This window comes from Ranitomeya imitator, chromosome 1, assembly GCF_032444005.1.
Source record: "Ranitomeya imitator isolate aRanImi1 chromosome 1, aRanImi1.pri, whole genome shotgun sequence".
Classification (NCBI taxonomy): domain Eukaryota; kingdom Metazoa; phylum Chordata; class Amphibia; order Anura; family Dendrobatidae; genus Ranitomeya; species Ranitomeya imitator.
Window position 1 is genome coordinate 624,227,741 of NC_091282.1, and position 72,089 is coordinate 624,299,829.

The 72,089-nt window shown below is 46.4% G+C and overlaps 1 long non-coding RNA gene across 1 annotated transcript; it reads left to right on the plus strand.

Moving 5' to 3' along the window:
- Positions 1-3,273: 3,273 nt before the first annotated feature.
- On the plus strand, positions 3,274-21,932 carry LOC138657971 (uncharacterized). Its single transcript, XR_011317278.1, has 5 exons — positions 3,274-3,525; positions 4,082-4,168; positions 8,102-8,173; positions 12,307-12,408; positions 21,723-21,932. It is a non-coding gene; the product is annotated as an uncharacterized lncRNA (long non-coding RNA).
- Positions 21,933-72,089: the final 50,157 nt, after the last annotated feature.

Genomic DNA, 72,089 nt, shown 5'->3' on the forward strand with positions numbered 1-72,089 from the left:
CTAAGCTCAACACAACACTAGAAGTAGCCGTGGGATGCTCCTGTCACTCCCTAGGCACCTCGTCACAGCCTGAGAACTAACTACCCCTAAAGATAGAAACAGGAAAGCTATCTTGCCTCAGAGAAAATCCCCAAAGGATAGATAGCCCCCCACAAGTAATGACTGTGAGTGGAGAGGGAAAAGACATACACAGAATGAAACCAGGATGAAGCACAGGAGGCCAGTCTAGCTAGATAGATTGGACAGGATAGAATACTGTGCGGTCAGTATTAAAAACTACAAAAATCCACACAGAGTTTACAAAAATCTCCACACCTGACTAAAGGTGTGGAGGGTAAATCTGCTTCCCAGAGCTTCCAGCTTAACTGAATTAATCCATACTGACAAGCTGAACAAAACATAGAATGCACAGGACGAATAAGTCCACAACATGTGGACAGAAAAGAGCAAAGCAAGGACTTAACTTTGCTGAACTGGACAGGATATCAGGGAAATCCAAGAGAGATGTGAATCCAACCAGGAAGCATTGACAAGTGGCACTGGCTGAAGGGAAGAGCCAGGCATAAATAGCCGAGCAGAAAGACAATCAGTGGAAGCAGCTGCAGACTGCTAAATCCAAGGAGCAGCCATACCACTTAAAACCACCGGAGGGAGCCCAAGAGCAGAACTCACAACAGCCACCCCAATACTGAGCCGCTGCCGTATGTGTCCCTATTACTGCACCTGCTGTGCGGTACAACAGCAATGCTCCTCATACTGATTCTCATAGTAATACCACCACTGTGCCCTTATATGGTAAAATGTCTCCTTTGTGCCCTCACAGTAGCCCCAAACTCTTTACAGGCCCCCACAGTAGCTCCCATGCTGTATAATGACTCCGTATTAGCTCTCACGCTGTATAATGGTACCCGCAATAGCTCTCATGTTGTATAATGACCCCCGCAATAGCTCCCACTCCTTGGATTCTGCGGGCTGATACTTGCACAGCTCTGATATATATGACAAAGAGCTAAATAGAAGAAATTAGAAAGAGCTAGTAAGGGCATATAGAGTCCAGCATATGGGCATAGCTCCCTGAATGTATCCAGGTAACCCTAAAGGAATACTCTTGTCTGGAGAAGAACCAAAAGAGGGAAATAGAAAGGAAGGCAACCAGAAGAAAGAGAGGGAGGTAGAATATTACCAATCTAAAGAAAAATACCACCTGGTTCGTCTGTTCCTTTTCCCCTTCTCCCCCTTTGGGGGTTTTGCTGTCTAGACAGAGTATTTGTTCAGGGTCCTGCACCGATATATGATCTCCTATACGCACCTATTTGCTATTTCTATTTTCTTCTGTCTTGCTATTTATCATATACTAGATGGTGGCCCGATTCTAACGCATCAGGTATTCTAGAATATGCATGTCCACGTAGTATATTGCCCAGCTACGTAGTATATTGCTCAGCCACGTAGTATATTGCCCAGCCACGTAGTATATTGCCTAGCCACGTAGTATATTGCCCAGCCACGTAGTATATTGCCCAGCCACGCAGTATATTGCCCAGCCACGTAGTATATTTCCCAGTCACGTATTGCCCAGCCACATAGTATATAGCACAGCCCACGTAGTACAGTATATTGCCCAGTCACGTAGTATATTGCCCAGTCACGTAGTATATTGCCCAGCCACATAGTATATAGCAGAGCCACGTAGTATATTGCCCAGCCACGTAGTATATTGCCCAGCGACGTAGTATATTGCCCAGCGACGGGGTATATTCCCCAGCCACGTAGTATATTGCCCAGCCACCTAGTATATAGCAGAGCCATGTAGTATATTGCCCAGCACAGAGCCACATAGTATAGAGACTTAAAAAAATAAATAAACATATACTCACCTATAGCCCGTTGAAGTCCTGCTATACTCACCCTCCGCCGCCTTTCTCGCTCCTCTCCACGCTCCTGGGATCGCTCCATTGCAAGCAGCAGCTTGCGGTCCCAGGGCTGGTGTGAGCAGGACCTATGATAACGTCGCTGTCACATGACCGTGATGTCACGGCAGGTCCTTGTCGCACACCAGCCCTGGGACAGGACCGGAAGCTGCTGCTTGCAATGGAGCGGTCCGGGGAGCATGGCGAGGAGCAAGAAAGGCGGCGCAGGGTGAGTATAGCAGGTTTTTTGTTTTTTTTATTATTTTTAACATGACATATTTTTACTATTGATGCTGCATAGGCAGCATCAATAGTAAATATTTGGGGACACACAGGGTTAATAGCAGTGGTAACAGAGTGCGTTACACCGTGGGCCGTTACCGCTGCCATTAACCCTGTGTGAGCTGTGAGCGGAGGGGATTACGGAGCGGGCGCCGGGCAGTGACTGCAGGGGAGTAGGGGAGGGACTAATCGGACTGTGGCCGTCGCTGATTCAGCGAATGAATAACCGTGACAGAAGGACAGACAGACAGACGGAAGTACCCCTTAGACAATTATGTATATAGATATTCAGCCTCAACTTTTTTATTTTTAATACAAGGTTTCATAATGGGGTTTTCATGTTTACTACCTTGGATTTACTGATATGAGATCATGCAGACACTGTACTGATAGGATCCTGACCTTGGCTATAGGATGGATGGATAGATGTCCTATAGCTGGGGTCAGGGTCCTATCAGACCAGTGTTTTTGTGATCTCATATCAGTAAATGCAGTGTGTATATATATATATACTGACAAGACAGGTCAGCAATGTGCACTTATAGATTTGACCCCGGCTGCAGGACCCCCACAGAGAAGGATGTGACACACACACACACACACACACACACTCTTCAGTGCCTCAGATATAGACTGCAGATATACAACACCAAGGCTGGGTCTTATCAGGAGGGGAGCCGTGTTCTGCCACATCCTCACTGCACGGTGCAGACATCTCCGGCCAGTACCTGCAGAAATCTGTACTGTTACTTACAGCACCACTGTCCTATGACTGTCTGTCTTGCTCTTCTCTGCACAATCACATAAGCCGTTCTGTGGTCCTCCTGACCTCTCTGCAGCAGAGCAGACACGCTCACACAGCGTGCAATGTGGGCGTGACTCTGCTGTATACTGGAGCCAGCAGACAGGTACAGTGCCGGCACCTATCCTCCTCCCTCCTGCATGAGTTCCTCTGGCTCTCCCCGGTCACTGCTCGCAGTAGAGCAGGGAGATCGTGTGTCCCTGCTCTACAACGGAACATGGAGATTAACTATATCAGCGGGCTGTGCACGCTGATATAATTAAGTGTAGTGTAGCTCCAGGTGGGCCCCTGTGAGCGGTGGGCCCGGGGCGGCCGCAGCCTCTGCCCCCCCCTGGTAGCTACGCTACTGACAAGGTTAATTATGAAAGGAACACCATTCTTAATGTAAAGCACAGAGGTGGATCGCTGATTTTTGGGGATGTGTGAGCTACAAAGGCACAGGAAACATGGACAAAGTTGAAGGAAAGATGAATGCAACAAGTTATCAGTAAATACTGGAGGTAAATTTGCAATCATCAGCCCGGAAATTAGGTATGTGAACTTTTGATGAGGGTCATTTGGATGTTTTGGGTTGTCATTGTGATTTAGAAAGAGAAAACACAATAGTTTGACAATAAATGGCTTCACCCAACCACTATCCACGAGTGGAGAAAAAGTTTTAGTGCTATCATGCATATTCTTTGAAAAAAGGCCAAGAAAGCAAAAAGTTTGCCATATTATGGAAACTTTTGAGCACAACTGTATGTGAGTATAATTAGTGTTTTATCAGCCATGCTCCTGTCCATGCTGGCATCACATAATCATCTCTTTAACTTTCTGTATCACTTTGTGGAGTCGTGGTTATGCCTCTTAATTAATTTGGCCTACTTTACTAATTCACACACTTAAGACTGAGGTACAAAATATCAGTCTTAATTTTCAGGGCTTTGGGTAGATATAAACACAGTGCCAACAGGCATCTTTAGTACATAAAATGTATTCAATTTTTATTTTTTATATTTTCTTAGTAATTCCAGTGTTTTATTTTCATTTTAAAATAGACTTACTTCTAAATGTAGTATTCTTGCTTTATTTAAATTTATATTAGCTCTTCAACCATTTCGTCCTTCAGAACCAGTGTATGAAGAGGTTCACTTAAACTTGATAAGAAAAAACGAGCTCTCTCACAAATCTGGTAAGTTTAATATTGTTATATTTATTAGCTTGGAATCTAATTGTTGACGTGAGAAGATGTATTAGGTGTTTTGAAGAGTTTTTGAAGCCTCTTAAATCCGGTTTATGAACAGCTTCATAGACTCCCGAAAAACCCTTCTAATTCATGTCTATTGGAAATTCACATTGCTGTAATATGAGGAATAATTTTTTTTTCCTAGATGAGGATAGGAAACGTGCCTGTGTTAGAGTCGGGAATTTTATTCCTTCTCAGCTTTTTTCTGTTTAGGTACCCAAGCTATGAGTAATAATCAGAGTACCGAGTCCTTGTCTTTCCAAATAGTCTCTGATTATTACAGTCTACCACCCTACCCATACCCTCCGCTCCGCTAATGACCTCAGGTTAGCATCCTCAATAATCAGAACCTCCCACTCCCGTCTCCAAGACTTTACACGTGCTGCGTCGATTCTTTGGAATGTACTACCTAGGTTAATACGATTAATCCCCAATCCCCACAGTTTTAAGCGTACCCTAAAAACTAATTTGTTCAGATTAGCCTACCGCCTCAACGCATTAACCTAACTATCCCTGCGTGGCCCATTAAAAAAACAAAACAAAACATAATTGGGTTCCTCGCATCATGTTCTCATACACTTTATGCAGTTAATAGCCCTCTGTGTCTGTACTGCTACATACTTAGGCTGATAACTGGTTCATGCAGCTTTACATGAACACCCGAGCCTTACACTATGGCTGGTCCGAATAACTAAAGCAATTGTTACCATCCACCTCTCGTGTCTCCCATTTGCCTCATAGTTTGTAAGCTTGCGAGCAGGGCCCTCATTCCTCCTGGTATCTATTTTGAACTGTGATTTCTGTTATGCTGTAATGTCTATTGTCTGTACAAGTCCCCTCTATAATTTGTAAAGCGCTGCAGAATATGTTGGCGCTATATAAATAAAATTATTATTATTATTATTATTAATTTTGGTTATGTTGATCTTTCAGAAAGCAAGATCAAAGGGAATTGAGGCATTACACAATAATTTGGCAGAAACATGAGTTATAGAATGGGTTGTCAAAAACATCCTGGGATACAAAATAAATTACATGAAAGAATGTGGGAGAACTTTCCATTTGTCAGAGTGACCTGGTTCAAGAGAATTTAGACTGAATCCACAGAATTTTGGGTGGTTGTCCTATGTTGTCATTGAATTTGGAAACCACAATGTGTCCTTGACAATTTCTGGGAATTGTAAGAAAAAGCATAAAAACGGCCATAAAAATATCTGTTCGTAGACAGATGATAACTTGGAACATAAGTCATTCTTGCATATCACTATTTTCTTGCATTTTATTCAGTTTAAAAGAACAGACATTAAAGGGAACCTGTCACCCCGAAAATCGCGGGTGAGGTATGCCCACCGGCATCAGGGGCTTATCTACAGCATTCTGCAATGCTGTAGATAAGCCCCCGATGTTACCTGAAAGAGGAGAAAAAGACGTTATATTATACTCACCCAGGGGCGGTCCCGCTGCTGGTCTGGTCGGATGGGCGTCTCCGGTCCGCTGCGGCGCCTCCCATCTTCATTACAAGACGCCCTCTTCTGATCTTCAGCCACGGCTCCGGCGCAGGCGTACTTTGCTCTGCCCTGTTGTTCAGACAAAGTACTGCAGTGCGCAGGCGCCGAGCCTCTGACCTTTCCGGCGCCTGCGCACTGCAGTACTATCCTCTGCCCTCAAGAGGGCAGAGCAAAGTACGCCTGCGCCGGAGCTGTGGCTGAAGATCAGAACAGGACGTCTTGTAATGAAGATAGGAGGCGCCGCAGCGGACCGGAGACGCCCATCCGACCTGACCAGCAGCGGGACCACCCCTGGGTGAGTATAATATAACGTCTTTTTCTCCTCTTTCAGGTAACATCGGGGGCTTATCTACAGCATTACAGAATGCTGTAGATAAGCCCCTGATGCCGGTGGGCTTACCTCGGCCGCGATTTTCGGGGTGACAGGTTCCCTTTAACCATTTCGTTCACACCTGCTGAGAGTGCATGCCACTTTTTTCAGCAAATCCCAGTGCCCAGGAAGTCTTTCTGTTGTAGAAACTGAGCAAAAACTGAGAGTAATCTCTCCAAATTCTCCTTGAATATTGGTTAATATCTATTTGTGTAATTAATTTCGTATGACATTATTTATACAAAAAGATACTTGAAGTGATCATCTCTTAAAATCTCTACCCCCAATATGCCTGCTTATCTAAAGGTACAGTTACACTTAACGATTTACCAACGATCACGACCAGCGATACGACCTGGCCGTGATCGTTGGTAAGTCGTTGTGTGGTCGCTGGAGAGCTGTCACACAGACAGCTCTCCAGCGACCAACGATGCCGAAGTCCCCGGGTAACCAGGGTAAACATTGGGTTACTAAGCGCAGGGCCGCGCTTAGTAACCCGATGTTTACCCTGGTTACCATTGTAAAAGTAAAAAAAAAACCACTACATACTTACATTCCTGTCGCGTCCCCCGGCCTCAGCTTCCCTGCACTGTGTAAGCGCTGGCCGGAAAGCAGAGCAGTGACATCACCGCTGTGCTCTGCTTTACGGCCGGCCGGCGCTGACACTGGGGGACGCAGGGAAGCTGACGCTGAAAGACGCGACAGGAATGTAAGTATGTAGTGTTTTTTTTTTACTTTTACAATGGTAACCAGGGTAAACATCGGGTTGCTAAGCGCGGCCCTGCGCTTAGTAACCCGATGTTTACCCTGGGTACCAGTGAAGACATCGCTGAATCAGCGTCACTCACGCCGATTCCGCGATGTCAGCGGGTGATCCAGCGACGAAATAAAGTCCTGATCATTCCCCAGCGACCAACGATCTCCCAGCAGGGGCCTGATTGTTGGTCGCTGTCACGCATAACGATTCCGTTAACGATATCGTTGCTACGTCACAAAAAGCAACGATATCGTTAACAATATCGTTATGTGTGACGGTACCTTAACCCTTGGGTGTTGATAACACAAGTCCTGGAAAACTCCAAGGTCGCAGTCCCATTCTATCTCTCTCCCCGAAACAGGTGTTTAATACGTACAAATCTACAAATATTCTTTTGTCCCTTCCATGAGAACATCTCTTGGAATTACATTTTGCTAAAACTTTTAATTTTCCAAACAATTTTAATCTCGTATATCCTGTCATTTCAGGAAGAGTTTTCAGCAACACTTCCAGGATTATAATAACTGGTAACACCTCATTATAAGTTGACAATCACAGTGGTTGATGTCACAGAACATGCTGATTAGATGTTTTACTATAAGATAAAGATCGAGTCTGTTCATGGTGGCTAATGTACATGTGACATTTTTGAAACAGGAAGTTAGTTTATAAAAGCATTATTGGCCAGGGTGAAAATTCCAAAGATTATATATTAAATTAACATAGATCGGTATATGGTAAAGTATAAAATTATTGCCAAAAAAATAATACACTCACTAACAATTAGAAAAATATTTAGAATTGAGATTCTTCAGTGGTTGATACCTGTTAATGGCTAACTAAAAAGATGGTAACAAATTGCAAGCTTTTGAGACTCTCTTCATCAGGCATAGACTAAAAGAAATTCTGGGGAATCACATATTTATGCACAACACATCACAGAAAAAAAAAGAAAATAAACAAACATGGATTTTTCTATCTAGTGGCTAACAGAGTACCAAGATATATATCTTTCCTGTCACTAACAGTTATTAATATATTTTTTATGGCTTGTCTTTAACAGAAGGAAAGTAATGGATGAGAACCAGCATTTAATAATTAGCTAATTAATGATTAGTATAAGCTACTTTAGGATGAATCTTACAAATTAAATAAATTTGTATTGCACTGCAAAAATAACTGGTTTTGTCTTGTCAACTATTGGGGCAATTGTGTTATACCAATTATTATAATTTGTGTTCTAGAGCTGGAAAATGGATATGATGATGTGGATGATAAATTGTCCTTTAATTCTGAAGGGAAAGACAACAAAAAAGGTCTGTATATTTTCATACTTTGCTTGCTTTTTATTGTAGATATTATTTTTAAAGATTTACACTGCATTTAGCTTAAATATTACATTTCAAAAGATATTTAAAAAAAGTATATTTTGCATTAGTTAACTTCTTCTAGGCAAATCTGTCTTTACAATTATTGCAGTCTTCTGTCACTAGGGCAGGATCATTCTTCATACCTGCTTCAGATGCGGTCCCTTCGGTGCCAGCCTGCTCCGTCTCCGCTGGGATCTGGAACGCTGACTGCGGGGCCTTGCGCTGTGGCGTTGTCATCTCTGTTTGCAGTATCTCGCTTTCTGGCAGGGCCTTGCTTTCTGGCTTCGGAGCGCTGGAACTTCTTTCTCGCTCCGGACCACACGAGGCTGCCGACAGACGTCTGGTGAGGCCCCCGTTGACGGTCTCCTTCCACCCGGCCTCAGTGCTCAGCTGCGTCCGCCGGAGTTGATCGCTGAGCTCGTCCACTCCGGCCTGCAGGAAGTCGGGGCCAACAGGTGACGCCTGGCCGCGGTATCTCTCTGGGTAGTTGGGGGAGTCCTCTGCTCCGACCCCACGCTCCGATCCCGTTCGGCTTGTCATGGCGTCTCCCACGTGGTTCACTTCTTCTCCCTCCTTGTCCTTTTCCCGCTCTCTCCTTCGTGGGCGGTATCATTTTCTTTGTCTCCGCCCTCCACTGAGGATCAGGAGGCGGATCCCAGCTGCTGACTGACACGTCCTCAAAGTACAGAAATATTTAGACTGGGCGGCCATTACTTTTCGCGCTCTTCAGCTTGCTCACGCCCACTTCCACGCCCTTCTTCTCCTGCGCTCCTCGTGGCACAGCAATGGCGGCGGTTTTGGCGGGAATCTTGCGGCAGATAGCAATACACAGTCTTTGCAATAAATCCCAGTTCAAACACGTTTCAATCACAGTTCCAAGGCACACATGACCTGATTCTTCAGGCTTAAGTACGATCCTGTTCGTGACGCCAAGTTGGAGCGCCCCCAGACACAGGGCCACGAGTTCTCGGTATCGGGCCTCTCTGGTTCGGTTCTGAGGCTGTCACAGTGGCTAGACCCGGTCCGCGTCCCTGCTAAGGGGCGTCCAATAAAGGTGGTGCAGTCTGTCAGGGGTTCGTGACGCCACCTGTGGTGTTCGGTCAGGGTGACGGACGCTGCTGTGGGGTCCGCTGGGGTGATGGAATAGCAGCTGGATGGTATACCTTCCCACAGGTGAAGTGTGTCCCCAGGGCTTCCCAGTAAGGTGGATGGGGATGGTGTGAGGTGCGGGCAATAACGAGGACACAAGGTTGCAGTCTCTTTACCTCTTTACTGAAGACTTCAAGCTCCTCAATCCAGAGCACGTTTAACAGGGCTATCAGAGACAGGCTGGTCTGATGGGCACTTCCAGAGTTTCCCTCGCAGATGGAAATCGTTGCCCACCACTAGCGCCTTTGTGTTGTAGTTCTACCCTGCTGAGCATTCGGAATAGTCCTCACAACTGCTGTTCTCGTTTCATTCGTTCTTTACAGCTTTCTCTGTCTCGTTAGTTCCAGATGTTACTAGTTTCTCGTCCCCCAGTATGTTTTGGCTAGGACGCACCCGTATGACGAGAAGGCTTGGAGGTCTTCTGGGACCCTAGAGACGCCCCTCTCCCAATTTTGCCCCCTATGTCTTCTAAGGAAATTTAAGGTAGACAGCCAACCTATAATTAACTGTCCTGCGGAGTTTGAAGTAAGGCCTAGAGTCAGTTACTTCCGCGGTGTTCCGGCCACTGGCTACACGCCTAAGTAGGATGTTGCTTCGGTCTCACGGCACGACTCCTACTGGTACTCCTTGTTGCTAGATCTCGTTTACACTGTTCCACAATATCCTTCCTTTCTTGTCTTTTTCTTAGGATACCGCCGCAAGGAGGTGCAGGTGCGGTTCCGTAACGTTCTGTTCTGTTCACTAGGCACCTGCCAGGTTCCCACGCCTGACAGGGACCCCCCCTGTGTCTTCTCCCTGCAACACCCCCTGCCACGGGATGTTGCCTGAATCCAACCCAGTCAGCTTCTGACTAACTTTCTATCCGACCCCTAGTTTTACGAGTGTGAGGAGGGGCCCAATAAATAAAGTCTTTTGCTCCCCCTAGTGGCCGGAGTGTGAAGTGTAATGTGTGCTGGTGATACCTGGTCAGAAGAATTCCTTCAGTGCCATCAGACGTACCATCACTCCCCTTAGTGGCAGAGTGTCATACTGCAACGACCAGGTATCTGCGCTGCAATAACCCTATGGGAAAATTTCCCTATTGAAATACATTGAGACAATGCATTCCAATGTGGGGGGGGAAAATTTTGAAACGCAAATTGCGCCAAAACTACAAATCCGATCGACACGAAAAATACTTAGCACACCTCTCATGGACGCTGGCTTCGAAATGACGCCTCACTGGAGTCTGTGGGTGCAGCGGTTCGGGCAGCATTAATTGCGGACTGAATAATAATAATAAGACGTTAACTACGATCAGATTACAATATAGTGCTTTGTGCCAAAGCACTATAATTATATACCTCTATAGCTTCATATGACAGAAAAAGTAGAAGGCTAGAGGATTACACATTTCAGATCATGATTCTTGGTGATAAGATTGTGATTAGGATCACCATGATCTGAAACGCGAGAGCCAGGAGCCCTCTTGCTTTATGCCGCCTGAGTGCCATATGTTTGTGTTGTTGACGCTTCCTTGAATTTATTTTGCTACTTAAAGGGACTCTGTCACCTGAATTTGGATGGAACAATTTTCAGCCATAGAGGTGGGGTTTTCGGGTGTTTGATTCACCCTTTCCTTACCTGCTGGCTGCAATATTGGATTGAAGTTCATTCTCTGTCCTCCATAGTACACGCCTGCGCAAGGCAAGATTGCCTTGTGCAGGCATGTACTACGGAGGACAGAGAATGAACTTCAATCCAATATTGCAGCCAGCATGCAGACATCGGGTAAGGAAAGGGTGAATCAAACACCCGAAAACCCCGCCTCTGTGGCTGAAGATTTTTCCCTCCAAATTCAGGTGACAGAGTCCCTTTAAGTGTTGATTGAAGACTAAACCATCCTGGATTGACCTGTTTTTATACCATTATGGCATCCCAAGGATTTGCGACTCAAGAGGGGTGAGCTGCCATTGTACTATTTATTTATATCCTAAAAACAACTAACAATGTAGAAATTTGTACTCACCTACACACATGAAAAACAATGGAAATATGTGGTTTTAGTATAGACAAAAAAGGCAAAAGGTTTCAGAGAATCGAAATGACAGAACATCTGCAGTAAAAATTTACACTTTGAAATTTCAAAGTTGGGACTGTGGCGCGCACACAGGAAGCAGGAAGCAAGAGCACTCCGAGGGCCGCGCTTAAGGCCAGGTCAGTGAGTAAGCCGGCGTCCCTGCATAGAGGGAGAAAGGGACACTATACAGGGGAGCTAGCAGTAGCGCTACAGAAGGCTGCATTAATATATCTGTATTTTGTCTCTCATTGGTTATGTGTTTGCTAAATATTCTACATTCCAGCACCAAACCACCCCAGACAAAACTTTCTAAGTGAAACATGTCTGGTGCAGTGGTTCCCTGGCTCCCTGCTGTACTATTGGGTCACATTGACTAAGGCTATGTTCACACTTTGCAGATTCCACTGCGGATTTTTCCGCAGCAGAATTCCAAAATCCGCAGTGAAAACCCGTCGCAGTTTTTACTGCGGATTTATCGCGGTTTTTACTGCGGTTTCTTCTGCAGTTTTCTATTGGAGCAGGTGAAAATCCTCAGAAAAGAAGTGACATGCTGTGGAATGTAATCCGCAGCGTTTCCGCGCGTTTTTTTTCCGCAGCATGTGCACTGCGTTTTTTGTTTCCCATAGGTTTACATTGTTCTGTAAACTCATGGGAAACTGCTGCAGATCCGCAGCGGTCAAATCCGCTGCGGATCCGCAGCAAAATCCGCAAAGTGTGAATATAGCCTAAGTTTCTGTGGTGAATGTTTTTTCAAGGCATGCTTACATCCTTTATCAAAGTGTTGTCAGACTTTCTACAAAGCTTATTTTGCTATATTGCTAGGATAAAAAAGTACACCTGCATAACATGAAATATTAAAATGTTATTCTAGGGCAAGAAAATGGATATGATGATGTTGATGACTTTTTGTCTGAGCCCAATATTAACGATGGGGTTGTTGAGAAAAAAACAAGCAAGGCAAATTCTTATAATGGTTTGTATCTGTTTATAGTAAATATTTTTATTATGTGTATTCTAGATACATTTATAGTTTACACTTTAAAATATACGTTCATAATTTATTTTTTTGAAAGCACATTATTTCATGACTAACAATAAAAGATGAAAGGATGATAAGTTGTACTATAAAATTTATTTATTGTTAAAAGCAGCAAATCCGAAGTAAAAAGTTACGTTTGTTAAAAAATTAAAGTAAAAACAAAAAATATACAACTATTCAGTTTCATAGTAATAATAATAATAATAATAATCTTTATTTTTATATAGCGCTAACATATTCCGCAGCGCTTTACAGTTTTTGCACACATTATCATCACTGTCCCTGATGGGGCTCACAATCTAGAATCCCTATCAGTATGTCTTTGGAATGTGGGAGGAAACCGGAGTGCCCGGAGGAAACCCACGCAAACACGGAGAGAACATACAAACTCTTTGCAGATGTTGTCCTGGGTGGGATTAGAACCCAGGACCCCAGTGCTGCAAGGCGGCAGTGCTAACCACTGCGCCACCGTGCTGTACGCTTGAATACATAAATACTATAAAAAGTACTTTTGTTTTGAGAGTGGATACTTTTGAGCTTGTATACATGGCTTTATGTGTAGGAATATTGCATATCTATACAAATATAAAATAAAAATATGGGCACTGTCATGGTCTGTCGGGAGTTTCTATTACGGTCCTTCTAGGGTTAATCCTATGTGGCCTCTCTTTGGTTTGGGGAGGGCTGTAAGTAACTGCACTGGTGCTGTGCTTGTTGTCAGTGATAAGTCCGTCCCTGGCTGAGTAGCTGACCCTTGTATACATGTGTATATTGACTGCTTCTGTACGATTGCTTTGTGTATTATCCGGTCTGTCTCCAATTTGATATTTGTCTGCTGATTCTGTAATTTCTGTGTTACTCTTGGTTCTACCCCGGCTACGTCCCTGACTTCCATTCCGCCTGTTCCCCTGGTACTGCATTGCTCTCTCTGGCTTCTGACTCCCAGCTTGCTTCTTACCATTCGTGTTACCCACTTGTTACTGCGCTGCCCTCTGATCTGGCCTCAGCTCTATTGACTATTCTCCCAGCTCTACTGGGTTCCACTATCCCTGCTAGCAGTCCGGGACCTAGTTTTGCCTCCAGTCACTCCCCCAGTGGTCACGTGTTACAGGTCCTGTTCCTCCTGCAGCACTGTTTCAGCCGTGCTCACATTCCACTGCAAAAACTCCTCAGGTTTCCCCAGCACATCTTTGGACACGCATACAGTCTCTGGTGGTGAGTCTGATACGGTGTCCATCACAGGTACAAAAGATTCAGACAACCTCACATAGCCTGTGAAATATAGAATTAAAAGATTCAGACTAAAAAATAAAATAGTGAGACAGTACATGGAACTGCACAGCCTCTAAAATCTGGAACTAAATTTTGAAGATAAATGTGAGCTCCAGGTTGACACCAGGATGTTGTAGAAAATCTAACTTGACTCCTATTTTTACTTCTTACCTCGACCTATAAAGAATAAACAATTAGACATATTTTTAAGAGAACATTCTGCCATTCTTAGGCTGCCACTAGATGGAGAACATTGCTCATTGTAAATAGTGTAGTGCAAGAAGTTGTTAGGGCTGGCAGAACACACCAAATAGTAATAAAGAAGATATCAGGTGTGTTCGCAGCCCGGGGTTCACCGTGCAGAGATGACATCTGCTGCTCGGTAATGGCCGGCAGTATATGGTGGTATAACATAAACACACGCTGGTTAGCTTGACCCGGTATGTAAGGAGGTGAACCCTGTTGCGTCACAGAGCCGCAATACCACGGAGTGAACACTAGTATTAGGTCACAGGACTCTGCCCCAAGGACATGGGATTAGAGCCCGTCTAGACCACAAGCGCTTGGCGCCGCAAGTGCGGTGCCAGGGAAAAACTAAATAAAGTTTTACTGCACTAAGTGCGTACAGCACCGCTCTGGCGGACGCCACTTACCACCCTAACTAGGGCCAGGAAAGTGCACTAGTTGCGCACGGTGCCGCCCTGGCAGTCGCTGCTAATAGATGAAGTATACTCGTGCCTAGTGCTGAATGGCACAGTCTGGTGCTAGATAGCTCAATCACCCTAGTACATGCAACAATGCTAGGGATGGGTATGATTAAGGAGCGTTCACCAGATTCAATCACACCCCAATAGCCAATTACAAGATAGCGTTTGATGCTCGTCAGAAGATAGGAGTAAGGTTGGTTTCACATTTGCCGGTGGAAGGGCTGCGGATGGCAGCATACTTCCTCCCTTCTTCCTCATTGAAGCCCCGCCTACGCTCTGCCTACTGCTCCATGTGTCCTGCCTTGCCCTGCATGCCTATCTTTAACATTGGGTATACAGGGACGTGCATTGTATGCTGATGCGTCCATGGTGACTGCATGGAAACTCCAAATTCAAGGAGGAAGAAAGGAGGTAGTATTCTGCCATCCCCAGCCCTCCCGACCGTAAATGTGAAACTAGCCTAACTGATGCACATCTCAAGCTACACATAAAAGATACTTGTATGATTTTAGATGCCAAAGATGATAATAATGTAGAAGATAGACTCAAAACAATTTCAAACTCAGGTCTCGCCTGCTGTATCACGTTTGTAAAAAAAATAAAATAAATACTTTTTAATTTGCAACAGCTCTGCACAATTTCAACACCACTAAATGAAAAGGTTGGATATAGCGGGATGTATCACGATTAGCAACAGAAAAAAAAATATTTTAATGTGCATGAGGTCTGCAGACAGCTTCATATCACTGCCACAAAATGACATCCTGGGATACGGCGGGCTGTAATGTGTTAGGTCTGCAGACAGCTTCATGTCACTGCCTGTTGTGAATTCTGTGGCAGAGCTCCCTCCTGTGGTCACAAGTGGTACTTCGGCTGGTTCTCTCTGTGAGCTTCCATTGGTGGAGGAAAGTGGTACTGCGGCTTCTGAGTTTCCTTCCTCAGGTTATGTGGTGAAGTCGTTAGGTGCTTCTCTATTTAACTCCACCTAGTGCTTTGATCCTGGCTTCCAGTCAATGTTCTAGTATTGGACCTGTTTCCTCCTGGATCGTTCCTGTGGCCTGCTGCTCTGCATAGCTAAGTTCCTCTTTGCTATTTGTTTGCTGTTTTTTTCTGTCCAGCTTGTCAATTTGTTTTTTTCTGCTTGCTGGAAGCTCTGGGACGCAGAGGGTGTACCTCCGTGCTGTTAGTTCGGTATGGAGGGTCTTTTTGCCCCCTTTGCGTGGTTTTTGTAGGGTTTTGTGTTGACCGCAAAGTTACCTTTCCTATCCTCGCTCTGTTCAGAAAGTTGGGCCTCACTTTGCTAAATCTATTTCATCTCTACGTTTGTCTTTTCATCTTACTCACAGTCATTATATGTGGGGGCTGCCTTTTCCTTTGGGGTATTTCTCTGAGGCAAGGTAGGCTTATTTTCTATCTTCAGGCTAGCTAGTTTCTCAGGCCGTGCCGAGTTGCATAGGCAGCGTTAGGCGCAATCCACGGCTGCCTTTAGTGTGGTTGGAGAGGATTAGAGATGGCGGTCAACAGAGTTCCCACGTCTCAGAGCTCGTTCTTGTTTTTTGGGTTATTGCCAGGTCACTGTATGTGCGCTGACCTCTATGTCCATTGTGGTACTGAATTACCTTTCATAACAGTACTGGAAGCCAAAGTACTAATGATTCTCAATAGAGGGAAAAAAGAAGTTCTGAGACCATTTTTTTTCTTTGCACTGTGTTTTGCCTTTTTTTTCCCCTAGACATTTGGGTGGTTCAGGACACAGGTGTAGCAATGGACATTAAAGGTCTGTCTTCATGTGTGGATCAGCTCACGTCAAGAGTGCAAAGTATTCAAGACTTTGTGGTTCAGAATTCTATGTTAGAACCGAGAATCCCTATTCCTGATTTGTTTTTTGGAGATAGAACTAAATTTCTGAGTTTCAAAAATAATTGTAAACTATTTCTGGCTTTGAAACCTCGCTCCTCTGGTGACCCAGTTCAACAAGTTAGGATCGTTATTTATTTTTTGCGTGGCGATCCTCAGGACTGGGCATTTTCCCTTGCGCCAGGGAATCCTGCATTAAGTAATATCGATGCATTTTTCCTGGCGTTCGGATTGCTGTACGATGAGCCTAATTCTGTGGATCAGGCAGAGAAGAATTTGCTGGCTCTGTGTCAGGGTCAGGATGAAATAGAGGTATATTGTCAGAAATTTAGAAAGTGGTCCGTACTCACTCAGTGGAATGAAGGTGCGCTCGCAGCTATTTTTAGAAAAGGTCTCTCTGAAGCCCTTAAAGATGTCATGGTGGGATTTCCTATGCCTGCTGGTCTGAATGAGTCTATGTCTTTGGCCATTCAGATCGGTCGACGCTTGCGCGAGCGTAAATCTGTGCACCATTTGGCGGTATTACCTGAGCTTAAACCTGAGCCAATGCAGTGCGATAGGACTTTGACCAGAGTTGAACGGCAAGAACACAGACGTCTGAATGGGCTGTGTTTCTACTGTGGTGATTCCACTCATGCAATCTCTGATTGTCCTAAGCGCACTAAGCGGTTCGCTAGGTCTGCCACCATTGGTACGGTACAGTCAAAATTTCTTCTGTCCGTTACCTTGATCTGCTCTTTGTCATCGTATTCTGTCATGGCATTTGTGGACTCAGGCGCTGACCTGAATTTGATGGACTTGGAGTATGCTAGGCGTTGTGGGTTTTTCTTGGAGTCCTTGCAGTGTCCTATTCCATTGAGAGGAATTGATGCTACGCCTTTGGCCAAGAATAAGCTTAAGTACTGGACCCAGCTGACCATGTGCATGGCTCCTGCACATCAGGAGGTTATTCGCTTTCTGGTGTTGCATAATCTGCATGATGTGGTCGTGTTGGGGTTGCCATGGCTACAAGTCCATAATCCAGTTTTAGATTGGAAATCCATGTCTGTGTCCAGCTGGGGTTGTCAGGGGGTACATGGTGATGTCCCATTTCTGTCTATTTCGTCATCCACCCCTTCTGAGGTTCCTGAGTTCTTGTCTGATTACCGGGATTTATTTGATGAGCCCAAGTCCGATACCCTACCTCCGCATAGGGATTGTGATTGTGCTATCGATTTGATTCCTGGTAGCAAATTCCCAAAAGGTCGACTGTTTAATTTATCTGTGCCTGAGCACGCCGCTATGCGGAGTTATGTGAAGGAGTCTTTGGAGAAGGGGCATATTCGCCCGTCATCGTCGCCATTGGGAGCAGGGTTCTTTTTTGCAGCCAAGAAGGATGGTTCACTGAGACCTTGTATAGATTACCGCCTTCTAAATAAGATCACGGTTAAATTTCAGTACCCCTTGCCATTGTTATCTGATTTGTTTGCTCGGATTAAGGGGGCTAGTTGGTTCACCAAGATAGATCTTCGTGGTGCGTATAATCTTGTGCGTATTAAGCGAGGCGATGAGTGGAAAACTGCATTTAATACGCCCGAGGGCCATTTTGAGTATCTAGTAATGCCATTCGGACTTGCCAATGCTCCATCAGTGTTTCAGTCCTTTATGCATGACATCTTCCGAGAGTACCTGGATAAATTCCTGATTGTGTACTTAGATGACATTTTGATCTTCTCGGATGATTGGGAGTCTCATGTGAAGCAGGTCAGAACGGTGTTTCAGGTCCTGCGTGCTAATTCTTTGTTTGTGAAGGGATCAAAGTGTCTTTTTGGTGTTCAGAAGGTTTCATTTTTGGGGTTCATCTTTTCCCCTTCTACTATCGAGATGGATCCTGTTAAGGTCCAAGCCATCCATAATTGGACTCAGCCGACATCTCTGAAAAGTCTGCAAAAGTTCCTGGGCTTTGCTAATTTTTATCGTCGCTTCATCTGCAATTTTTCTAGTATTGCTAAACCATTGACCGATTTGACCAAGAAAGGTGCTGATTTGGTCAATTGGTCTTCTGCTGCGGTGGAAGCTTTTCAAGAGTTGAAGCGTCGTTTTTCTTCTGCCCCTGTGTTGTGTCAACCAGATGTTTCGCTTCCGTTCCAGGTTGATGTTGATGCTTATGAGATTGGAGCAGGGGCTGTTTTGTCGCAGAGAAGTTCTGATTTCTCGGTGATGAAACCATGCGCCTTCTTTTCCAGGAAGTTTTCGCCTGGTGAGCGAAATTATGATGTTGGCAATCGAAAGTTGCTGGCCATGAAGTGGGCATTTGAGGAGTGGCGTCATTGGCTTGAAGGAGCTAAGCATCGCGTGGTGGTCTTGACTGATCATAAGAACTTGACTTATCTCGAGTCCGCCAAGCGGTTGAATCCTTGACAAGCTCGTTGGTCGTTGTTTTTTGCCCGTTTTGACTTTGTGATTTCATATCTTCAGGGCTCTAAAAATGTGAAGGCGGATGCTCTGTCTAGTTTTGTGCCCGACTCTCCGGGTGTATCTGAGCCGGCGGGTATCCTCAAAGAGGGAGTAATTGTGTCTGCCATCTCCCCTGATTTGCGGCGGGTGCTGCAAAAATTTCAGGCTAATAAACCTGATCGTTGCCCAGCGGAGAAACTGTTTGTCCCTGATAGGTGGACGAATAAAGTTATCTCTGAGGTTCATTGTTCGTGTTGGCTGGTCATCCTGGAATCTTTGGTACCAGAGAGTTGGTGGCTAGATCCTTTTGGTGGCCATCTCTGTCGCGGGATGTGCGTACTTTTGTGCAGTTCTGTGCGATTTTTGCTCGGGCTAAGCCCTGCTGTTCTCGTTCCAGTGGGTTGCTTTTGCCCTTGCCGGTCCCGAAGAGGCCTTGGACACATATATCTCTATGGATTTTATTTCAGATCTTCCTGTCTCTCAAAAGATGTCAGTCATTTGGGTGGTCTGTGATCGCTTCTCTAAGATGGTCCATTTGGTACCCTTGTCTAAATTGCCTTCCTCCTCTGATTTGGTGCCATTGTTTTTCCAGCATGTGGTTCGTTTGCATGGCATTCCGGAGAATATCGTTTCTGACAGAGGTTCCCAGTTTGTTTCGAGGTTTTGGCGAGCCTTTTGTGGTAGGATGGGCATTGACTTGTCTTTTTCCTCGGCTTTCCATCCTCAGACTAATGGCCAGACCGAACGAACCAATCAGACCTTGGAAACATATCTGAGATGCTTTGTTTTTGCTGATCAGGACGACTGGGTGTCCTTTTTGCCTTTGGCTGAGTTCGCCCTTAATAATCGGGCCAGCTCAGCTACCTTGGTTTCACTGTTTTTCTGCAACTCTGTGTTCCATCCTCGTTTCTCTTCAGGGCAGGTTGAGTCTTCGGACTGTCCTGGTGTGGATACTGTGGTGGACAGGTTGCAGCAGATTTGGACTCATGTGGTGGACAATTTGACTTTGTCCCAGGAGAAGGCTCAACGTTTTGCTAATCGCAGACGCTGTGTGGGTCCCCGACTTCGGGTTGGGGACTTGGTTTGGTTATCTTCTCGTCATATTCCTATGAAGGTTTCCTCTCCTAAGTTTAAACCTCGTTTTATTGGTCCGTATAGGATTTCTGAGGTTCTTAATCCTGTGTCTTTTCGTCTGACCCTTCCAGATTCATTTTCCATACATAACGTATTCCATAAGTCATTGTTGCGGAGATACGTGGCACCTATGGTTCCATCTGTTGATCCTCCTGCCCCGGTTTTGGTGGAGGGGGAGTTGGAGTATATTGTGGAGAAGATTTTGGATTCTCGTGTTTCAAGGCGGAAACTCCAGTATCTGGTTAAGTGGAAGGGTTATGCTCAGGAAGATAATTCCTGGGTCTTTGCCTCTGATGTCCATGCTCCCGATCTTGTTCGTGCCTTTCATATGGCTCATCCTGGTCGTCCTGGGAGCTCTGGTGAGGGTTCGGTGACCCCTCCTCAAGGGGGGGTACTGTTGTGAATTCTGTGGCAGAGCTCCCTCCTGTGGTCACAAGTGGTACTTCGGCTGGTTCTCTCTGTGAGCTTCCGTTGGTGGAGGAAAGTGGTACTGCGGCTTCTGAGTTTCCTTCCTCAGGTGATGTGGTGAAGTCGTTAGGTGCTTCTCTATTTAACTCCACCTAGTGCTTTGATCCTGGCTTCCAGTCAATGTTCTAGTATTGGACCTGTTTCCTCCTGGATCGTTCCTGTGGCCTGCTGCTCTGCATAGCTAAGTTCCTCTTTGCTATTTGTTTGCTGTTTTTTTCTGTCCAGCTTGTCAATTTGTTTTTTTCTGCTTGCTGGAAGCTCTGGGACGCAGAGGGTGTACCTCCGTGCCGTTAGTTCGGTACGGAGGGTCTTTTTGCCCCCTTTGCGTGGTTTTTGTAGGGTTTTGTGTTGACCGCAAAGTTACCTTTCCTATCCTCGCTCTGTTCAGAAAGTTGGGCCTCACTTTGCTAAATCTATTTCATCTCTACGTTTGTCTTTTCATCTTACTCACAGTCATTATATGTGGGGGCTGCCTTTTCCTTTGGGGTATTTCTCTGAGGCAAGGTAGGCTTATTTTCTATCTTCAGGCTAGCTAGTTTCTCAGGCCGTGCCGAGTTGCATAGGCAGCGTTAGGCACAATCCACGGCTGCCTTTAGTGTGGTTGGAGAGGATTAGGGATTGCGGTCAACAGAGTTCCCACGTCTCAGAGCTCGTTCTTGTTTTTTGGGTTATTGCCAGTTCACTGTATGTGCGCTGACCTCTATGTCCATTGTGGTACTGAATTACCTTTCATAACAACTGCCATAAAATTACAACATGGGATACGGCAGGCTGTATCACGTTTTGCAACAGAAAAAAATTGTATTTTTTAAATTTGCTTTAGGTCTGTTTTTAATATATAAGTTCCAATAAAATAAAGATGATTTTATGGGGTATAATTATGATGGATTGAATCAGAGAAGGTGTCAGCCGTGAGATCTCGGTGTGGCCTGATTAGACATGTCAATCTTAATATATCACACTATAAAAGCCAGTTCTGACCTTCTTGAAGGGAGTTTTCTTTTATTTTCCTGTATATTATTGCCTGCTTATGGTTGGAAAAGTAAGCACTCCCCAAAAACACCCCTTTGACTAAAGGGGGCACTGACATAGAAACTTTACAAGATAATGTCTCCACAGTGGTGTTCAGCAATAAAGAAAATAAAGTTTCATTCAGATCTTCAGCTACTTTTCAAGATTTCTCCTATTTGGCATTTTTCTATCCTTGTAAAGGACCTGTAACCATTTTTTACTTTCTAATGATTTTGTAGACTAGCTGGTGTGTGAAAACTTCTTCCTTTTTGTAGTGAACTTTTAAAATTTAGAATTTAAAAGCAAGAGAAAAAAAATTGTGACAAATATATTATAGCCTTTATATTTCTTTTGTTTTTCTAGATACACACTTGGGTGAATATGAGCATCAAGACATCACTCTGCCTTGAAATGATGAGAATTATGATGATGCTATGAGTTTCTGAAATAAATTCATCTGATAAATCAGATGAAAATATAAATGATATTTTTCTTCTCTGAATTATTTTATACTGCTAATCTCTGCATGTTCTGCCATTATATAACAATGTAAAGAGTGTAAGGATTGGTGCATAAAGTGCATTAAAAAGTAATTCATTTAATAATCATATTTTGTGTGATTTCTTCTGTTTACTGATTGACACCCAGTAGAGTTGAGCAAATATTTTTCAGTGGAATGGAATTCTACTTGAATATTACCAAAATCCACATTTGCCAAATTGCCAACCAGTGTAACCACCATTTTGCTAAACTGTGTTTGGCCATCAAAAATGTAAAACATAAAATATATATATATATATATATATATATATATATATATATATATATATATATATATATATATATATATAGATATTTACTCCCCATACCGCTCACCTCTCAGCCTCACTCTTCCGGTCTTCATTGCATCTTATCAGGACCATGAGTGATGAATCCTCAGCTCTGAGCATGAAGAGCTGTATCAGGCCGGTTTCACACGTCAGTGGCTCCGGTACGTGAGGTGACAGTTTCCTCACGAACCGGAGACACTGACTCACGTAGACACATTAAAATCAATGTGCCTCTGCACATGTCAGCGTGTTTTCACGGACCGTGTGTCCGTTTGAAAAACACGGAGACATGTCAGTGTTTGTGGGAACGTACGGATCACACGGACCCATTAAAGTCAATGGGTCCGTGTAAAACACATACCGCACACGGATGCTGTCCGTGTGCAGTCCGTGTGCCGTGCAGGAGACAGCGCTACAGTAAGCGCCGCAACCACCCCCCCGCCCCCCAGCTTGTGGTGCTGAAGCCCCATTCATTTCTTCTCTCCAAAAAAAAAGATTTTTCATTCCTTCTCTCCAGTGAATGCTGCTGGGAAGAAGGAATGAATTATGGATTCAGCACCAAAAGCAGGGGACAGCGCTTAACTCTAGCGCTGTCTCCTGTACAGTGTGTGTGGTACCCAGTCGGCACACGGACGGCACACGGCTGCCGCACATGTGCCACACTGATGTGCCACGTGAGCACACGGACACAAGGACACGGATGACTCTGGTACCGATTTCTCCGCTACTGGAATTATCTGGACGTGTGGGACAGGCCTCATTCAAAGTGGATTGCAATTTTTGCCACTGAAATAAGCCACACAGATGGCATCCAATGAAATTACCACTCACAAATTCAGTGAGCGTTTTAGATTGTCCCATTCTTTAGGAAGGATAGTAAAGGGAGACTGCAATGTGCGGTGACATTTTTTTTTTACATAAATGGCAATTGGATTGAAAGAAAAATCAGAATTCAATGCTTAAGTGTTGTGTCCCCATTGTCTGAGTTGTGTATCTAGGACTGAAAATTGGTATTGGGAAGGTCAAGAGCCTGTGGGAAAGTCACACACAGACTTCTCATGCTCACTTTTTGACAGTCCAATCCAGAGCCCATTTGTCACCCTTTGCTGGTTCGATATGTAGCACTGCAGCATCATAGCAAGTGAAACATTGAGGAGTGCTAAATTGAGGAGGTTTATAAAGCACCAACTCTTTTGGGAGCCAATGATGTCACCTACACAGAAGAACTGTAGAGATTAAGGTTGTAGATTGTGCAAATTATTTAGTCTCTATTGCCCAATCTTGTCAGCGCCAACTACATGCCCTGATGCTAGCAAAGCTCAAAATCTTCATTGATTGCATTACTCCAATGCATAACTATTTTTCCAAAGTGAATGGCATGAAACAAAGAGTTCTAAATTATACATTGTCTAAATGGATATAGCCAGCAGTGGGGACCACAGGGATCTGTACTGGGAGCAGTGGGGACCGCAGCGGTCTGTACTGGGAGCAGTGGGGACTGCAGGGATCTGTACTTGGAGCAGTGGGGACCACAGGGATCTGTATTGGGAGCACTTTTCTTACTTTCGACTCTGCAAAAACTCTTACTGTTTCACTCATTCATTCTCGTCTGGACTATTGTAACTCTCTACTAATCGGCCTCCCTCTTACCAAATTCTCCCCGCTCCAATCTTGTTGTGAATTCTGTTATCGAACTCCCTCCTGTGGTCATGAATGGTACTTCGGCGAGTTCTGTCCATGGACTCCCTCTGGTGGCTGTGAGTGGAGCTGCTGCTTCTGAGGTTCCTTCCACAGGTGACTCAGTTTATTCTTTGGCTGGCTGCTCTATTTAACTCCACTCAGATTGTTACTCCATGCCAGCTGTCAATGTTCTTGTACTGGTTCAGTTCGGTCTTGGATCTTTCTGGTGACCTGTCTACTCCAGCAGAAGCTAAGTCCCTGCTAGTTTATTATTTGTTCATTGTTTTCTTGTCCAGCTTGCTATCATGATTTTGCCTTGCTAGCTGGAAGCTCTGGGATGCAGAGTGGCACCTCCGCACCGTGAGCCGGTGCGGAGGTCTTTTTGCACACTCTGCGTGGTCTTTTTGTAGTTTTTTGTGCTGACCGCAAAGATACCTTTCCTATCCTCTGTCTGTTTAGTAAGTCTGGCCTCCTTTTGCTGAAACCTGTTTCGCTTCTGTGTTTGTGACTTTCATCTTAACTCACAGTCAATATATGTGGGGGGCTTCCTTTACCTTTGGGGAATTTCTCTGAGGCAAGGTAGGCTTTATTTTCTATCTCTAGGGCTGTTTAGCTCTTAGGCTGTGAAGAGGTGTCTAGGGAGAGTCAGGAACGCTCCACGGCTATTTCTAGTGTGTGTGATAGGATTAGGGGTTGTGGTCAGCAGAGCTCCCACTTCCCAGAGCTTGTCCTTTGTTAGTTTAACCATCAGGTCTTTTCGGGTGCTCCTAACCACCAGGTCCATAACAGTACAGCTGGCCAAAAGTATTAATGCATCTCAATAGAGGGATAAGAGAAGTTCTGAGACCATTTTTTATTCTCTGTAGCGTGTTTTGTCCTTCTTTTCCCCTTAACCTCTGGGTAGTTAAGGACACAGGTGTAGATATGGACATTCAAGGTCTGTCCTCTTGTGTGGATCATCTCACTGCAAGAGTACAAAACAATCAAGATTTTGTGGTTCAGAATCCGATGTTAGAGCGTAGAATTCCTATTCCTGATTTGTTTTCTGGGGATAGATCTAGGTTCCTGAATTTCAAAAATAATTGTAAACTGTTTCTTGCTTTGAAACCCCGCTCCTCTGGTGACCCCGTTCAACAAGTAAAAATCATTATTTCTTTGTTGCGTGGTGACCCTCAAGACTGCGCATTTTCCCTTGCGCCAGGAGATCCTGAATTGCGTGATGTAGATGCGTTTTTTCTGGCGCTTGGATTGCTTTATGATGAACCAAATTCAGTGGATCAGGCAGAGAAAATCTTGCTGGCTTTGCGTCAGGGTCAGGATGAGGCGGAGGTATATTGTCAGAAGTTTAGAAAGTGGTCTGTGCTTACTCAGTGGAATGAGTGTGCCCTGGCGGCAATTTTCAGAAAGGGTCTTTCTGAAACCCTTAAGGATGTCATGGTGGGATTTCCCACGCCTGCTGGTCTGAATGAGTCTATGTCCTTGGCCATTCAGATCGATCGGCGCTTGCGGGAGCGCAAAGTTGTGCACCATTTGGCGGTATTCTCTGAGCATAGGCCTGAGCCTATGCAATGTGATAGGACTTTGACCAGAGCTGAACGGCAAGAACACAGACGTCGGAATAGGCTGTGTTTTTACTGCGGTGATTCCACTCATGCTATCTCCGATTGTCCTAAGCGCACTAAGCGGTTCGCTAGGTCTGCCACCTGTTATCACCTGGTGGTCAGGACAATAATGGACCTGGTGGATAAGAGCACACGGAATTACCTGATAGTTACTGATAATATAGGACGAGCTCTGGGACGTGGGAACTCTGCTGACCGCAATCCCTAATCCTATCAACCACACTAGAAATAGCCGTGGATTGCTCCTAACGCTCCCTATGCAACTCGGCACAGCCTAAGGAACTAGCTAGCCCTAAAGATAGAAAAATAAAGCCTACCTTGCCTCAGAGAAATTCCACAAAGGAAAAGGCAGCCCCCCACATATAATGACTGTGAGTAAAGATGAAAATACAAACACAGAGATGAAATAGATTAAGTAAAGTGAGGCCCGACTTACTGAACAGACTGAGGATAGGAAAGGTAGCTTTGTGGTCAGCACAAAAACCTACAAAAAGACCACGCATAGGGCGCAAAAAGACCCTCCGCACCGACTCACGGTGCGGAGGCTGTCATGATCCCAATGGCAGGGGATCACAAAAAGGACAAGCACAGATACAAACAAGCTCTAGGGCGATGGAACCTGAGCTGACCGCGACCCTGAACCTAACACACAAATAAAAGTAGCCGGGGAACGTGCCTACGATGATCCTAGACGTCTCGCTCCAGCCGAAGATCTAACTTCCCCTATCAGAAGAAACACAGACCTCTCTTGCCTCCAGAGAAATACCCCACAGCAAATAGCAGCCCCCCACATATAATGACGGTGAAATGAGAGGAAAGCACATACGTAGTATGAAAACAGTTTCAGCAAAATGAGGCCCGTTAAAGCTAGATAGCAGAGGATACAAAAGTGAACTGCGCGGTCAGCGAAAAACCCTTCAAAAAACCATCCTGAAATTACTTGAACTCATGTGCCAACTCATGGTACATGAAAAGCAATTTCAGCCCACTAGAGCAACCAGCAGCAGAGAATCACATATCTGCAGGCTGGACTAAAAACCAAATTAAGCAAAACACAAAACAGGAAAATCCAAACTTAGCTTGTCCAGAAGGTTCTAGGAGCAGGGAGCAGAGGTAACAAGACACACTGGATACATTGATAACCGGCGAGGAAATGCCAGCAAAGCCAGGTTAAATAGGAAACTCCCATATGCTGATGGAACAGGTGGAACCCAGAAACCCAGGAAAGACAAGTCACCCAGTACCATCAGTAACCACCAGAGGGAGCCCAGAAACAGAACTCACAACAGTACCCCCCCCTTGAGGAGGGGTCACCGAACCCTCACGAGAACCACCAGGGCGACCAGGATGAGCCCTATGAAAAGCGCGAACCAAATCATCAGCATGAACATCCGAGGCAACCACCCAAGAATTATCCTCCTGACCATAACCCTTCCACTTGACCAAATACTGGAGTTTCCGTCTGGAAACACGAGAATCCAAGATCTTCTCCACAACATACTCCAATTCTCCCTCCACCAGCACTGGAGCAGGAGGCTCAAGAGAAGGAACAACAGGTACCTCATACTTCCGCAACAACGACCGATGAAACACATTATGAATAGCAAACGATGCCGGGAGATCCAAACGAAACGACACAGGGTTAAGAATTTCCAAGATCCTATAGGGACCGATGAACCGAGGCTTGAACTTAGGAGAAGAGACCTTCATAGGAACAAAACGAGAAGACAACCACACCAAGTCACCAACAAGAAGTCGAGGACCCACGCGGCGATGGCGATTAGCAAACTGCTGAGCCTTCTCCTGGGACAACTTCAAATTGTCCACCACATGACTCCAAATCCGATGCAACCTATCCACCACCATGTCCACTCCAGGACAATCAGAAGGTTCCACCTGACCAGAGGAAAAACGAGGATGAAACCCCGAATTACAAAAGAAAGGAGAAACCAAGGTAGCAGAACTAGCCCGATTATTAAGCGCAAACTCGGCCAGCGGCAAAGAGGTAACCCAGTCATCCTGATCAGCAGAAACAAAACACCTTAAATAAGTTTCCAAGGTCTGATTAGTTCGTTCAGTCTGGCCATTCGTCTGAGGATGGAATGCAGACGAAAAGGACAAATCAATGCCCATCTTAGCACAGAAAGTCCGCCAAAATCTAGACACAAACTGGGATCCCCTGTCAGAAACGATGTTCTCAGGAATCCCATGCAAACGAACCACATTCTGAAAAAACAGAGGGACCAACTCAGAGGAGGAAGGCAACTTAGGCAAGGGTACCAGATGAACCATTTTAGAAAAGCGATCACACACAACCCAGATAACGGACATTTTTTGAGAGACAGGGAGATCCAAAATAAAGTCCATGGAAATGTGCGTCCAAGGCCTCTTCGGGATAGGCAAAGGTGACAACAATCCACTGGCCCGAGAACAGCAAGGCTTAGCCCGAGCACAAACCTCACAAGACTGCACAAAAGAACGCACATCCCTCGACAAGGAAGGCCACCAAAAAGACCTGGCCACCAAGTCTCTAGTACCAAATATTCCAGGATGACCTGCCAACGCAGAAGAATGGACCTCGGAGATGACTCTACTGGTCCAATTATCCGGAACAAACAGTCTCTCAGGCGGACAACGATCAGGTTTAGCCACCTGAAACTCCTGCAAAGCACGTCGCAAGTCTGGGGAGACAGCAGACAAAATCACCCCATCCCTAAGGATACCAGAGGGCTCAGAATTTCCAAGGGAGTCAGGCACAAAACTCCTAGAAAGAGCATCCGCCTTCACATTCTTTGAACCTGGCAGGTATGAAACCACAAAATTGAAACGAGAGAAAAACAGTGACCAACGAGCCTGTCTAGGATTCAGACGCCTGGCAGACTCAAGGTAAATCAAATTTTTGTGATCAGTCAAGACCACCACACGATGTCTAGCACCCTCTAGCCAATGACGCCACTCCTCAAATGCCCACTTCATGGCCAAAAGTTCCCGATTACCAACATCATAATTCCGCTCAGCCGGCGAAAACTTTCTAGAAAAAAACGCGCATGGCTTCATCACTGAGCCATCGGAGCTTCTCTGTGACAAAACCGCCCCCGCTCCAATCTCGGAAGCATCAACCTCAACCTGAAAAGGGAGCGAAACATCTGGCTGACGCAACACAGGAGCAGAAGAAAACCGGCGCTTAAGTTCCTGAAAGGCCTCCACAGCCGCAGGAGACCAATTAGCAACATCAGCACCCTTCTTAGTCAAATCCGTCAAAGGCTTAACAACACTAGAAAAATTAGTTATAAAACGACGATAGAAATTAGCAAAGCCCAAGAACTTCTGTAGACTCTTAAGAGATGTAGGCTGCGTCCAGTCACAAATAGCCTGAACCTTGACGGGATCCATCTCAATAGTAGAAGGGGAAAAAATATACCCCAAGAAAGAAATCTTCTGGACTCCAAAGAGACACTTTGAGCCTTTTACAAACAAGGAATTGGCCCGCAGGACCTGAAACACCTTCCTGACCTGCTGAACATGAGACTCCCAGTCATCAGAAAAAACCAAAATATCATCCAAATACACAATCATAAATTTATCCAGATATTCACGGAAAATATCGTGCATAAAGGACTGGAAGACTGAAGGAGCATTAGAAAGTCCAAAAGGCATTACCAAATACTCAAAATGGCCCTCAGGCGTATTAAATGCGGTTTTCCACTCATCACCTTGCTTTATTCGTATAAGATTATACGCACCCCGAAGATCAATCTTAGTGAACCATTTAGCCCCCTTAATGAGAGCAAACAAATCAGTCAACAATGGCAAAGGATACTGATATTTTACGGTAATCTTATTCAAAAGACGATAATCTATACAAGGCCTCAAGGAACCATCTTTCTTGGCCACGAAAGAAAAACCTGCTCCCAAAGGGGACAAAGATGGACGGATATGTCCCTTTTCCAAGGACTCCTTAACATAATCCCGCATAGCAGTATGCTCTGGCACTGACAGATTGAACAAACGACCTTTAGGAAATTTACTGCCCGGAATTAAATTTATAGCACAATCGCAATCCCTGTGAGGAGGAAGCGAACTGAGCTTAGGCTCCTCAAAAACATCCCGATAGTCAGACAAAAACACAGGAATCTCAGAAGGAGTAGATGAAGCGATAGAAATCGGAGGTGCATCATCATGAACCCCCTGACAACCCCAGCTTAACACAGACACTGATTTCCAGTCAAGGACTGGATTATGAGTTTGTAACCATGGCAGACCAAGTACTAGAACATCATGCAAATTATACAGTACCAGGAAGCGAATCACCTCCTGATGAACGGGAGTCATACGCATGGTCACTTGTGTCCAGTACTGAGGTTTATTCATAGCCAAAGGTGTAGAGTCAATTCCCTTCAAAGGAATAGGGACTTCCAGAGGCTCCAGACTAAACCCACAGCGATTGGCAAATGACCAATCCATAAGACTCAGGGCAGCGCCTGAATCCACATAGGCATCGACGGAAATGGATGATAATGAACAAATCAGAGTCACAGACAGAATGAACTTAGACTGTAAAGTACTAATGGCAACAGACTTATCAACCTTTTTTGTGCGTTTAGAGCATGCTGATATAACATGAGCTGAATCACCACAATAAAAGCACAACCCTTTTTTCCGCCTATACTTTTGCCGTTCACTTCTGGACTGAATTCTATCACATTGCATTATCTCAGGTGACGGTTCAGACGACACCGCCAAATGATGCACAGGTTTGTGCTCCCGTAAACGCCGATCAATCTGAACAGCCATAGTCATAGACTCATTCAGACCAGCAGGCGCAGGGAACCCCACCATAACATCTTTAATGGCCTCAGAAAGGCCATCTCTAAACTTTGCAGCCAGAGCGCACTCATTCCACTGAGTAAGTACCGATCACTTCCGAAATTTTTGACAATAAATTTCTGCTTCATCTTGCCCCTGAGCGAGGGCCAACACAGCTTTTTCAGCCTGAATCTCTTGGTTAGGTTCCTCATAGAGCAAACCCAATGCCAGAAAAAACGCATCTGCATTAAGCAACGCAGGGTCCCCTGGTGCCAATGCAAATGCCCAATCCTGAGGGTCACCCCGCAGGAAAGATATAATTATCTTGACTTGCTGAGCAGGGTCTCCAGAGGAGCGAGATTTCAAAGAAAGAAACAACTTGCAATTGTTCCTAAAATTCAGAAAACGAGATCTATCTCCAGAAAAAAACTCTGGGACAGGAATTCTAGGTTCAGACATAGGAGCATGTACAACAAAATCCTGTATATTTTGAACCTTAGTGGCAAGATTATTCAGGCTGGAAGCCAAACTCTGGACGTCCATGATAAACAGCTGAGATCAGAGCCATTCAAAGATTAAGAGGAGGAGGAAGTAGCCAGGCTGCAATAAGGCTAGGCAGCAAACTCTGAGGGGAAAAAAAAAAAAAAAGAAAACTTCCTCAGACTACTTATCCTCCTACTTCAGCCGATACAATTAACACTTTGTGGGCCGGTTATACTGTCATGATCCCAATGGCAGGGGATCACAAAAAGGACAAGCACAGATACAAACAAGCTCTAGGGCGATGGAACCTGAGCTGACCGCGACCCTGAACCTAACACACAAATAAAAGTAGCCGGGGAACGTGCCTACGATGATCCTAGACGTCTCGCTCCAGCCGAAGATCTAACTTCCCCTATCAGAAGAAACACAGACCTCTCTTGCCTCCAGAGAAATACCCCACAGCAAATAGCAGCCCCCCACATATAATGACGGTGAAATGAGAGGAAAGCACATACGTAGTATGAAAACAGTTTCAGCAAAATGAGGCCCGTTAAAGCTAGATAGCAGAGGATACAAAAGTGAACTGCGCGGTCAGCGAAAAACCCTTCAAAAAACCATCCTGAAATTACTTGAACTCATGTGCCAACTCATGGTACATGAAAAGCAATTTCAGCCCACTAGAGCAACCAGCAGCAGAGAATCACATATCTGCAGGCTGGACTAAAAACCAAATTAAGCAAAACACAAAACAGGAAAATCCAAACTTAGCTTGTCCAGAAGGTTCTAGGAGCAGGGAGCAGAGGTAACAAGACACACTGGATACATTGATAACCGGCGAGGAAATGCCAGCAAAGCCAGGTTAAATAGGAAACTCCCATATGCTGATGGAACAGGTGGAACCCAGAAACCCAGGAAAGACAAGTCACCCAGTACCATCAGTAACCACCAGAGGGAGCCCAAAAACAGAACTCACAACAGGAGGCGCTCCCTCTGCGTCCCAGAGCTTCCAGCAAGCAAGAACAATCAAAATAGCAAGCTGGACAGAAAAATAGCAAACCAGAGAAAAACAAGCAGTCACTTAGCTTCAGCTGGGAAGACAGGTCACAAGAACGATCCAGGAGAGAACTAGACCAATACTGGAACATTGACAGGTGGCATGGAGCAAAGATCTAAGTGGAGTTAAATAGAGCAGCCAGCTAACGAATTAACCTCGTCACCTGTGGAAGGAAACTCAGAAACACCCACCAGAGGAAGTCCATGGACAGAACCAGCCGAAGTACCATTCATGACCACAGGAGGGAGCCCGACAACAGAATTCACAACAGTACCCCCTTCTTGAGCAGGGGTCACCGAACCCTCATCAGAGCCCCCAGGCCGACCAGGACGAGCCAAATGAAAGGCACGAACCAGATCGGCAGCATGAACATCAGAGGCAAAAACCCAGGAATTATCTTCCTGACCATAACTCTTCCACTTGACCAGGTACTGGAGTTTCCGTCTCGAAATACGAGAATCCAAAATCTTCACCACATACTCCAACTCCCCCTCAACCAACACCGGGGCAGGAGGATCAACGGATGGAACCACAGGCGCCACGTATCTCCGCAACAACGACCTATGGAACACATTATGGATGGCAAAAGAAGCAGGAAGGGCCAAATGAAATGACACAGGATTGATAACCTCAGAAATCTTATACGGACCAATGAAACGAGGCTTAAACTTAGGAGGGGAAACCTTCATAGGAACATAACGAGACGACAACCAAACCAAATCCCCAACACGAAGTCGGGGACCCACACAACACCGGCGGTTAGCGAAACGTTGAGCCTTTTCCTGGGACAATGTCAAATTGTCCACCACATGAGTCCAAATCTGCTGCAACCTATCCACCACAGTATCTACACCAGGACAGTCCGAAGACTCAACCTGCCCTGAAGAGAAACGCGGATGGAAACCAGAATTGCAGAAAAACGGCGAAACCAAAGTAGCCGAGCTGGCCCGATTATTAAGGGCGAACTCAGCCAACGGCAAAAAGGACACCCAATCATCCTGATCAGCAGAAACAAAGCATCTCAGATATGTTTCCAAAGTCTGATTGGTTCGTTCGTTTTGGCCATTTGTCTGAGGATGGAAAGCCGAGGAAAAAGACAAATCAATGCCCATCCTAGCACAAAAAGATCACCAAAACCTCGAAACAAACTGGGAACCTCTGTCAGAAACGATGTTCTCCGGGATACCATGTAAACGAACCACATGCTGGAAAAATAATGGCACCAAATCAGAGGAGGAAGGCAATTTAGACAAAGGTACCAAATAGACCATCTTAGAAAAGTGATCACAAACCACCCAAATGACCGACATCTTTTGAGAGATGGGGAGATCCGAAATAAAATCCATAGAAATATGCGTCCAGGGCCTCTTCGGGACCGGCAAGGGCAAAAGCAACCCACTGGCACGAGAACAGCAGGGCTTAGCCCGAGCACAAGTCCCACAGGACTGCACAAAAGAACGCACATCCCGTGACAAAGACGGCCACCAAAAGGATCTAGCCACCAAATCTCTGGTACCAAAGATTCCAGGATGCCCAGCCAACACTGAACAATGAATCTCAGAGATAACTCTACTAGTCCATCTACCAGGGACAAACAGTTTCTCTGCTGGGCAACGGTCAGGTCTATCAGCCTGAAATTTTTGCAGCACCCGCCGCAAATCAGGGGAGATGGCAGACAAAATTACCCCCTCTTTGAGAATACCCGCCGGCTCAGGAACACCCGGAGAGTCAGGCACAAAACTCCTTGACAGGGCATCAGCCTTCACATTCTTAGAGCCCGGAAGGTACGAAACCACAAAATCAAAACGGGAGAAAAATAACGACCATCGAGCCTGTCTCGGATTCAACCATTTGGCAGACTCAAGATAAGTCAAATTCTTGTGATCTGTCAAGACCACCACGCGATGCTTGGCTCCTTCAAGCCAATGATGCCACTCCTCGAATGCCCACTTCATGGCCAACAACTCTCGATTACCAACATCATAATTGCGCTCAGCAGGCGAAAACTTTCTAGAAAAGAAAGCACATGGCTTCATCACCGAGCAATCAGAACTTCTTTGCGACAAAACAGCCCCTGCCCCAAAAATTAGCGATGAAGCGCCGATAAAAATTAGCAAAGCCCAGGAACTTTTGCAGGCTCTTCACAGATGTCGGCTGAGTCCAATCGTAAATGGCTTGGACTTTAACAGGGTCCATCTCGATAGTAGAAGGGGAAAAAATGAACCCCAAAAATGAAACCTTCTGAACTCCAAAGAGACACTTTGACCCCTTCACAAACAAGGAATTTGCACGAAGGACCTGGAACATCATTCTGACCTGCTTCACATGAGACTCCCAATCATCCGAAAAGACCAAAATATCATCCAAATACACAATCAGGAATTTATCCAGGTACTCTCGGAAGATGTCATGCATAAAGGACTGAAATACTGATGGAGCATTGGAAAGCCCAAATGGCATAACCAGGTACTCAAAATGGCCCTCGGGCGTATTAAATGCTGTTTTCCATTCATCGCCTTGTTTAATACGCACAAGATTATACGCCCCACGAAGATCTATCTTGGTGAACCAACTAGCCCCTTTAATCCGAGCAAACAAATCAGACAGCAACGGCAAAGGATACTGAAATTTGACTGTAATTTTATTGAGAAGGCGGTAATCAATACAAGGTCTCAAAGAACCATCCTTCTTGGCCACAAAAAAGAACCCTGCTCCTAACGGTGATGACGACGGACGAATATGGCCTTTCTCCAAGGATTCCTTTATATAACTCCGCATAGCGGCGTGTTCTGGCACAGATAAATTGAACAATCGGCCCTTAGTAAACTTACTACCAGGAATCAAATTAATTGCACAATTGCAATCCTTATGAGGAGGTAGGGCACTGGCTTTGGGCTTATCAAATACATCCCGATAATCCGACAAAAACTCTGGAACTTCAGAAGGAGTGGAAGATGAAATAGACAAAAATGGAACATCACCATGTACCCCCTGGCAACCCCAGCTGGACACAGACATAGATTTCCAGTCCAATACTGGATTATGAACCTGCAGCCATGGCAACCCCAAAACGACCACATCATGCAGATTATGCAACACCAGAAAGCGGATATCCTCCTGATGTGCAGGAGCCATGCACATGGTCAATTGGGTCCAGTACTGAGGCTTATTCTTGGCCAAAGGCGTAGCATCAATTCCTCTCAATGGAATAGGATACTGCAAGGGCTCCATGAAAAAACCACAGCGCCTAGCATACTCCAAGTCCATCAAATTCAGGGCAGCGCCTGAATCCACAAATGCCATAACAGAATAGGATGACAAAGAACAAATCAGAGTAACGGACAATAGAAATTTAGACTGTACCGTACCAATGGTGTCAGACCTAGCGAACCGCTTAGTGCGCTTAGGACAAACGGAGATAGCATGAGTGGAATCACCACAGTAAAAACATAGCCCATTCCGACGTCTGTGTTCTTGCCGTTCAACACTGGTCAAAGTCCTATCACATTGCATAGGCTCAGGCCCATGCTCAGATAGTACCGCCAAATGGTGCACAGCTTTACGCTCACGCAAGCGTCGATCGATCTGAATGGCCAAAGACATAGACTCATTCAGACCAGCAGGCATGGGAAATCCCACCATGACATCCTTAAGGGCTTCAGAGAGACCCTTTCTGAAGATTGCTGCCAGGGCACATTCATTCCACTGAGTGAGCACAGACCACTTTCTAAACTTCTCACAATATATCTCCGCTTCATCCTGACCCTGACACAGAGCCAGCTAGATTTTCTCTGCCTGATCCACTGAATTAGGTTAGTCATAAAGCAATCCAAGCGCCAGGAAAAACGCATCAACATCACGCAATGCCGGATCTCCTGGCAAGGGAAAATGCCCAGTCTTGAGGGTCACCGCGTAACAAAGAAATAATGATCTTTACTTGTTGAACAGGGTCACCTGAGGAGCGAGGTTTCAAGGCAAGAAACAATTTACAATTATTTTTGAAATTCAAGAACTTAGATCTATCACCAAAAAACAAATCAGGAATTGGAATCCTAGGCTCTGACATCGGATTCTGAACCACAAAATCTTAAATGTTTTGTACACTTATAGTGAGATTATCCATCAAAGAGGACAGACCTTGAATGTGCATGTCTACAGCTTGTTAGGTCTCGAATTCCCGCTTCTGCACAGGGGGAATCTCGAGCCATCTCCGCTGCGGTCCTCCATTCTTATCCAGCCGCAGTGGAGTCTGCTCAGCAGGGACGTCAGTCCCAGCATCTTGCTCAGTCTCACTCTGTACAGAGAGTTATTGCTGCTTCTTCAGCTTCGGCCATTAAACCCAGTGCTGGTCAGCAGCGAGCGGACTTCTCTGGAACTAAGTCCTTGTCTGCACACACTGAGCATGCCCAGGGCAAGATCTCCCGTTGGAGATCGAGGGTCATGTGCTCAGGCTCTGCAGCACATTCCATTGGTCCTCTTGGCAGGTCCTGGAAGGGCAAAGTTTCCGTGGCCACTTCCTGTGCTGCAACTATATAAACTGCGCATGACCGCACGGCCATGCGCTAGTGTACAATTGAATACGTGTGTTTGTTGTGAGTGCAAGTCGTTCATTAAATACCCCTACCCTATTGTATGACTGTTCGCGTATGGAGTATGGCTGCTATCTAGCGCCCTACAAATCACTCAACGTGTCACACACGTATCAGCGTCTATTGCTGTGACCGCCAGTGCGGCGCCACGCGCCAGTAGTGCGCTTCCTGACCCACGTCTGGGTGCTTAGTGGTGCCTGCCAGCACGGCACAGTTCGCACTTCGGTGCTCTAATTATAAGTGTTGCCTTTACACACCCAGTTGAGGTGTTGTGCCAGCAAGGGTCTAATCGGACTTCAATCCTAGTTGGGGTTAAGTTCGCTGACTGCTTGCTCGCCTTCTATGTGCGGTACCGCGATCCTGTGACGCAACAGGATCGCTTCCTTCACGTTGGGTGAGGTTTAACCCACGTGTGTATTCTTATGAGTACCGCCATATAGTCCGTCGTTACTTAGCAGCAGGTTCCATCTCTGCACGGTGGACCCCGGGCTGCGAACGCACCATACACTATCAGTCTTATTATTTGGTGCATTCCGCTAGCCCTAACATTACACTAGTGCCAGGGTCTGGCTGGTAATGACGGACAAACAGCAATCCCTGTGGTATATACAGCAGCTGGAGGGTAGGTTGGCAGCTCTCGAGAGCGCAACCTCAGCTGTGGATGTTACCGCAGTTGCTGTACAGGCTGCCAGCGTGGCTGCAGCAACTTTGTCCATTGCCACCCCTGTCCCGACATTTTCTCGCCTCCCGCTGCCAGAAAAATTGTCTGGTAAAAGCAAATTTTGTAGGGGATTTGTGAGTCAGTGCTCTATTCATCTTGAGCTTCTGGCTGCTCGTTTCCCCACAGAGCGGGCTAAGGTGGGATTTATTGTGTCTCTATTGTCGGACAGGGCGTTGGAATGGGCTACGCCGCTGTGGGAGCGTGGCAATCATGTGGTGCAGAGTGCTCTTCTGTTTTTGAGCACTTTGAAACAGGTCTTTTTAGGACCTCAAGTCACCCATGACACTGCGCTCCAACTGCTGGCATTAACTCAGGGAGAGTCCTTGGTCAGTCATTTTGCCGTCCAATTCCGCACTTTAGCATCTGAGCTGGAATGGTCGGATAAAGCCCTTATCCCCATATTTTGGAGGGGCTTGGCTGACCACGTAAAGGACGCTCTGGCCACCAAGGAGATTCCTGCCACACTGGAGGAGCTAATAACTGTCTCCACTCGAATTGACCTCCGTTTTAACGAGCGGAGGTTAGAGCGAGCCCAGTGTAGGCAGAGGTTTCGGCTGGCTCCTACTTTCGCCAAACCTCTGGAATCTCCGGTCCTGGTTCCTGAGTCACATGAGGCCAGGGAAGTGTCACAAGCGGGATCTAAGTCCCGGACCGCTTGTGCACTCAGGGTCTGTCATGTTTGCCAGCAGTCTGGACATTTAGCCACCAGATGTCCTCAGCGGTCGAGGAAACGTCAGCGTCTAGTGGTCGTAGGTGGAGGTACACTAGACACGGCGACGTTTGCCTCTAAATTGTCCTTTAAGGGGACAATTACTATTGGCTCATTCTCCCACTCGGTAGAGCTCTGCGTGGATTCTGGGGCGGAGGGCAATTTTATGTCTTCTGCCTTCGCCCAACGCCACGCAATACCTCTGGTTATGCTAGCTCAACCTGTAACGGTACGAGTGGTGAATGGGTCGATTCTGCCCTCACAGATAAGTCACCAGACCATCCCTTTTACTCTGTCCATGTCGCCATCTCATCAGGAGATTATTTCTCTGCTCGTCATTCCCGAGGGAATTGATGAGGTCCTGTTGGGAATACCTTGGCTACGGTATCACTCTCCTCATATCGAGTGGTCCTCAGGCAGAATTCTGGGATGGGGTGAATCTTGTGGGGGTAGGTGTCAGAGGGAGTGCGTTCAGGTTGCTACAACAGAGGTACCCGCAGATCTTTCCTCTCCCCCCAAGCAGTATTGGTCTTATGCAGACGTATTCTCCAAAAAGGCAGTGGAGAACCTTCCGCCCCATCGCCCCTATGACTGTCCTATTGACCTCTTGCCTGGTGCTGAGCCTCCCCGGGGTCGAGTCTATCCGCTATCTCTCCCGGAGACGGAGGCAATGTCACAGTACATCCAGGAGAATCAGGCAAGAGGGTTCATCAGGAAGTCAGTGTCACCTGCTGGGGCAGGGTTCTTCTTCATGCAGAAGAAGAGTGGGGAATTGCGCCCATGCATAGATTACAGGGGTCTTAACGCCATCACCGTTAAGAATAAATACCCTTTGCCTTTAATATCTGAACTATTCGATAGGCTTTGGGGAGCAAGGGTATCTACTAAACTGGATCTGCGGGGTGCTTACAACCTGATTCGCATCCGTGAGGGGGACGAATGGAAGACGGCTTTTAACACCAGGGATGGGCACTATGAATATCTGGTGATGCCCTTCGGGCTCTGTAATGCCCCAGCCGTTTTCCAAGACTTTGTGAACGATATCTTCTGGGATATGCTTACCACCTCGGTCGTAGTCTATCTGGATGATATTCTCATCTACTCTCCAGATATTGACTCCCACCGGAGAGATGTTTGCAAAGTCTTCGACCTCCTACGGGCAAACTCCCTCTATGCCAAGTTGGAGAAGTGTATGTTTGAGCAGGAGTCTTAACCTGTCCTAGGCTACATCATCTCAGCCCAGGGATTGGCTATGGATCCTGCCAAACTACAGGCTGTGATGGACTGGCAGGAACCCCATTCTCTTAAAGCGGTGCAGCGATTTATGGGGTTCATCAATTATTATCGCCAGTTCATCCCGCACTTCTCAACTTTGGTAGCTCCCTTGGTTGCCCTCACCAAGAAGGGGGTGAATCCCAAATTGTGGTCTGAGGAGGTCTCCAAGGCCTTTATCTCTATAAAGTCACACTTCGCTAGCGCTCCCATTCTTCATCGCCCCGATGTTGATAAGCCATTTATCATGGAGGTGGATGCCTCTTCTGTTGATGCTGGAGCAGTCCTCTTCCAAAAGGATGCTCAAGGTCGGAAGCATCCTTGCTTCTTTTTCTCCAAGACCTTCGCACCAGCAGAGAGGAATTATTCCATCGGGGACAGGGAGTTGCTAGCCATGAAGTTGGCTTTCTCGGAGTGGAGACATCTCCTGGAGGGAGCACGTTTTCCCTTCCAAGTCTTCACAGATCACAAAAATTTGGTGTATCTGCAGACAGCTCAGCGGTTGAATTCTCGCCAGGCCAGATGGTCCTTGTTCTTCTCCCGGTTTCATTTCACCCTTCATTTCCTTTCTGGGGAGAAGAACATTCGGGCCGACGCTCTCTCTCGCTCCGTTGTGTCATCTGCGGAGGAGGAGGAGGAGCCTCGGCTTATTGTCCCCACCGAAAGTTTGAGAACCGTGGCCCCGGTTTCGCTGGAGTCTGTGCCCCCGGGCAAGACTTTTGTTCCATCTAGTTTGCGACCGGAGGTTCTCTCTTGGGCGCACTCGTCCAGGGTGGGTGGAAATTTTGGTACTAAAAGGACATCAGAGTTACTGGCGAGGACATACTGGTGGCCGCATATGGCTCGTGATGTCGCGGAGTACGTTCGGGCGTGTGTCTCTTGCGCCAGGAACAAGACTCCTCGGCAACGGCCAGCTGGTTTGCTTTATCCTCTGCCCGTGGCTGACAGGCCCTGGGAGATGGTCGGGATGGACTTTGTGGTGGGCTTACCCAAGTCTCGTAACTGCACCATTATCTGGGTGATCACCGACCATTTTTCCAAAATGGTGCATTTGGTGCCTCTTCCTCGGCTACCATCTGCAATGGCGTTGGCTGTCCTGTTTATCAAGCATATCTTTCGCTTACACGGTATGCCAGACAAAATTGTTAGTGACCGGGGTCCCCAGTTTGCGTCTCGATTCTGGAGGGAGCTTTGTCGTCTACTCAGTATTGAGTTAAATCTCTCTTCGGCATATCATCCCGAGACGAATGGGTTGGTAGAAAGGGCCAACCAGACCTTGGTCACATATCTGCGACATTTTGTTTCGGCCAGACAGGATGACTGGGCTTCCTTGCTACCGTGGGCAGAGTTTGCACTTAACAATGCCGTAGCCGACTCCACCGGTCAGACTCCATTCCTCCTAAATTACGGCCAGCATCCGCATGTTCCTGTGCCCATGCCTGTGTCTTCTGCTGACTCCAGGGTGGCAGACTGGGCTGTGGAGGCACGGGACATTTGGGACCGCACGCAGGATGCCATTCGGGCCTCCAAGGAGAGAATGAGGTCCTCCGCCGATGTTCATCGGTGCCCCGCTCCGACCTTTGCTCCCGGCGACTTGGTGTGGCTCTCCGCCCGTAACATCAGGCTGCGAGTTGAGTCCACTAAGTTTGCTCCTCGCTACTTGGGTCCCTTCAAGGTTCTCGAACAGGTTAATCCTTTGGTCTACCGTTTGGCTCTTCCTCCACGCTTGGGTATCACTGACACCTTTCATGTGTCCCTCTTGAAACCCGTATACATGTCCCGGTTTTCCGAGTCATCTGCCGGGACATCGGGTTCGTCTACGGACGATTACGAGGTGAACACTATTTTGGGGTGCAAGGTGGTACGCGGCAAAAAGTTCTATCTGGTGGATTGGAAGGGTTATGGCCCAGAGGACAGGTCATGGGAGCCTGCTGAAAACATTCGGGCCCCACAGCTCATTGCTGCTTTCGAGCGTAGCGAGGCCCAAGGAGGGGGGGGGCCCTAGGAGGGGGGGTGTTATGGCTGGCAATCAGGCAACACAGCGTGCAGTAATCAGCGCACATACAGAGATCTGGCAATAACCCAAAACAATAGGACGAGCTCTGAGACGTGGAATCTCTGTAGACTGCAGTACCTGATCTATCCTCACACAACTGGAAGCAGCAGTGGATTGCGCCTATCAACTACCTATGCAACTCGGCACTGCCTGAGGAGCTGACTAGCCTGAAGATAGAAATACAAGCCTGACTTACCTCAGAGAAATACCCCAAAGGAATAGGCAGCCCCCACACATAATGACTGTTAGCAAGATGAAAAGACAAACGTAGGAATGAAATAGATTCAGCAAAGTGAGGCCCGATATTCTAGACAGAGCGAGGATAGCAAAGAGAACTATGCAGTCTACAAAAAACCCTAAAACGAAAACCACGCAAAGGGGCAAAAAGACCCACCGTGCCGAACTAACAGCACGGCGGTGCACCCCTTTGCTTCTCAGAGCTTCCAGCAAAAGATAATAACAAGCTGGACAGAAAAAACAGAAAACAAACTAGAAGCACTTATCTAGCAGAGCAGCAGGCCCAAGGAAAGATGCAGTAGCTCAGATCCAACACTGGAACATTGACAAGGAGCAAGGAAGACAGACTCAGGTGGAGCTAAATAGCAAGGCAGCCAACGAGCTCACCAAAACACCTGAGGGAGGAAGCCCAGAGACTGCAATACCACTTGTGACCACAGAAGTGAACTCAGCCACAGAATTCACAACAGTACCCCCCCCTTGAGGAGGGGTCACCGAACCCTCACCAGAACCCCCAGGCCGACCAGGATGAGCCACATGAAAGGCACGAACAAGATCTGGGGCATGGACATCAGAGGCAAAAACCCAGGAATTATCTTCCTGAGCATAACCCTTCCATTTGACCAGATACTGGAGTTTCCGTCTAGAGACACGAGAATCCAAAATCCTCTCCACAATATACTCCAATTCCCCCTCCACCAAAACAGGGGCAGGAGGCTCCACAGATGGAACCATAGGTGCCACGTATCTCCTCAACAACGACCTATGGAATACATTATGTATGGAAAAGGAGTCTGGGAGGGTCAGACGAAAAGACACCGGATTGAGAATCTCAGAAATCCTATACGGACCAATAAAACGAGGTTTAAATTTAGGAGAGGAAACCTTCATAGGTATATGACGAGAAGATAACCAAACCAGATCCCCAACACGAAGTCGGGGTCCCACACGGCGTCTGCGATTAGCGAAAAGCTGAGCCTTCTCCTGGGACAAGGTCAAATTGTCCACTACCTGAGTCCAGATCTGCTGCAACCTGTCCACCACATAATCCACACCAGGACAGTCCGAAGACTCAACCTGTCCTGAAGAGAAACGAGGATGGAACCCAGAATTGCAGAAAAATGGAGAGACCAAGGTAGCCGAGCTGGCCCGATTATTAAGGGCGAACTCAGCCAACGGCAAAAATGACACCCAATCATCCTGGTCAGCGGAAACAAAACATCTCAGATATGTTTCCAAGGTCTGATTGGTTCGTTCGGTCTGGCCATTAGTCTGAGGATGGAAGGCCGAGGAAAAAGATAGGTCAATGCCCATCCTACCACAAAAGGCTCGCCAGAACCTCGAGACAAACTGGGAACCTCTGTCAGAAACAATATTCTCAGGAATGCCATGTAAACGAACCACATGCTGGAAGAACAAAGGCACCAAATCAGAGGAGGAAGGCAATTTAACCAAGGGCACCAGATGGACCATTTTAGAAAAGCGATCACAGACCACCCAAATGACAGACATCTTTTGAGAAACGGGAAGGTCAGAAATGAAATCCATCGAAATATGTGTCCAAGGCCTCTTCGGGACCGGCAAGGGCAAAAGCAACCCACTGGCACGTGAACAGCAGGGCTTAGCCCTAGCACAAATTCCACAGGACTGCACAAAAGCACGCACATCCCGTGACAGAGATGGCCACCAGAAGGATCTAGCAACCAACTCCCTGGTACCAAAGATTCCTGGATGACCGGCCAGCACCGAACAATGAAGTTCAGAGATAACTTTACTAGTCCACCTATCAGGGACGAACAGTTTCTCGGCCGGACAACGATCAGGTTTATTAGCCTGAAATTTCTGCAACACTCTCCGCAAATCAGGGGAGATGGCAGACACAATGACTCCTTCCTTGAGGATACTCGCCGGCTCAGATAACCCCGGAGAGTCGGGCACAAAACTCCTAGACAGAGCATCCGCCTTCACATTTTTAGAGCCCGGAAGGTATGAAATCACAAAATCAAAACGAGCAAAAAATAACGACCAACGGGCCTGTCTAGGATTCAAGCGCTTGGCAGACTCAAGATAAGTAAGGTTCTTATGATCAGTCAAAACCACCACGCGATGCTTAGCACCCTCAAGCCAATGACGCCACTCCTCGAATGCCCACTTCATGGCCAGCAACTCTCGGTTGCCCACATCATAATTACGCTCAGCAGCAGAAAATTTCCTGGAAAAGAAAGCACATGGTTTGAACACTGAGCAACCAGAACCTCTCTGTGACAAAACCGCCCCTGCACCAATCTCAGAAGCATCAACCTCGACCTGGAACGGAAGAGAAACATCAGGTTGACACAACACAGGGGCACAGCAAAAACGACGCTTCAACTCCTGAAAAGCTTCCACGGCAGCAGAAGACCAATTAACCAAATCAGCACCCTTCTTGGTCAAATCGGTCAATGGTCTGGCAATGCTAGAAAAATTACAGATGAAGCGACGATAAAAATTAGCAAAGCCCAGGAATTTCTGCAAACTTTTTAGAGATGTCGGCTGAGTCCAATCCTGGATGGCCTGAACCTTAACCGGATCCATCTCGATAGTAGAAGGGGAAAAGATGAACCCCAAAAATGAAACTTTCTGCACACCGAAGAGACACTTTGATCCCTTCACGAACAAGGAATTAGCACGCAGTACCTGGAAAACCATTCTGACTTGCTTCACATGAGACTCCCAATCATCTGAGAAGATCAAAATGTCATCCAAGTAAACAATCAAGAATTTATCCAGATACTCACGGAAAATGTCATGCATAAAAGACTGAAAAACAGATGGAGCATTGGCAAGTCCGAACGGCATCACCAGATACTCAAAATGACCCTCGGGCGTATTAAATGCCGTTTTCCATTCATCTCCCTGCCTGATTCTCACCAGATTATACGCACCACGAAGATCAATCTTAGTAAACCAACTAGCCCCCTTAATCCGAGCAAACAAGTCAGAAATCAATGGCAAGGGATACTGAAACTTAACAGTGATCTTATTAAGAAGGCGGTAATCAATACACGGTCTTAGCGAACCATCCTTCTTGGCTACAAAAAAGAACCCTGCTCCCAATGGTGACGACGATGGGCGAATATGTCCCTTCTCCAGGGACTCCTTCACATAACTGCGCATAGCGGTGTGTTCAGGTACGGACAATTTAAATAAACGACCCTTAGGGAATTTACTACCAGGAATCAAATCGATAGCACAATCACAATTCCTATGCGGAGGAAGGGCATCAGACTTGGACTCTTCAAATACATCCTGAAAGTCCGACAAGAACTCTGGGATGTCAGAAGGAATGGATGACGAAATAGACAAAAATGGAACATCACCATGTACTCCCTGACAACCCCAGCTGGTTACCGACATAGAGTTCCAATCCAATACTGGATTATGGGTTTGTAGCCATGGCAACCCCAACACGACCACATCATGCAAATTATGCAGTACCAAAAAGCGAATAACTTCCTGATGTGCAGGAGCCATGCACATGGTCAGCTGGGCCCAGTACTGAGGCTTATTCTTGGCCAGAGGTGTAGCATCAATTCCTCTCAACGGAATAGGACACCGCAAAGGCTCCAAGAAAAATCCACAACGTTTAGCATAATCCAAATCCATCAGATTCAGGGCAGCGCCTGAATCCACAAACGCCATGACAGAATATGATGACAAAGAGCACATTAAGGTAATGGACAAAAGGAATTTGGACTGTACAGTACCAATAACGGCAGAGCTATCGAACCGCCTAGTGCGTTTAGGACAATTAGAAATAGCATGAGTAGAATCACCACAATAGAAACACAGTCTGTTCAGACGTCTGTGTTCGTGCCGTTCTACTTTAGTCATAGTCCTGTCGCACTGCATAGGCTCAGGCTTACTCTCAGACAATACCGCCAGATGGTGCACAGATTTACGCTCGCGCAAGCGACGACCGATCTGAATGGCCAAGGACATAGACTCATTCAAACCAGCAGGCATAGGAAATCCCACCATTACATCCTTAAGAGCTTCAGAGAGACCCTTTCTGAACAAAGCCGCTAGTGCAGATTCATTCCACAGAGTGAGTACTGACCATTTTCTAAATTTCTGACAATATACTTCTACATCATCCTGACCCTGGCATAAAGCCAGCAGATTTTTCTCAGCTTGATCCACTGAATTAGGCTCATCGTAAAGCAATCCCAGCGCCTGGAAAAATGCATCAACATTACTCAATGCAGAATCTCCTGGTGCAAGAGAAAACGCCCAGTCCTGTGGGTCGCCGCGCAAAAAAGAAATAATAATCAAAACCTGTTGAATAGGATTACCAGAAGAATGAGGTTTCAAGGCCAAAAATAGCTTACAATTATTTCTGAAGCTCAGGAACTTAGTTCTGTCACCAAAAAACAAATCAGGAATCGGAATTCTTGGTTCTAGCATCGATTTCTGATCAATAGTATCTTGAATCTTTTGTACATTTACAACGAGATTATCCATTGAGGAGCACAGAGCCTGAATATCCATGTCCACAGCTGTGTCCTGAAGCACTCTAATGTCTAGGGGAAAAAAAAGACTGAAGACAGAGCTAAGAAAAAAAAATGATGTCAGGATTTCTTTTTTCCCTCTATTGGAAATCATTGATGGCTCCTTGTACTGTTATGGCTGGCAATCAGGCAACACAGCGTGCAGTAATCAGCGCACATACAGAGATCTGGCAATAACCCAAAACAATAGGACGAGCTCTGAGACGTGGAATCTCTGTAGACTGCAGTACCTGATCTATCCTCACACAACTGGAAGCAGCAGTGGATTGCGCCTATCAACTACCTATGCAACTCGGCACTGCCTGAGGAGCTGACTAGCCTGAAGATAGAAATACAAGCCTGACTTACCTCAGAGAAATACCCCAAAGGAATAGGCAGCCCCCACACATAATGACTGTTAGCAAGATGAAAAGACAAACGTAGGAATGAAATAGATTCAGCAAAGTGAGGCCCGATATTCTAGACAGAGCGAGGATAGCAAAGAGAACTATGCAGTCTACAAAAAACCCTAAAACGAAAACCACGCAAAGGGGCAAAAAGACCCACCGTGCCGAACTAACAGCACGGCGGTGCACCCCTTTGCTTCTCAGAGCTTCCAGCAAAAGATAATAACAAGCTGGACAGAAAAAACAGAAAACAAACTAGAAGCACTTATCTAGCAGAGCAGCAGGCCCAAGGAAAGATGCAGTAGCTCAGATCCAACACTGGAACATTGACAAGGAGCAAGGAAGACAGACTCAGGTGGAGCTAAATAGCAAGGCAGCCAACGAGCTCACCAAAACACCTGAGGGAGGAAGCCCAGAGACTGCAATACCACTTGTGACCACAGAAGTGAACTCAGCCACAGAATTCACAACAGGGGGGTAATGTTAGGTCTCGAATTCCCGCTTCTGCACAGGGGGAATCTCGAGCCATCTCCGCTGCGGTCCCCCATTTTTATCCAGCCGCAGTGGAGTCTGCTCAGCAGGGACGTCGGTCCCAGCATCTTGCTCAGTCTCACTCTGTACAGAGAGTTACTGCTGCTTCTTCAGCTTCGGCCATTAAACCCAGTGCTGGTCAGCAGCGAGCGGACTTCTCTGGGACTAAGTCCTTGTCTGCACACACTGAGCATGCCCATGGCAAGATCTCCCGTTGGAGATCGAGGGTCATGTGCTCAGGCTCTGCAGCACATTCCATTGGTCCTCTTGGCAGGTCCTGGAAGGGCAAAGTTTCCGTGGCCACTTCCTGTGCTGCAACTATATAAACTGCGCATGACCGCACGGCCATGCGCTAGTGTACAATTGAATACATGTGTTAGTTGTGAGTGCAAGTCGTTCATTAAATACCCCTACCCTATTGTATGACTGTTCGCGTATGGAGTATGGCTGCTATCTAGCGCCCGACAAATCACTCAACGTGTCACACACGTATCAGCGTCTATTGCTGTGACCGCCATTGCGGCGCCACGCGCCAGTAGTGCGCTTCCTGACCCACGTCTGGGTGCTTAGTGGTGCCTGCCAGCACGGCACAGTTCGCACTTCGGTGCTCTAATTATAAGTGTTGCCTTTACACAGTTCGCTGACTGCTTGCTCGCCTTCTATGTGCGGTACCGCGATCCTGTGACGCAACAGGATCGCTTCCTTCACGTTGGGTGAGGTTTAACCCACGTGTGTATTCTTATGAGTACCGCCATATAGTCCGTCGTTACTTAGCAGCAGGTTCCATCTCTGCACGGTGGACCCCGGGCTGCGAACGCACCATACACTATCAGTCTTATTATTTGGTGCGTTCCGCTAGCCCTAACACACCTGTGTTCTGAACCACCCAGATGTAAAGGGGAAAAGAGAAACAAAACACACTGCAAAGAAAAAAAAATGGTCTCAGAACTTCTCTTATCCCTCTTTTGAGATGCATTAGTACTTTGGGCCACCTGTACTGTTATGACCTGGTGGTCAGGACAATAATGGACCTGGTGGATAAGAGCACATGGAATGACCTGATAGTTACTGATAATATAGGACGAGCTCTGGGACGTGGGAACTCTGCTGACCGCAATCCCTAATCCTATCAACCACACTAGAAATAGCCGTGGATTGCTCCTAACGCTCCCTATGCAACTCGGCACAGCCTAAGGAACTAGCTAGCCCTAAAGATAGAAAAATAAAGCCTACCTTGCCTCAGAGAAATTCCCCAAAGGAAAAGGCAGCCCCCCACATATAATGACTGTGAGTAAAGATGAAAATACAAACACAGAGATGAAATAGATTAAGCAAAGTGAGGCCCGACTTACTGAACAGACTGAGGATAGGAAAGGTAGCTTTGCGGTCAGCACAAAAACCTACAAAAAGGCCACGCAGAGGGCGCAAAAAGACCCTCCGCACCGACTCACGGTGCGGAGGCGCTCCCTCTGCTTCCCAGAGCTTCCAGTAAGCAAGAACAATCAAAATAGCAAGCTGGACAGAAAAATAGCAAACCAGAGAAAAACAAGCAGTCACTTAGCTTCAGCTGGGAAGACAGGTCACAAGAACGATCCAGGAGAGAACTAGACCAATACTGGAACATTGACAGGTGGCATGGAGCAAAGATCTAAGTGGAGTTAAATAGAGCAGCCAGCTAACGAATTAACCTCGTCACCTGTGGAAGGAAACTCAGAAACACCCACAGCCACCAGAGAAAGTCCATGGACAGAACCAGCCGAAGTACCATTCATGACCACAGGAGGGAGCCCGACAACAGAATTCACAACAGCCACCATTGGTACGGTACAGTCTAAATTTCTTTTGTCCGTTACTCTGATTTGCTCTTTGTCGTCCTATTCTGTTATGGCATTTGTGGATTCAGGCGCTGCCCTGAATTTGATGGACTTGGAGTTTGCCAGGCGCTGTGGTTTTTTCTTGGAGCCCTTGCAGTATCCTATTCCATTGAGAGGAATTGATGCTACGCCTTTGGCCAAGAGTAAGCCTCAGTACTGGACTCAATTGACCATGTGCATGGCTCCTGCACATCAGGAGGATATTCGCTTTTTGGTGTTGCATAATCTGCATGATGTGGTCGTTTTGGGGTTGCCATGGCTACAGGTCCATAATCCAGTTTTGGATTGGAAATCTATGTCTGTGTCCAGCTGGGGTTGTCAAGGGGTACATGGTGATGTTCCATTGTTGTCAATTTCGCCTTCCACTCCTTCTGAAGTCCCTGAATTTTTGTCGGATTACCGGGATGTATTTGATAAGCCCAAATCCAGTGCCCTACCTCCCCATAGGGATTGCGATTGTGCTATTATTTTGATTCCTGGTAGTAAGTTTCCTAAGGGCCGACTGTTCAATTTATCTGTGCCAGAGCACGCCGCTATGCGGAGTTATATAAAGGAATCCTTGGAGAAAGGTCATATTCGCCCGTCGTCATCACCGTTGGGAGCAGGGTTCTTTTTTGTGGCCAAGAAGGATGGTTCTTTGAGACCTTGTATTGATTACCGCCTTCTTAATAAGATTACAGTCAAATTTCAGTACCCTTTGCCGCTGCTGTCTGATTTGTTTGCTCGGATTAAGGGAGCTAGTTGGTTCACCAAGATAGATCTTCGAGGGGCGTATAATCTTGTGCGTATTAAACAGGGCGATGAATGGAAAACAGCATTTAATACGCCCGAGGGCCATTTTGAATACCTGGTTATGCCATTCTGGCTTTCTAATGCTCCATCTGTATTTCAGTCCTTTATGCATGACATCTTCCGAGAGTACCTGGATAGATTCATGATTGTATATTTGGATGATATTTTGGTCTTTTCAGATGATTGGGAGTCTCATGTAAAGCAGGACAGAATGGTGTTCCAGGTCCTTCGTTCGAATTCCTTGTTTGTGAAGGGGTCAAAGTGTCTCTTTGGAGTTCAGAAAGTTTCATTTTTGGGTTTCATTTTTTCCCCTTCTACTATCGAGATGGACCCTGTTAAAGTTCAGGCCATTTATGATTGGACTCAGCCGACATCTGTGAAGAGCCTGCAGAAGTTCCTGGGCTTTGCTAATTTTTACCGTCGCTTCATCGCTAATTTTTCTAGTGTTGCTAAACCGTTGACTGATTTGACCAAGAAAGGTGCTGATGTGGTCAATTGGTCCTCTGCGGCTGTAGAGGCTTTTCAAGAGTTGAAGCGTTGTTTTTCTTCTGCCCCTGTGTTGTGTCAGCCAGATGTTTCGCTCCCGTTTCAGGTTGAGGTTGATGCTTCTGAGATTGGAGCAGGGGCTGTTTTGTCGCAAAGAAGTTCTGATTGCTCGGTGATGAAACCATGTGCCTTCTTTTCTAGAAAGTTCTCGCCTGCTGAGCGCAATTAGGATGTTGGCAATCGAGAGTTGTTGGCCATGAAGTGGGCATTCGAGGAGTGGCGACATTGGCTTGAAGGAGCCAAGCATCGCGTGGTGGTTTTGACGGATCACAAGAATTTGACTTATCTCGAGTCTGCCAAATGGTTGAATCCTAGACAGGCTCGATGGTCGCTGTTTTTCTCCCGTTTTGATTTTGTGGTTTCGTACCTTCCGGGCTCTAAGAATGTGAAGGCTGATGCCCTGTCAAGGAGTTTTGTGCCTGACTCTCCGGGTGTTCCTGAGCCGGCGGGTATTCTCAAAGAGGGGGTAATTTTGTCTGCCATCTCCCCTGATTTGCGGCGGGTGCTGCAGAAGTTTCAGGCTGATAGACCTGACCGTTGTCCAGCGGAGAAACTGTTTGTCCCTGATAGATGGACTAGTAGAGTTATCTCTGAGGTTCATTGTTCGGTGTTGGCTGGTCATCCTGGAATCTTTGGTACCAGAGATTTGGTGGCTAGATCCTTTTGGTGGCCTTCTTTGTCACGGGATGTGTGTTCTTTTGTGCAGTCCTGTGGGACTTGTGCTCGGGCTAAGCCCTGCTGTTCTCGTGCCAGTGGGTTGCTTTTGCCCTTGCCGGTCCCGAAGAGGCCCTGGACGCATATTTCCATGGATTTTATTTCAGATCTCCCTGTCTCTCAGAGGATGTCGGTCATTTGGGTGGTTTGTGATCGCTTCTCTAAGATGGTCCATTTGGTACCCTTGTCTAAATTGCCTTCTTCCTCTGATTTGGTGCCATTGTTTTTCCAGCATGTGGTTCGTTTGCATGGCATTCCGGAGAACATCGTCTCGGACACAGGTTCCCAGTTTGTTTCGAGGTTTTGGCGGTCCTTTTGTGCTAAGATGGGCATTGGTTTGTCTTTTTCTTCGGCTTTCCATCCTCAGACAAATGGCCAAACCGAACGAACTAATCAGACTTTGGAAACATATCTGAGATGCTTTGTTTCTGCTGATCAGGATGATTGGGTGTCCTTCTTGCCTTTGGCCGAGTTCGCCCTTAATAATCGGGCCAGCTCGGCTACTTTGGTTTTGCCGTTTTTCTGTAATTCTGGTTTTCATCCTCGTTTCTCTTCAGGGCAGGTTGAGCCTTCGGACTGTCCTGGTGTGGATACTGTGGTGGACAGGTTGCAGCAGATTTGGACTCATGTGGTGGACAATTTGACATTGTCCCAGGAGAAGGCTCAACGTTTCGCTAACCGCCGGCGCTGTGTTGGTCCCCGACTTCGTGGTTGTCGTCTCATTATGTTCCTATGAAGGTTTCCTCTCCTAAGTTTAAGCCTTGTTTCATTGGTCTGTATAAGATTTCTGAAGTTCTCAATCCTGTGTCATTTCGTTTGGCCCTTCCAGCTTCTTTTGCCATCCATAATGCGTTCCATAGGTCGTTGTTGCGGAGATACGTGGCGCCTATGGTTCCCTCCGTTGATCCTCCTGCCCCGGTGTTGGTTGAGGGGGAGTTGGAGTATGTGGTGGAGAAGATTTTGGATTCTCGTATTTCGAGACGGAAACTCCAGTACCTGGTCAAGTGGAAGGGTTATGGTCAGGAAGATAATTCCTGGGTTTTTGCCTCTGATGTTCATGCTGCCGATCTAGTTCATGCCTTTCATTTGGCTCGTCCTAATCGACCTGGGGGCTCTGGTGAGGGTTCGGTGACCCCTCCTCAAGGGGGGGGGGGAGTACGGTTGTGAATTCTGTTATCGAACTCCCTCCTGTGGTCATGAATGGTACTTCGGCGAGTTCTGTCCATGGACTCCCTCTGGTGGCTGTGAATGGAGCTGCTGCTTCTGAGGTTCCTTCCACAGGTGACTCAGTTTATTCTTTGGCTGGCTGCTCTATTTAACTCCACTCAGATCGTTACTCCATGCCAGCTGTCAATGTTCTTGTACTGGTTCAGTTCGGTCTTGGATCTTTCTGGTGACCTGTCTACTCCAGCAGAAGCTAAGTCCCTGCTAGTTTATTATTTGTTCATTGTTTTCTTGTCCAGCTTGCTATCATGATTTTGCCTTGCTAGCTGGAAGCTCTGGGATGCAGAGTGGCACCTCCGCACCGTGAGTCGGTGCGGAGGTCTTTTTGCACACTCTGCGTGGTCTTTTTGTAGTTTTTTTGTGCTGACCGCAAAGATACCTTTCCTATCCTCAGTCTGTTTAGTAAGTCTGGCCTCCCTTTGCTGAAACCTGTTTCATTTCTGTGCTTGTGACTTTCATCTTAACTCACAGTCAATATATGTGGGGGGGCTTCCTTTACCTTTGGGGAATTTCTCTGAGGCAAGGTAGGCTTTATTTTCTATCTCTAGGGCTATTTAGCTCTTAGGCTGTGAAGAGGCGTCTAGGGAGAGTCAGGAACGTTCCACGGCTATTTCTAGTGTGTGTGATAGGATTAGGGGTTGTGGTCAGCAGAGCTCCCACTTCCCAGAGCTTGTCCTTTGTTAGTTTAACCATCAGGTCTTTTCGGGGGCTCCTAACCACCAGGTCCATAACAAATCTGTCCTGAATGCTGCAGCCAGGATCATATTCCTCACCAACCGTTACACCGATGCCTCTACCTTGTGCCAGTCATTACACTGGTTACCCATCCACTCAAGAATCCAGTACAAACCTACTACCCTCATCCACAAAGAACTCCATGGCTCAGCACCACCCTACATCTCCTCTCTGGTCTTAGTCTACCACCCTACCCGTGCCCTCCGCTCCACTAATGACCTCAGGTTAGCATCCTCAATAAACAGATCCTCCCACTCCCGCTCCAAGACTTTACACATGCTGCGCCGATTCTTTGGAATGCACTACCTAGGTTAATACGATCAATCCCCAATCCCCACAGTTTTAAGTGTGCCCTAAAAATGCATTTGTTCAGATTGGCCTACCGCCTCAACGCATTAACCTAACTATCCCTGTGTGGCCCATTCAAAAAAAAAAAAAAGCATAATCAGGTTGCTCGCATCATGTTCTCATACACTTTATGCAGTTAATAGCCCTCTGTGTCTGTACTGCTACATACTTAAGTAGTTAACTGGTTCATGCAGCTTTACATGAACACCTGAGCCTTACACTATGGCTGGTCCGACTGACTAAAGCAATTGTTACCATCCACCTCTCGTGTCTCCCCTTTTCCTCATAGTTTGTAAGCTTGCGAGCAGGACCCTCATTCCTCTTGGTATTTATTTTGAACTGTGATTTCTGTTATGCTGTAATGTCTATTGTCTGTACAAGTCCCCTCTATAATTTGTAAAGCGTTGCGGAATATGTTGGCGCTATCTAAATAAAATTATTATTATTAATAGGAACCGCAGGGATCTGTAATGGGAGCAGTGGGGGCTGCAGGGATCTGTACTGGGAGCAGTGTGGACCGCATGGATCTGTACTGGGAGCAGTGTGGACCACAGGGATCTGTACTGGGAGCAGTGGGGACCACAGGGATCTCTACTGGGAGCAGTGGGGACTGCAATGATCTGTATTGGGAGCAGTGGGGATCGCACAACTCTGTACTGGGAGCAATGGGAAACGCAGGGATCTGTACTGGGAGCAGTGTGGACCACAGGGATCTTTAATGGGAGCAGTGGTGATTGCAGGGATCTGTACTGGGAGCAGTGGGGACTGCAGGAATCTGTACTGGGAGCAGCAGGGACTGCATGGATCTGTATTGGGAGCAGCAGGGACCGCAGGGATCTGTACTGGGAGCAGTGGGGGCTGCAGGGATCTGTAGCGGGAGAAGTGGGGACCGCAGGGATCTGTGCTAGGACCTATTCTTTTTAGCCTCTTTATTAATTACCTAGTAGATAAGATTGAGAGTAATGTGTCAGTCTTTGCTGATGACACCAAACTATGTAGGATGTTAAAATCGGACCTTGACATTACAATATTACAGAATGATCTGAATAAGATGTCTGATGGGCAAACACTCGTCAGATGAGATTTAAGTGAACCTGTCACCAGGTTTGGCTGATAAGAGATACGGCCATCACTTTTCAGGACTGATATACAGCATTCTATAATGCTGTACATAAGCTCCAAACCTGACCTGTAAGAGGAGAAAAACAACTTTTATTATACTCACCTGTGGGGCGGTAAGGTCATATGGGCATCACTGGTCTTGGTCAAGCGCCTCCCATCTTCTTATGATCCCTGTCCTCCTGCTTGCTTCTTGTGGATGACACATCCCTTCATCATCCACACAGTCTCCTTGACACCGCGCTCCTGCCTCTACCTTTCGAGGTCAGATCAAAGTACTGCAGTGCGCGTGCGTCAGGGCTCTTTCCCCGCACCTGCACACTGCAGTACTTTGCCCTGCCCTCAACAGGGCAGAGAAGTGCGCCTGAACAGGAGTGCGGTGTCAAGGAGATGGGTCATCCAAACAAAGAAGGGAGGCACCGGACCAAGATGAGCAACACCCATCGGACCAGACCGCCCAACAAGTGAGTATAATAAAAGTTATTTCTCTTCGCTTGCAGGTCTGGTTGGGGGCAGATATACAGCATTATAGATGTTTGCAGTATATCAGCCCTGAAAGGTGATAGCTGTATCTTTTATCTGCCAAACCTGATGACAGGTTCCCTTTAACCCCCTCGCGACATGCACCGTACTAGTACTGCTTTGCAGGAGGTGTGTTTGTGCCCAGATCAGTACATGTACTCCACGGCAATCGCGTGCGGTTGTCAGCTGTATGTGACACCTGACACCCCACAGCAATACCCATGAGGGGTGCTAGCACAGATAGTGGGCATTTAACCCCTCTAAATCTGCTGCCTGTAATGACAGTGGTATAGAGAAGCATCATGCAGTAAGGGGGCTTCTCTCAGAAAAACGCAATGCGATTGCATTGTTCTGATGGTCTCCATGGAGACCGCCCAGCACCAAGATGGCTCCGGGGTCCTTCTGGGTCCTGCAAGGAGGTGGCTTGTGAACGCTGACAGCAGGTGCTGGCATGCCTCCTTCCTTGCCTGCCAGATCGCTGATCTGATACTCTGCTATGCAAAATGTCAGATCAGTGATCTGCTGTAATATAGTAATGTCCCATACTGGGACAATGTAATAAAGTTAAAAAAAATTATAAAGTGTAAAGATATTTTTTTTTTTAATCCCTAAATAAATAAAAAAAAATAAAATAAATATTTCTCCAATAAATAAATGTATTAAAGTAAAAAAAAAAAAAAAAGTTCACATATTTGGTATATTTGTGTCCGTAATGACCCGCTCTATAAAACTGTCCCAATAGTTAACCCCTTAAGTGAACACCGTCAAAAAAAAATGTGAGAAAAGACTACCCTTTGTCATTATACCGCCGAACAAAAGTTCAATAAAACGCGATCAAAAAGACGGATGTAAATTAAAATTGTATTGCTGAAAATGTCATCTTAGCCCCAAAAAACAAGCTGCCATACAGTAACATCAGCAGATAAATAAAAAAAGTTATAGTTCTCAGACTAAATAGATGCAAAAATAATTATTTTTTCTATAAAATAGTTTTTATTGTGTAAAAGCAAACATTAAAAAAGATATAAATGAGGTATCGCTGTAATCATACTGACCCAAAGAATAATTCTGCCTTACTAATTTTACCACATGTGGAACAAAAAACAAAAGCAAGTCCTGACTTGCTATTTTTGTTCATTCTGTCTCCCAAAAATTAGAATAGAAAGCGATCAAAAAATGTCATGTGCTCAAAAATAGAACCAATAGAAACGTCAGCTTGTCCAGCAAAAAAAAAAGCCCTCTCATGACTGTGGGCTGACATATGAAAACTTTATAGCTCTCAAAATATTGTGATGCAAAAACTAATTTTCGCAATAAAAAGCGTCTTATAGTGTGTGACAGCAGCCAAACATAGAAACCCGATAGAAATCTGGTATCGCTGTAATTGCACCGACCAGAAAATTAAAGTTGCCTAATCATTTACACTACACTGACAGACACAGCAAACCTTCTTGCCACAGCTCGCATTGATGTGCCATCCTCGATGAGCTGCCCTACCTGAGCCAGTGTGTTGTAGAGTTCTTCTCATGCTACCAGGACTGTGAAAACACAACCAACATTCAAAAGTGACCAAAACATCAGCCAGAAAGCATTGGTATTGAGATGTCATCTGTGGTCCCCACATGCAGAACCACTGCTCTATTGAGGGTGTCTTGATAATTGCCAATAATTTCCATTGTTGTCTATTCCATTTGCACAACAGTATGTGAAATTGATTGTCAATCAGTGTTACTTTCTAAGTGGACAGTTTGATTTCACAAAAGTTTGATTTATTTGGAGTTATATTCTGTTGTTTAAGTGTTCCCTTTATTTTTTTGAGCAGTTTATGTGGCCTGTATTTTTTTACAGGAAAATAGTGTCAAGAACTAGGGTAACAAACAGCAAAAACAGTTAAATGGAGGCCTGAAATGCCACAAGTTTTAGCCCACAGACAGATGAGGTGTGTGACGGAGATACCAGACTATAAAAAATGTGGCCTGTATTTTTATTTCTTTACAGGAAAATTGTGTCAAGAACTACGGTAACAAACAGCAAAAACAGTTCAATATAGGCTTGAAATGCCACAATTTTTAGCCCACAGATAGATGAGGCATGTGACGGAGTTACCACACTGTAAAATATGTGGCCTGTATTTCTATTGCAGCAAAATAGTATCACTAACTAGGGTAGGACACAGCAAAAACAGTTACTGTATATACTCAAGTATAAGCCGAGATTTTCAGCCCACTTTCCCCCTCTCGGCTTATACTTGAGTCATACCCAGGGGTCGACAGGGGAGGGTGAGCGGGGGCTGTCTTATTATACTCACCTGCTCCCGGCATGGTCCCTTCAGGTCCCTGACTTCCTGGCGCCGGCAGCTTCTTCCTGTACTGAGTGGTCACATGGTACCGCTCATTAGAGTAATGAATATGCCGCTCCACCTCTATGGGAGGTGGAGCCACAAATTCATTACTGTAATGAGCGGTAACGGTGACCGCTCAATACAGGAAGAAGCTTCCGGCGAAGCAGCGACCGCACCAGGAGCAGGTGAATATAATGGGGAGGGGGAGCGCTGCGCGATATTCATCTGCTCCCCGTTCTGGGCGCTGCTCCGTCTTCAGCGTCTTCTGCAGTGACGATCAGGTCAGAGGGCGCGGCGACGTGGTTAGTGCACGCCCTCTGCCTGAACGTCAGTGCAGAAGACGCTGAAGATGGAGCGGCGCCGGAACGAGGAGCAGGTGAATATTGAAAGTGCCGGGGGCCTGAGCGACGGAGAGGTGAGTTTGTGTTTTTTTTTATCACAGCAAATGGGGCAAGTATCTGTATGGAGCATCTATGGGGCCATAACGTTTGTGCAGCACTATATGGGGCAAGTGTCTGTATCGCGCCATAACGTTTGTGCAGCACTTTATGGGGCAAGTGTCTGTATGGGGCCATAATGTTTGTGCAGCACTATATGGTGCAAGTGTCTGTATGGGGCCATAATCAACGTTTGTGCAGCACTATATGGGGCAAATATCTTTATGGAGCATCTATGGGGCCATAACGTTTGTGCAGCATTATATGGGGCAAGGGTCTGTATGGGGCCATAACGTTTGTGCAGCACTATATGGGGCAAGTGTCTGTATGGGGCCATAATCAACGTTTGTGCAGCACTATATGAGGCAAATATCTTTATGGAGCATCTATGGGGCCATAACGTTTGTGCAGCATTATATGGGGCAAGGGTCTGTATGGGGCCATAACGTTTGTGCAACACTATATGGGGCAAGTGTCTGTATGAGGCCATAATCAATGTTTGTGCAGTACTATATGGGGCAAGTGTCTGTATGGGGCCATAATCAACGTTTGTGCAGCACTATATGGGGCAAATATCTTTATGGAGCATCTTATGGGGCCATAATCAACATTTGTGCAGCATTATATTGGGCAAATATGTCTATGGAGCATCTTTTGGGGCCATTATTAACCTTTGTGCAGGATTACATAGGGCATATTTTAATATGGAGCATCTTATGGGGCCATCATAAACTTTATGGACCATTATATGGGGCTCCTTATTCAATATGGATATTCAAAAACACTTAACCTACTGATATCTCAATTAATTTTACTTTTATTATCTATTTTTACTTTTGACATTTACCAGTAGCTGCTGCATTCCCCGCCCTAGGCTTATACTCGAGTCATTAAGTTTTCCCAGTTTTTTATGTCAAAATTAGGGGGGTTGGCTTATTCTCGGGTCGGCTTATACTCAAGTATATACGGTAAATATAGCCCCAAATGCCACAATTTCTAGCCCACAGAGAGATGAGGCATCTGACGGAGATAGCCCACTTTCAAATATCTGGCGTGTATTTTTTTTTTTTTGGGCCAGCAAAATTGTGTCAATAAGAAGGCTAAGACACAACAAAAACAATTCTATGGAGGACTGAAATGGCACAATTTTGACTGCAATGACATGCGATCTGTGTGGTTGACAAAACTCAGTGTAAAATATCTGCCCTGTAGCTAAATATTTTTTTGGCAGAAAAATGGTGTCAAGAATTGTATAAGACACTCCCCAAAAAATTTATATCACCACAAAAATGGCATAATTTTATGTGCACTCAGATGTGACCACTGGAACGGGGCAAACCCTCTGGATTTTCATGCTGTACTATGAAAAGGATCTGGCTGTATTCTGCAGTCCCAACAACCAAATGGAGAAAAAAAACATGGTCTCTGGATTGCTTTGGAATTAAATAAACAGGATTAAGATGCAAAAAAAAAATATTCCTGGCCAATGATGCCTGGGGCTATGTACGGTCAATATATGTAATAGGCAGCAGCAGCAGCAGACAATAATGGAATGGACCCTCTAGATGTATGCAGTGAAGTATGCAGGGCCGTATTTGCCACTAGGCACTTGTGGGCACGTGCCTAGGGCGGGGACAATGCGGGGGGCGGCACCTGAGCAAGGTTTTTTTTTTAAAGTCCTGGGTCACCTCCCGACCGACCGCCAACACCCACCCGCCCCCACCCCGCCTGCCTGCCCGCCTGCCTGCCACCCACCCTCATTGAAGATGATACTCACCCTGCTCCAGCGATGCCTGGTCTCAGCGTCTGTAGCGTCCGGAGTGAGCAGTCATGTGGTACCGCTGATTAAGGTCATGACTATGCGCATATTAATAACCTTAATGAGCGGTACCCACATGACCGCTCACTCAGGAAGAAGGTGCTGCGCCGGGAGTCGGGACAGAGCCAGAGGGATGTCGGCGTGGCCGCGTGGTGTGGGACGGACAGGTGAGTATGAGGGACAGGGGACGGGGGGATGAAGGAGGACGGTAAGCCGAGCCATGCAAGATGGGAGAAGGAGCGGGAGGGTGGAGAGATGAGCCATGTATACGAGGGGGAATATGAACCATGCATACAAGGGGTGGGGGGGAATTATGAGCCATGCATACAGAAGGGGGGATATGAGCCATGCATACAGGGGGGGGAATTATGAGCCATGCATACAGGAGTGGGTGGTGGTGGAATATGAGCCATGCATACAGGAGGGGGTGGTGGTGGAATATGAGCCATGCATTAAGGAGGTGGGGGGGGATTATGAGCCATGCATACAGGAGGGGGGATTATGAGCCATGCATACAGGAGGGGGGATATGAGCCATGCATACAGGGGGGGAATTATGAGCCATGCATACAGGAGGGGGTGGTGGTGGAATATGAGCCATGCATACAGGAGGGGGTGGTGGTGGAATATGAGCCATGCATACAGGAGGTGGGGGGGATTATGAGCCATGCATACAGGAGGGGGGATTATGAGCCATGCATACAGGAGGGGGTGGTGGTGGAATATCAGCCATGCATACAGGAGGGGGTGTGTTATGATAGGCAATTCAGTATCACAATGGACATAGCGGTCAGAGCACATACAGTGATCTGACAATAACCCAAAATAATAGAACGAGCTCTGAGACGTGGGAACTCTGCAGACCGCAATCCCTAATCCTCTCCAAACGACACTAGAGGCAGCCGTGGATTGTGCCTAACTCTGCCTATGCAACTCGGCACAGCCTGAGAAACTAACTAGCCTGAAGATAGAAAAATAAGCCTACCTTGCCTCAGAGAAATACCCCAAAGGGAAAGGCAGCCCCCCACATATAATGACTGTGAGTTAAGATGAAAAGACAAACGTAGGGATGAAATAGATTCAGCAAAGTGAGGCCCGACTTTCTTAACAGAGCGAGGATAGGAAAGATAACTTTGCGGTCTACACAAAACCCTAAAGAAAACCACGCAAAGGGGGCAAAAAGACCCTCTGTACCGAACTAACGGCACGGAGGTACACCCTTTGCGTCCCAGAGCTTCCAGCAAAACAAATAGACAAGCTGGACAGAAAAAATAGCAACAAATAGCAAAGAAGAACTTAGCTATGCAGAGCAGCAGGCCACAGGAATGATCCAGGGAAAAACAAGTCCAACACTGGAACATTGACAGGAAGCATGGATCAAAGCATTAGGTGGAGTTAAGTAGAGAAGCACCTAACGACCTCACCAGATCACCTGAGGGAGGAAACTCAGAGGCCGCAGTACCACTTTCCTCCACAAACGGAAGCTCCCAGAGAGAATCAGCCGAAGTACCACTTGTGACCACCGGAGTGAACTCAGCCACAGAATTCACAACAGTACCCCCCCCCTTGAGGAGGGGTCACCGAACCCTCACCAGAGCCCCCAGGCCGACCAGGATGAGCCACATGAAAGGCACGAACAAGGTCGGGAGCATGGACATCAGAGGCAAAAACCCAGGAATTATCTTCCTGAGCATAACCCTTCCATTTGACCAGATACTGGAGTTTCTGTCTTGAAACATGAGAATCCAAAATCTTCTCCACAATATACTCCAATTCCCCCTCCACCAAAACCGGGGCAGGAGGGTCAACAGATGGAACCATAGGTGCCACGTATCTCCGCAACAATGACCTATGGAATACGTTATGTATGGAAAAAGAATCTGGGAGGGTCAGACGAAAAGACACAGGATTAAGAACCTCAGAAATCCTATACAGACCAATGAAACGAGGTTTAAACTTAGGAGAGGAAACCTTCATAGGAATATGACGAGAAGATAACCAAACCAGATCCCCAACACGAAGTCGGGGACCCACATGGCGTCTGCGATTAGCGAAACGTTGAGCCTTCTCCTGGGACAAGTTCAAATTGTCCACTACATGAGTCCAAATCTGCTGCAACCTGTCCACCACAGTATCCACACCAGGACAGTCCGAAGACTCAACCTGTCCTGAAGAGAAACGAGGATGGAACCCAGAATTGCAGAAAAATGGCGAAACCAAGGTAGCCGAGCTGGCCCGATTATTAAAGGCGAACTCAGCCAAAGGCAAAAAGGACACCCAGTCATCCTGATCGGCAGAAACAAAGCATCTCAGATAAGTTTCCAAGGTCTGATTGGTTCGTTCGGTCTGGCCATTAGTCTGAGGATGGAAAGCCGAGGAAAAAGACAAGTCAATGCCCATCCTACCACAAAAGGCTCGCCAAAATCTCGAAACAAACTGGGAACCTCTGTCAGAAACAATATTCTCTGGAATGCCATGCAAACGAACCACATGCTGGAAGAACAATGGCACCAAATCAGAGGAGGAAGGCAATTTAGACAAGGGTACCAGATGGACCATCTTAGAAAAGCGATCACAGACCACTGACATCTTTTGAGAAACGGGAAGATCCGAAATAAAATCCATAGAGATATGTGTCCAAGGCCTCTTCGGGACCGGCAAGGGCAAAAGCAACCCACTGGCACGAGAACAGCAGGGCTTAGCCCGAGCACAAATCCCACAGGACTGCACAAAAGCACGCACATCCCGCGACAGAGATGGCCACCAAAAGGATCTAGCCACCAACTCTCTGGTACCAAAGATTCCAGGATGACCAGCCAACACCGAACAATGAACCTCAGAGATAACTTTATTCGTCCACCTATCAGGGACAAACAGTTTCTCCGCTGGGCAACGATCAGGTTTATTAGCCTGAAATTTTTGCAGCACCCGCCGCAAATCAGGGGAGATGGCAGACACAATTACTCCTTCCTTGAGGATACCCGCCGGCTCAGATAAACCCGGAGAGTCGGGCACAAAACTCCTAGACAGAGCATCCGCCTTCACATTTTTAGAGCCCGGAAGGTACGAAATCACAAAGTAAAAACGGGCAAAAAACAGCGACCAACGAGCCTGTCTAGGATTCAAACGCTTAGCAGACTCGAGATAAGTCAAGTTCTTATGATCAGTCAATACCACCACGCGATGCTTAGCTCCTTCAAGCCAATGACGCCACTCCTCGAATGCCCACTTCATGGCCAGCAACTCTCGGTTGCCCACATCATAATTTCGCTCAAATCATGTGTGGCCATTATACAGTATTGAGCATCATGTGGGGTCATTATACAGTATGGAGCATCATGTGGGGTCATTATACAGTATGGAGCATCATGTGGGGTCATTATACAGTATGAAGCATCATGTGTGGCCATTATACAGCATGGAGCATCATGTGTGGCCATTAAACAGTATTGGGCATCATATGTGGCCATTATACAGTATTGGGCATCATGTGTGGCCATTATACAGTATTGAGCATCATGTGTGGCTATTATACAGTATTGAGCATCATGTGTGGCTATTATACAGTATTGAGCATCATGTGTGGCCATTATACAGTATGGAACATCATGTGTGGCCAATATACAGTATGGAGCATCATGTGTGGCCATTATACAGTATGGAGCATCATGTGTGGCCATTATACAGTATGGAGCATCATGTGTGGCCATTATACAGTATTGAGCATCATGTGTGGCTATTATACAGTATTGAGCATCATGTGTGGCCATTATACAGTATGCAGCATCATGTGTGGCCATTATACAGTATGGAGCATCATGTGTGGCCATTATACAGTATGGAGCATCATGTGTGGCCATTATACAGTATGGAGCATCATGTGTGGCCATAATACAGTATTGAGCATCATGTGTGGCTATTATACAGTATTGAGCATCAAGTGTGGCCATTATACAGTACTAGATTGTGGCCCGATTCTAACGCATCGGGTATTCTAGAATATGCATGTCCCCGTAGTATATGGACAATGATGATTCCAGAATTCGCGGCAGACTGTGCCCGTCGCTGATTGGTCGAGGCAACCTTTATGACATCATCGTCGCCATGGCAACCATTATGACATCTACGTTGATACTGTGCCCGTCGCTGAATCAGAGACGCGGGATGTCTACGTCCTTTATGACATCATCGTCGCTGTGCCCGTTGCTGATTGGTCGAGGCCTGGCGGCCTCGACCAATCAGAGATGCGGGATTTCTACGTCGATGCTGTGCCGGTCTCTGATTGGTCGTGGCTGTTTTGCCGCGACCAATCAGCGACTTGGATTTTCATGACAGACAGAGGCCGCGACCAAACTTTATACCTCTTTCCCTTCTTCAAAAGTTGGGAGGTATGATACCGCATTTGCCAGATCACGGCAAGTGCCACAAATCCCATGGGGAATGAATAAGGACGAACGCAGTGTTGCCGTAAGTGATCCATTACACGGCAGATGCAGAAAAACTGCCCTATCTGCTGCAAAAGGCTACTTTCACATCAGTGATTCTTGCCAAAGTCTATGCCGATAGTGCCATACTCACCAATGGGGGAGGCAGCACTAAAAGTGCCTAGGGCAGCAGAAACTCTAAATACGGCCCTGGAAGTATGCCACGTACAATGCCTGCCTGCTACTGATATCTATATACCCACATACACTCCCTGCCTACCTAGCACTGTAATCTATATACCCCGTAATTAGTCCTTAGAAGGACTGTTGGTTTAGCTCAGGGGTCCCCAACTCCAGGCCTCGAGGGCCGCCAACAGTGCAGGTTTTCAGGATTTCTTTAGTATTGCATCGGTGGTAATGTGATCATCTGCACAGGTGATGATTCCAACCCCTGTGCAATACTAAGGAAATCCTGAAAACCTGCACTGTTGGCGGCCCTCGAGGCCTGGAGTTGGGGACCAATGGTTTAGCTGGATTTGTGTATTCAATTACGGTATACCCACAGTAATAGATACACCACCTATTCTGTCCCTATCGCTGCAACTCTCCCTACACTGGTGATTCCTGAGCTGGCTGTGCCGAGCAGGGCGGCACCAGTTCTGATATAGGCCTGATGATGCTGTGCGGCCAGCCAGCCAACATGGCTGCGGCATTACAGTGCATGGCAGACAATCCCTGCATGTTGATTGGTGCTCTAAAGAGCGCCAAACATGCAGGTGCGGGGACCCGAGCTCCCGCCGAATAATCCTGGAAATGCTCAGCGCTCGCCGAGTACAGCGATGCTCGGGCGAGTACCGAGCATTACCGAGTATGCTCGCTCATCACTAGTAATAATAATAATCTTTATTTATATAGCGCCAACATATTCCGCAGCGCTTTCCAGTTTATCAGTTTCAAACACAACAGTCATAAGTAACAATGTTAACAATACAATAATTAAAGCAATATAAGGTGACCCTGCTCGTGAGAGCTTACAATCTACAATGAGGTGGGGGAGATACAAAGTACAGGTGTCTATTTACAATGATGTATGTACAATGATGGTCCAGGCATCTTCAGGGAGTGGGGGATAGATGGAAGTAGTGAATGGGCTACACACAAACATAAAAGGACTTTGATTAGGGAACGTGATAGGCCTCTCTGAACAAATGTGTTTTGAGGGAGCGCATAAAACTATGCAAATTGTGAATGGTCCTAATATCTTGGGGTAGAGCATTCCAGAGGATTGGCGCAGCATGGGAGAAGTCTTGGAGACGGGAGTGGGAGGTATGGATTAGTGCAAAGGTTAGTGAAAGTCATTTGCAGAGCGCAGAGGTTGGTTAGGCCGATACAAGTAAAAAAGAAAAATGTTCCAGCTTCTTGATAAAATGAAAAACTTGAATCCATCATATAAAATAAAAACCCAGAAGAGCAAAGGACGATCAAGAGGCCAAGAATTAGATATAAAAATATATAACTTTATTAGAGCACATAATATATATATAAATAAAACCAGAGTGGATCAGTGGATAAGACCAAAGTGCATATAAACAAAAATGGATGGGATGGGAGATCCGCGGCTAGAAATAATACATAACATTACTATGAGTCATGACATACATAGAATAGAGTAATACATATTTTTCTTAGTGGTCATGACATACATAAGTAGTCTGCGAATATAATTAATTCCGTAACCCCAACGGATAGTATGATGGAAAGCACAAAAATATATAAATGTGTCTGCCACAAACAATAGTTGGAATGGAAGGTGCTAGCAGGATACAAGTACCCTAATGGCGCATACCTCAATCAGACCGAGGAGAGATTCACACGGAGTGGCAACGGAGGGGTACAGAAGAGAGCCAGCAGTCACCACAACAGAAAGCTTTCTTCACTTGTGATATGGCATTGTCCCAGGAGTGTGTCTTCTACTATTTTATATGATGTATTAAAGTTTTACATTTTATCAAGAAGCTGGAACATTTTTCTTTTTTACTTGGATCTGCACTACGTCGAGTCAGGATGAAGTTCCGTGCTCCTTGCACATATCGGTGAGCTGGCTTTTTTCTTTCTTTGTACTTAAAGGTTAGGCCGATAGACAGAAATGAAGGAGGAGATGTAAGGGGGTGCTGCACTGTGAAGCTTTGTGGGTGAGAACAAGTGCTTTGAATTGGATTCTATAATGAACGGGCAGCCAGTGTAATGACTGGCGAAGAGCGGACACGTCCAAGTAACGATTAGCTAGATAGACAACCCTGGCTGCTGCATTAAGGATAGACTGGAGAGGGGAAAGTCGAGTAACGTGGAGGCCAATTAATAGAGCATTGCAGTAGTCCAGGCGGGAGAGGATCAGGGCGACAGTGAGGGTTTTTGTTGTTTCCATAGTGGGAAAAGAGTGGATTCTAGAGATGTTCTTTAGGTGTAAGGCTGCGTGTCCACGATCAGGATGGCCGGCGGTATCGTCGGAGCGGCTTTGCCGCTCTGCGCTAAGTCCCGCCCCCTTCTGGGACGCGATGATGCCGGATGTGTTCACAGCACACATCCGGCATCATCGCACCCATCGCATAGGGCCCTGTGCTATATCTTGCGGCGACGCAGCGTCGCCGCAAGATATACGGACATGCTGCGATCTGAAAAGACGCGCAGCATATCTGGAGTCGCAGGGCCACCGCATGCGTGTTACCACGCATAGTGGAGACGGGATTTCATTAAATCCCCTCCACTATGCTGTAACATCTGGACGCTGCGTGTCTGACGCTGCGGCTCTATGCAGAGTCAGACACGCAGCGTTTCCTGCACGTGGAAACATACCCTAAGCAGCACAAGCGGGCAAGAGATTGCATATGGGAGGTGAAGGAGAGATCGAGTCAAACATAACACCCAAACAGCACGCCTGCTACCGGGGTGTTATTATGGTGCCACTCACGGAGTGGGAAACGTCAGGTTTAGGGAGGTTAGTAGATGGTGGGAGCAGAAGAAGTTCAATTTTGGAGAGGTTGAGTTTCAGATAGAGAGCGGACATGATGTCGGAGACTGCGGACAGACAGTCACTGGTGTTCTGTAGTACAGCAGGAGTAAGGTCAGGAGATGACATGTAGAGTTGTGTGTCGTTTGCATAAAGATGGTATTGAAAGCCAAATCTGCTGATGATCTGTCCAATTGGGGCCGTGTAGAGAGAGAAGAGAAGGGGGCCAAGGACTGAGCTCTGAGGTACCCCGACAGTGAGAGGAAGAGGAGACGAAGTGGAGCCAGAGAACAGAACACTGAAGGAGCAGTCAGAAAGATAGGAGGAGAACCGGGAGAGAGCAGTGTCCTTAATGCCTAGTAACTGGAGCCTAGAGAGTAGGAGAGGGTGATTAACAGTGTCGAAAGCTGCAGAAAGATCGAAAAGAATGAGCAGAGAGTGGTCACCGTTACATTTTGCTGTCAGAATGTCGGTCACTTTGATGAGTGCAGTTTATGTCGAGTGAAGGGGGCGGAAGCCGGACTGTGAAGGGTCTAGAAAGGAGTGAATGGAGAGGTAACGGGTAAGGCGGGAGTAGACTAGGGTTTAGAGATGAAGGGGAGGTTGGAGACCGGTCTGTAGTTATTTGTGCAGGATGGGTCGAGGGCGGGTTTCTTTAGTAATGATAGAGTGTTTGAAGGAGGACGGGAAAATGCCTGAGAAGAGTGAGAGATTAAAGATTGTAGTTAGGTGAGTAGTGACGACTGGAGAGTGAGACTGGAGGAGATGAGAGGGAATGGGGTCGGTAGTGCATGTTGTCGGACGAGAAGAAGAGAGGAGCCTGAAGACTTCTTCTTCTGTGATGAGATCAAATGTGGAGAGTGAGCCAGGGGAGATGCAGGGAGGGATGGGAGTCAGTGAACTTGGTGATTGGGAGCGGATTTCCTGATGGATATTGTCTATTTTCTCTATAAAGTGGGAGGCCAGGTCATAAGCACAAATTTCTGATAGGGGCTTGTGATTTTGGCCTGAGGAGGGAGTGAAGGGTGTGAAAAAGTTTCTTGGGGTTGTTGGATAATGAGGAGATCAGAGTGGTGAAGTAGGTCTGTCTGGCGAGGTGAAGAGCAGAGTTATAGGTTTTTGACATAAATTTGAAGTGTATGAAATCTTCTGGTGTGCGAGTTTTCCTCCATAAGTGTTAAGCACTCCTAGAGCTTCACTGGAGAAATCGGGTTTGCGATGTGAGCCAGGGCTGTTTTACTCTGTGTTTGGAGGTTCTGATGGTGAGGGGAGCTACTTGGTCCAGGGTGCTTCTAAAGGTCCCGTCACACATATCGATTTTGTTAACGATATCGTTGCTTTTTGTGACGTAGCAACGATATCGTTAACGAAATCATTATGCGTGACAGCGACCAACGATCAGGCCCCTGCTGGGGATCGTTGGTCGCTGGGGAATGATCAGGACTTTATTTTGTCGCTGGATCACCAGCTGACATCGCTGAATCGGCGTGTGTGACGCCGATTCAGCGATGTCGTCACTGGTAATCAGGGTAAACATCGGGTTACTAAGCGCAGGGCCGCACTTAGTAACCCGATGTTTACCCTGGTTACCATTGTAAAAGTAAAAAAAAAAAACACTACATACTTACATTCCTGTCACGTTCCCTAATCTTCAGCTTCCTGCGTCCCCCAGTGTCAGCGCCGGCTGACCGTAAAGCAGAGCACAGCGGTGACGTCACCGCTCTGCTTTCCAGCCAGCGCTTACACAGTGCAGGGAAGCTGACGCTGGGGGACACGACAGGAATGTAAGTATGTAGTGTTTTTTTTAACTTTTACAATGGTAACCAGGGTAAACATCGGGTTACTAAGCGCGGCCCTGTGCTTAGTAACCCGATGTTTACCCTGGTTACCCGGGGACTTCGGCATCGTTGGTCGCTGGAGAGCTGTCTATGTGACAGCTCTCCAGCGACCACACAACGACTTACCAACGATCACGGCCAGGTCGTATCGCTGGTCGTGATCGTTGGTAAATCGTTAAGTGTAACGGTACCTTAAGAGTGTCATTGTAGTGATGTACCGCCAGATCAGGACAGGAAAAAGAGGAGATTGGGGACAGTGATGAGTGTAAGGAGTCTGAAAGTGTATGAGGGTTAATGGCTTGTAGATTTCTGATTGAATGGTAGGTAGGAGGGTGCTGGGGTGAGCGAGGAATCACCTCTCCACATGATAAGCGATAACGTATTGATTGGTGAGGGTCTGACTACTTGGATCCAATTGACAGAATGTGGAACTTTTTATCCCCATTAGACTGGAGTGGCGTGTACAACTCAATCACTGATCCATTCATTCCCTCAGTGGGTGCACTTGTTTTTTCTGGAAGCCCCAAAAAGAATGAATGGAGCTGCGGTCAGACATCCCACCTGCCGCTCCATTTTAAAATGGGGATAAGTGTCCTATCAATGATAAAATTTCCTCACTCTTCCGATCGGTGCAGTTTCTAATGGTCGGACCTAAGCGATCACCTGTGGAGGCCGTGGATCAGTGATAACTTGTTTTAACCAAAGAACCCCATTGATGTAAACTACTGTAATTATACATCCCAGTTTTGGGGGTACACAGTAGATGTGCACGAGTCACCTGTGATTTACAGCCGATGCTCCACTATAATCAGGATAGCTACTGACAGATATTTGCATATAGCTGTAGGGTGGGCCCCTGGGCCCTATTCCCCTGGTGGGCCCCAGGCACCCCAGCCAGACCCTGGTCAGACTCTACCCTCTACAGCATGGGCAAGAACAAAGAGCTTTATAAGGATGTCAGGGACAAGATCATAGACCTGCACAAAGCTCGATTGTGCTACAAAACCATAAGTAAGATGCTAGGTGAGAAGGAGACAACTGTTGGTGCAATAGTAGGTCCGGCGGTGAGCCCACATCTTTTCCGGCACATATCAGCTGTTTTGAACAGCTGACATGTAACAGCCGCTGTAGGAATCGCGATCCTCCCGCAGTTATTAACTAGTTAAATGTCGCTGTCAAACTTCAAGGGCACAGGAAATCCCACCCATTGGCGCCCGTATCACATGACCGCAGGTCACTGATTGGTTGGCATAGCAAACAGAGGTCTCCAGCAGACCTCTATGGTTGTCACTGCCGGATTGCTATTAGCGCCGCCCGTTGGTCGACGCTCATAGCAAGTTAGCAATTCTGCTATATGCAGGCGATCTGATTATCGCCTGCATGTAGCAGAGGTGATCGGGTTATGGCAGCTTCTAGTCTCCCATGGGGACTAGTGAAGCATTCCAAAAGTAAAAAACAATGTTTAAAAAAAAATATATATATATACATATATATATATATATTATATATATTATATATCTCTACTATATAATTGTCTAAGGGTCACTTCCGTCTTTCTGTCCATCTGTCTGTCACGGATATTCATTGGTCGCGGTCTCTGTCTGTCATGGAAATCCAAGTCGCTGATTGGTCGTGGCAAAACGCCCAAGACCATTGCCACGACCAATCAGCGACGGGCACAGTCCAGCGGCAAAATGGCCGCTCCTTCCTCTCCACAGTCAGTGCCCGATTCATACTCCTCTCCAGTCAGCCCTCACACTGGGTTAATGGCAGCGTTAATGGACCGCGTTATGCCGCGGTGTAACGCACTCCATTAACGCAGCTATTAACCGTGTGTGACCAACTTTTTGCTATTGATGCTGAGTATGCAGCATCAATAGTAAAAAGATCTAATGTTACAAATATTAATAAAAAAAAGGTTATTCTCACCCTCCGACGTGCGCGCTGTCCTCGGCAGTGCAAGAGGCAGGTTCCGGTGCCAAGGACGCTATGCGAGAAGGACCTGCCATGACGTCGGTCATGTGACCGCAACATCATCACAGGTCCTGCGCTCATACCAACCCTGGGACCGGAAGCTGCCGCGTGCACCGCACACAGGCACCAGGACTACAAGAGGCCTACGGAAGGTGAGTATATGTTTATTTTTTATTTTAAGTCTTTTTTAACCACGCATATAGTGCCCACATTGCTATATACTACGTGGGCTGTGTTACATACTGCGTGGGCTGCGTTATATGCTATATGGCTGCTATGTACTACGTGGGCAGTGTTATATACTATGTGGGCAGTGTTATAAACTGCGTGGGCTGCGTTATATACTACATGGTCAGTGTTATATACTATGTGGGCAATGTTATATACTGCGTGGGCTGTGTTATATACTGTTTGGGCATCGGCTATTCAAGAATATGTTGTGGCCTGTGCTATATACTATGTGGCTGCTATATACATATTCTAGAATACCCGATGCGTTAGAATCGGGCCACCATCTAGTATATATATATATATATATATATATACACATATATATATATATATATATATATATAATATAAAAGTTCAAAAATTGCCCCATTCAAAATAAAACAATAAAAAAAAATAAAACATACACATATTTGGTATTGTCGGGTTCAGAATCGCCCGATCTATCAATATACAAAAAGAATTGACCAGATCGTTAAACGGCGTAATGAGAAAATAAAAAGTCAAAAGGCCAGAATTTTGCTTTATCGTCGCAACATTGCATTAAACTGCAATAATGGGCGATCAAAAGATTGTATCTGCACCAAATTAGTATCATTAAAAATGTCAGGTCGGCTCGCAAAAAGTAAGCCCTCACCCAACCCGAGATCACGAAAAATACAATTTGTCATGGCAATTCATCTATGACCTGCGAACACGTGACGAGGTCACCGATCGGCAGGTTTTCCGGCAGTGCGTGTTAAATGTCAGAGATTGACAGCGGCATTTAACTAGTTAACAGCTGTGGGTGGATCGTAATTCCACCCATGACTGTTAGAGGCAACATGCTAGCTGTTCAATACAGGTGACATGCCTGAAAAGATGTGGGTTCAGTGCCGGAGCCCACATCAAAGGGAGGGAGTCAAACATCGGCATACTATTACGCCTGATGTCAGAAAGGGGTTAAAAAATGCACATATGTGGTATAGCTGCATCCATACAAGCCAGGTCTATTAAAATATAAATATGAATTATCCAGATGGTAAATGTGTAACGAGAACAAAAGTTTGAAGCATCAGGATTGCCTTTTATCGGTCCGCAGAAGAGATCGCGGCGGCCATTTTCCCAAAGCCGAGTTTGCATCTCGGCTTTGGGAAAATGGCCACCGCGATCTCTTCTGCGCACGCGCGGCATCCCGCGGCCATTTTCCTGAAGGCAGCAGAGCACTCCATCTGCGCACGCGCGGCCCCAGGAAGATGGCCCCCCCACCGATGACAGGGGGTA